The sequence below is a fragment of the Bufo gargarizans genome, chromosome 5, assembly GCF_014858855.1.
Source record: "Bufo gargarizans isolate SCDJY-AF-19 chromosome 5, ASM1485885v1, whole genome shotgun sequence".
NCBI classification, from domain to species: domain Eukaryota; kingdom Metazoa; phylum Chordata; class Amphibia; order Anura; family Bufonidae; genus Bufo; species Bufo gargarizans.
In genome coordinates, this window is record NC_058084.1 from 33,693,500 (window position 1) to 33,765,588 (window position 72,089).

Sequence of the window (72,089 nt, forward strand, 5' to 3'; positions counted from 1 at the left end):
CCATGCACCAGTAAAGGCCACGAGCTGGTCTGGGTGCCACCCTGCTGTGAACATGGTTCCTCCTCCTCCATCTCCTCCTCCTCATCTTCCACCTCGTCATCCTCCAGAACTGTGCCCTGGCTGGACAAGTGTGTACCTGGTGTTTGTGGGTGCAGGAACCCACCCTCGGAGCCACTTGGGAATGACTGGCCGGAAACCCTACGAAATGATCCCTCTTCCTCCTCCTCCTCCTGTGCCACATCCTCTTCCATCATCGCCAGGAGCGTTTTTTTCAAGGAGGCATAGAAGTGGGATAGTAACGCTGAGAACGGCGTTATCGGCACTGGCCATGTTGGTGTAGTACTCGAAACAGCGCAACAAGGAACACAGGTCTCACATGGAGGCCCAATCATTGGTGGTGAAGTGGTGCAGCTGAAACTCCACTATCGCCTGCTGCTGCTCGCACAGTCTGGCCAGCATGTGCAAGGTGAGACGGTGAGTGGGAAGGCCGAAGTTACGCTGCAGCGCTGACAGGCAAGCAGCAGGGTGAGAACGCCGAAAAGCGCGCACAGACGGCCCGCACTTTATGCAGCAGCTCTGACATATCGGGATAATTTTTAAGGAATCTCTGCACCACCAAATTCAGCACATGCGCCAGGCAAGGGATGTGCGTCAAACCAGCTAGTCCCAGAGCTGCTACGAGATTTCGGCCATTATCGCACACCACCAGGCTGGGCTTGAGGCTCACTGGCACCAACCACTCATCAGTCTGTTGTTCAAGGCCCGTCCACAACTCCTGCGCGGTGTGGGGTTTGTCCCTCAAACAGATAAGTTCTAAAATTGCCTGCTGTCGTTTTCCCCTGGCTATGTTGAAGTTGGTGGTGATGGTGTTACGCTGACCGGATGAGGAGCTGGTAAAGGGTGAGGAAGCAGAGTAGGAGGAGGAAGCAACAGGAGGCAAACTGAAGCGCCCTGCAATCCTCGGTGGTGGAAGGACATGCGCCAAACTGCTATCCGCCTCAGGCCCAGCCGCCACTGCATTTACCCAGTGTGCTGTTATGGAGATATAACGGCCCTGACCGTGCTTACTGGTCCACGTATCCGTAGTCAGGGGCACCTTGCCACAGATGGCGTTGCGCAGTGCACACCTGATTTTGTCCCCTACTTGGTTGTGCAGGGAAGGGATGGCTCACCTTGAAAAGTAGTGGCGGCTGGGCACGACGTACTGTGGGACAGCCACTGCCATAAGGCCTTTAAAACTATCCGTCTCCACCAGACGGAATGACAGCATTTCAAAGGCAAGTAATTTAGAAATGCTGGCATTCAGGGCTAGGGATCGCGGGTGGGTAGGGGGGTACTTCCTCTTCTTCTCCAGCATTTGGGAGATCAAGAGCTGAACGCTTCCGTGGGACATTGTGGAAATGCTTGGTGACCAAGGTGTTGGTGTTGCTGGCAGATCCTCTGTTGGCACTGTCACTCCAGAGGTGGATGAAGAGGCTGCGACTGCAGCAGAAGAGGAAGCAGGAGGAGCCAGAGACCTTTCTTGGTTTTTGAGGTGTCTACTCCACTGCAGCTCCTGCTTTGCACTTAAATGCCTGGTCATGTAGGTTGTGCTCAGGTTGAGAACGTTTATGCCTCGCTTCAGGCTCTGATTGCACAGCGTGCAAACCACTCGTGTCTTGTCGTCAGCACATTGTCTGAAGAACTGTCACGCCAGGGAACTCCTTGGAGCTGGCTTTGGTGTGCTCGGTCCCTTGCTGCGGTGGGCAGTAGGAGGCGTACTGTCTAGAGGACGACCGCTCCGCTTTTGCACCCTGCTCCCTCTTCTGCTGACTCTGTGCGACCACCGCCTCTTCCTCCGAACTACGTCGGTCACTCACATGACCTTGATTCCATGTGGAGTCGAGGACCTCATCGTCCTCCACATCATCTTCCACCCAGTCTTCACCCCTGACTTCCTTGTCGGACTGCACACTTTCGAAAGCCCCAGCAGTTGGCACCTGTGTTTCGTCATCATCCGAGACGTGCTGCGGTGGTCCTCCCATGTACTCATCTTGAAAGATAAGTGGTTGGGCATCGGTGCACTCAATCTCTTACACTTCTGGGGCAGGGCTAGGTGGATGGCCCTGGGAAACCCTGCTAACAGAGTCATCAAAAAGCAGAAGAGACTGCTGCATGACTTGGGGCTCAGACTGCTTGGCTGATTTGCAAGGGGGTGAGGTGAAAGACTGATGGACATCGGCTGCAGGTGACAACTGTGGTCTTTTAGCAGGAGACTTGGTGGGAGACAATGTGAAGGAACTGGGTCCACTGTTAGCAACCCAATCTACTATCGCCTGTACTTGTTCAGGCCTCACCATTCGTAGAGCAGCATTAGGCCTGACCAAATACCGCTGCAGATTTTGTCGCCTACTCGCACCTGAGGAAGGGGTTTCACTTGTGTGTGTAGCTGGCACAGATCGACCACGTCCTCTCCCTGCAACAGGAGCTCCACCAGCAGCACCACGACCTGGGCCACGTCCCTTATTTGACGCTATCCTCATATTTTTCGAATTTAGGATCTTGCCCTAAATGGGTGTTTAATAATAGTAGAATAGAACGACAGTATGTAAAGAGTGTATCTCACACGGCCTGAACCAGACTAGGCCGAAATTAAATATTTCTTTGCCCAAAATGGCTGTATTTCAAATTCCTGAATCAAACCCCTGTATGTAGAGGGGGTATCTCACAGGGCCTGAACCAGTGTAGGTCTAAATTAAATATTTCTTTGCACAAAATGGATGTATTTCAAATGGCTGTATTTCAAATGCCTGAATCAAACCCCTGTATGTAGAGGGAGTATCTCACAGGGCATGAACCAGACTAGGCCTAAATTAAATATTTATTTGCCCAAAATGGCTGTATTTCAAATGCCTGAATCAAACCCCTGAATGTAGAGGGAGTATCTCACAGGGCATGAACCAGACTAGGCCTCAATTAAATAATTCTTTGCCCAAAATGGCGGTATTTCAAATGCCTGAATCAAACCCCTGTAAGTAGAGGCTGTATCTCACAGGGCATAAACCAGTGTAGGCCTAAATTAAATAATTCTTTGCATAAAATGGATGTATTTAAAATGACTGTATTTCAATTGCCTGCATCAAACCCCTGTATGTAGAGGGAGTATCTCACAGGGCATGAACCAGTGTAGGCCTAAATTAAATATTTATTTGCACAAAATGGCTGTATTTCAAATGCCTGAATCAAACCCCTGTATGTAGAGGGTGTATCTCACACTGCCTGAACCAGTGTAGGCCTGAATTCAATATTGGTGCACCTAATGGCGGAATTTAAAATCTCTGAATGTAACCCAAATGTATTAAGGGTGTATCTCACAATGACATCTGCATCAAAGGCTGCCAACTAAATTTTTTGTGCCCAAACGAGTGTTTGTTTAACAACTGAATTTGACAGCAGTATATAAGCCTGTAATTTCACACGTGCTGATGCTGGAAGGCCTTAAAATAGTGTTTTTTTTGTCAAAAAAGTGTGGTTTTCAAACCCCAGAAAATGATGGGTGTATTTCTAGCTTAAATTGCACACTGACTAAGGCCTCATGCACACGACCGTTGTGTGCAGCCGTGTCCTTTGTTCCATTTTCCGTGATTTTCTGCGGACCCATTGACTTTCAATGGGTCTGTTGAAAACTCTGGAAATGCACCGTTTGTCATCCGCGTCCGTGATCCGTGTTTCCTGTCCGTCAAAAAAATAAGACCTGTCCTATTTTTTTGACGGACAACGGTTCACGGACCCATTCAAGTCAATGGGTCCGTGAAAAAACACGGAGGCACACAAGATTGCCATCCGCGTCCGTAGGCTACTTTAGCACAGACGGATCCGCAGATCCGTCTGCATACAGCTTTTTCAGAGCTGAGTTTTCACATCGTGTGTATATTCTAACACAGAGGCGTTCCCATAGTGATGGGGATGCTTCAAGTTAGAATATACTAAGAACTGTGTACATGACTGCCCCCTGCTGCCTGGCAGCATCCGATCTCTTACCGGGGGCTGTGATCCGCACAATTAACCCCTCAGGTGCCGCACCTGAGGGGTTAATTGTGCATATCATAGCCCCCTGTAAGAGATCAGGTGCTGCCAGGCAGCAGGGGGCAAACCCCCCTCCCTCCCCAGTTTTAAATTCATTGGTGGCCAGTGCGGCCCCCCTCCCTCCCTCCCCTGTATTAAATTCATTGGTGACCAGTGCGGCACCCCCCTCCCTCCCCCCCTGTATTAAATTCATTGGTGGCCAGTGCGGCCCCCACCCCCCCCCCCGGATCCCCCTTCCCTCCCCTGTATTAAATTTATTAGTGGCCAGTGCGGCCTCCCCTCTCCGCCCCCCCCCCCTAATTAAAATCCCCCCCATCATTGGTGGCAGTGGAGAGTTCCGATCGGAGTCCCAGTTTAATCGCTGGGGCTCCGATCGGTAACCATGGCAACCAGGACGCTACTGGGGAGGGAGGGAGGGGGGGCCGCACTGGCCACCAATTAATTTAATACAGGGAAGGGAGAGAGGGGGGGTCGCACTGGCCACCAATGAATTTAAAACTGGGAGGGAGGAAGGGGGGGCTGCACCCTTATTCTCTCCCTGAAATCACAAGTCCAGCAGCATCCTCTCCCTACACTTGTAACAGCAGAGTGACGTGCAGCGCTACGTGACTCAAGCCTATATAAAGGCGGGGTCACATGCTGCTCTGGCCAATCAGAGCCATGCCATTAGTAGGCATGGCTGTGATGGCTTCTAAGGTCAGACAGTTAACCGCTTGTTGATTGGCTGCTCTGCAGCCTTTCAAAAAGCGCCGAACACCGAACCCTTACGGAAATGTTCGGGTCGGGAGTCCAAAAATCCTAAAGCTCGGTACGAACCTGAACTTTACAGTTCGGGTTCGCTCAACCCTAGAATTTAGTGTTAGGAGCCGTCTTACAGAGATCGCCTTGACGTGCGGCAGACGGGCTCAAATAATTAAGTATAAGTATAGCGCTAGCAATTATTATGCATTTTTGTACTTTATTTGGTTTGCAGAGAGCTGTTGCATTGCATGTTTTGTTTTATAGTGTTATGAGGAGGTACGTGCAAAACAGACTGTGGAGATAACCTATCTAAGAGACTTATTGATTATTTCAATTATTTGATCAGTTATTTCCATCAATTAGGGAGCATTCACACGAACGTGTTTTTCTTCCGTGTCCGTTCCGCAATTTTGGTCGGACAATGCACTGACCCATTCATTTCTATGGGTCCGCAAAAATTGCGGAATGCCTTTTATTCTCATCCATGTGCTGTCCGTTCCGTGTGTCCGTTCCTTTTATTTTATAACATGTCCAATACTTGGGCGCAAATCGCGGCCCGTGGCCCCTTAGAAAGTCATTGGGTCTGTGAAAAACTGATAGCACGCGGAAATGCATCCGTATGTCATCCGTTTTTTGCGGACCCCTGGACTGAAAACATTCTAGGAAACCACATTTCCTGCGACTTCCGTGCCTATGGAGCGTCCCCATCACCATGGGAACGTCTCCATACTAGAATGTACTGACGGATTTGAGAATTACGTTGAAATCGCAATGCGATTAATATCACTTAAAGTAATCGCATTGCGATTTCAACTTAGAGTTGGGTTTCTAATGGGCTTGCTAGAATTAACGAAGTTAACGAATATGGAATATAGCAGTGCTAAGTTGAAATCGCAATGCGATTACTTCAAGTTATATTAATCGCATTGCGATTTTAACTTAGCTCTGCTATATTTCATATTCGTGTTAATTCTAGCAAGCTGACCCATTAGAAACACAGCTCTAAGTTGAAATCGCAATGCGATTAATATAACTTTAAAGTAACCGCATTGCGATTTCAACTTAGACCTGGTTTACTATGGTTGGCTTGGTAGAATTAGCGATGATGAGGAATGGACATTTAATTTTAACCCTTCCGTTTTTATTGCGGACCGTGAAAAACGGATTACACACGGAAGCACCACGTCCGTATTATACGGACTTACGGAACTGAAACGGAAACATAACTGAAGACATACGGAACACACGGATCCGTGATTTACGGACCGCAAAACCAACACGGTCGTGTGAATGCTCCCTTATTGTGAGATAAAACCAGTGGTGGAGCCTACTCAGAGATAAGGTATAATGGAAAGACCTGCACCTGTTTTGTGTTTTTAACCTGCACCTGGTTTTGGCTGACAATAACTGATGGAAATAACTGACCAAACAACTGAAATGTGAATAAAAAAAAAAAAAAAAAACATAAACCCCATAACAGGGAAAATAAGAAGCACAACACTAAAGCAATATATAAAGAAATATTATACCTTTTTATTGCAGCATAAATAAATACAGTGGTCCCTCAAGTTACAATATTAATTGGTTCCAGGACGACCATTGTATGTTGAAACCACTATAAGTTGAGTAATCGGTTCCAAGGCCCCAAAATGTCATCCAAGATAAGAGAAACTGAAAAATAAGCAGATAACTAAGAAAGCTAAAACAAGTCCTTACATATAACAGTCAGGAATAGCTGCTAACCAGCAACTAATCCAGCTATTTTACCGGGGAAGTGGCCTTGATTGGTTGGATCGGAGTCTGAGGCATTGTATGTTGAGTCTAGTTTCAACTTACGATGGGTCAGAAAAGACCATTGTATGTTGAAAATATTGTATACTGAGGCTATTGTATCTTGAGGGATCACTGTACATATATATAAACAAATCACAAAAAATGGGGACAGAACATCAGATTATGGAACCATCTCCACAAACGCTCCACTGAGTGTGGAGCCCAGATGAAAATATGGTGGTGTGCAAGAGGCCAAGGGTTAACAAACCTATACCAATCCATATAATAAGTAAAAAGCTGGGGTTAAGAGTCTACATAAGTGTAATGACCGGCAACACGCACAGGGAGGAAAACAGGGAAAGCCCTGCCCAAGGGAGAGGGAAAGGTGGTGACCCCTAACTCACCTTGCAGCTGGCACCTGCCTGCCCTGACGTCCCTAGACGGGTTCCTCACCCGTGCGGCGATCACGTGCCTAAACCCTGGCTTTCCCTGAAATGAGCCCTAGATAATGAACGGGCCGGTGGGATCGCTAGTCCACACCACTGCACTAAGAGGGAAACACCAGGGAGAGGACAGACAAATACAGACAAACACAAACACCCAGGTGGACGGCAACAATTGTCCACAAAGGTCCAACAGGGATCCGGAGGGTAGCGTTCTAAGGCAACACTCAGAGAACGCAGCAACACAGCTCCAGTGGGTCAGAATAGATGTCAAGGCAGGAAGCTCTATATCTGGCAACCAGAGAAGTGTGAGAGGGGAATATAAGGAGGATTGGGAGTGCTGGACAAGGAACAGCTGAGGAGAAGGAGCTACGGATCCCTGAGTGAGCCAAAAGGGTTTGTAAAGCAAACCCAGAAAGCTACAATAAGGAAACTTCCCTATCTGACATAGAGCGTGCAGCCAACCGCTGCGACCTCCTGACCCCGGGTACAACGGAGTCAGGCGTGGCTCTTGACACCCTCGTGACAGTACCCCCCCTCTCTACGAGGGGCCTCCGGACACTCAGGACCAGGTCTCTCAGGATGAGAGGCATGAAAAATCCGGACTAGCCTGTCGGCGTTTACCTCAGACGCAGGAACCCACATTCTTTCCTCGGGACCGTAACCTCTCCAGTGCACCAGATATTGGAGAGAGCGGCGGACCCGACGAGAATTAACAATTTTGGATATCTGAAATTCCAAACTACCATCCACGACAACAGGAGGGGGTGGCAGCGGTGACGGTTCTAGAGGTGGAACATATTTTTTGAGTAACGACTTATGAAAGACATTATGGATTTTAAAAGTCTGAGGTAACTCCAGGCAAAAAGCCACGGGGTTGATGATGGCTACAATCTTGTAAGGACCAATAAACCTAGGACCCAGTTTCCAAGAGGGAACCTTCAACTTGATATTCCTAGTAGACAACCACACATAGTCATTCACTCCTAGGTCCGGACCTGGCGACCGTCTCTTATCAGCCATGCATTTGTATTTACCTCCCATATTTTTCAAGTTAGCTTGCACCTTCTGCCATACTGATGAAAGAGATGACGAAAACCGTTCCTCTTCGGGAACCCCAGAGGACCCCCCCCTCTTTGAAAGTACAGAATTGGGGATCAAAACCATATGCACCAAGAAAAGGTGACTTGCCAGTGGATTCCTGACGGCGATTATTTATGGCAAACTCAGCTAACGGTAAATATGACGACCACAACTCTTGGTTTTCAGACGCAAAACATCTTAGATATGTCTCCAGGTTTTGGTTGGTACGCTCAGTCTGTCCATTCGACTGAGGATGGAAAGCTGAGGAAAAGGACAAGTGAACCCCCAAACGGGAACAAAAAGCTTTCCAAAATTTAGAAATAAACTGGGTTCCCCGATCCGAAACAACATCGGAGGGGACCCCGTGAAGCTTCACGATCTCACTGACGAATACCTGAGCAAGAGTTTTAGCATTAGGTAGTGCGGGTAACGCAATAAAGTGTGCCATTTTGCTAAACCTGTCCACTACTACCAAAATCACTGTTTTACCCGCAGACAAAGGTAAGTCAGTGATAAAATCCATAGACAGATGTGTCCATGGTCTATTGGGAATGACGAGTGGTAATAGAGACCCTGCAGGACGTGTATGTGAAACTTTTGCGCGCGCACAGGTAGAACAAGAAGACACAAAATCCAATACATCCTGACGCAACCTTGGCCACCAAAAACGACGAGACAATAGCTCTAAGGTTGCTTTACTACCTGGGTGCCCAGCAAGTGCCGAATTCTTTAATAATTCGAGACGTAGGTTCAACGGTGCAAACAATTTCTCTGAGGGGCAAGAGACCGGGGCGTCCCCCTGGGCCTCTAACACCTTCCCCTCCAAAGCAGAGTGTACCGCAGAGACAACCACTCCTCTTTGTAGAATGGGTACCGGATCACTCACATTACCCCCTCCAGGGAAACAACGAGATAGTGCATCAGCCTTGGTATTCTTTACCCCAGGACGATAGGTAATCACAAAGTTAAACCTGGTAAAAAATAGCGACCACCTAGCCTGTCTAGGGGTGAGACGCTTAGCTGATTCGAGGTACAGCAGATTTTTGTGGTCCGTAAACACAGTGACGGGGTGGACTGCCCCCTCTAAAAAGTGACGCCACTCCTCAAACGCAAGTTTAATAGCTAACAGTTCCCTATTGCCAATATCGTAGTTCTGTTCTGCTGCAGATAGTTTTTTAGAAAAGAAAGCACAAGGACGCCATTTGCCAGGAGACGGACCCTGAGACAGTACAGCCCCCACTCCCACCTCTGATGCATCGACTTCAACAATAAAAGGCTGAGAGACATCAGGTTGGACTAGTACAGGTGCTGAGGTAAACCTCTCTTTTAGAGAGGAAAAAGCAACTTTAGCGGCGTCAGACCATTTAAAAAAATCAGTCCCCTTCCTAGTCATGTCAGTAAGGGGTTTTACGATCACCGAATAATTTTAATGAATTTCCTATAGAAATTCGCGAAGCCCAAGAACCGTTGTAGTGCTTTGAGGTTCTCAGGAAGATCCCAATCCAAAATTGCCTGGACCTTCCTAGGATCCATACGGAAACCTGACGCAGATAAATAATAACCTAGGAATTGTATCTCCTGAACGGCAAAAACACATTTTTCAATTTTAGCATATAATTCATTCGTCCGTAGGACCTGTAGTACTTGTCTGACATGCTCCTCATGTGTTTTCAGATCAGACGAATAAATTAAGATATCATCTAGGTATATTACCACAAACCTGCCGATTAGATGACTAAAAATGTCATTAACGAAATGTTGAAAGACGGCAGGAGCATTGGTCAGACCGAAAGGCATAACTAGATTTTCATAATGCCCCTCAGGGGTGTTAAAAGCTGTTTTCCACTCATCCCCCTCTTTAATACGAATCAGATTGTAGGCCCCCCTAAGATCGAGTTTGGAGAACCACCTAGCACCCGCAATCTGGTTAAACAGGTCAGGAATGAGAGGAAGAGGGTATGGGTCTCGGATGGTTATCCGATTTAATTCACGAAAATCTAGGCAAGGACACAAAGAAAAAGAAAAAGGACACAAAGAAAAACCCTGCAGCCACGGGTGAAGAAGAGGGTCTGATGTGTCCCTTAGCCAAACTCTCGGAGATATAATCCTTCATGGCTTGTCTCTCTGGACCTGAAAGATTATATAACCTGGTCTTGGGTAATTTTGCGCCGGGAATAAGGTTAACCGGGCAATCATAAGGACGATGAGGTGGTAACTTCTGACAACCCTTTTCTGAAAAAACGTCCTCAAAGTCCGAAACAAATGTAGGTAGGGTAGTTATGGAGGTGACTAAGCAATTGCTATTTAAGCAATTTTCTCTGCACGGCTCACTCCACTCCAATATCTCCCTGGCCTGCCAATCCACCACTGGATTGTGTGCTACCAACCAGGGAAGGCCCAGCACCACCGGAGTGGGAAGCCCCTCCAGAACATAACATGAGAGCATCTCGTTATGGTGGTCCCCTACCCGAAGGTGTAAATTATGAACGATGTGGGTGAGGTTTCTCTGAGACAGAGGAGCAGAATCTATAGCAAATATGGGAATAGGTCTCTGTAACGTACAGAGAGACAAACCCATAGTGCGGGCAAAATGGATATCTATCAAATTTACCCCTGCTCCACTGTCTAGAAAGAAAGAAACAGTCTCTGTCTTATCACCAAAAACAATAACCGCTGGCAACACAAATTGCGATGTACGTATGGAGGAAACGTATACCCCCCGGCTGACATCCTCCACACAGCCTGGGGTTAGTAGTTTTCCGACGTTTTTTTTGTTTCTGAGCAAAGAAGGACAGACGTTAATGAAATGACCCCTCTCCCCACAAAAAAAACAACCCCCACGCCTACGGCGAACCTCAGGAGGACGGACCTGACGAGTAGTTCCTCCTAGCTGCATAGGCTCGTCTAAGTCCGTACAGACTAACTGCTGCTTGGGAGGGGTTACCAATGGCTCCGGTTTTTTCAACCTGTCCCTAAGGCGTCTATCTATACGGATAGAAAGGGACATAACTGCATCAAGGGAAAAGGGGGTCTCATACAATGCAAGCGCATCCTTAACCCTTTCGGATAACCCAGAGCAGAACTGACTCCTGAGAGCCGGGTCGTTCCATTGGGTATCCGTAGCCCACCTACGGAAGTCAGAGCAATACTCCTCTACCAGCCGCTCTCCTTGTAGGAGTCTCCGTAATTTTGATTCAGCCAGTGCGACTCGGTCAGGGTCGTCATATATGAGACCCAAGGCCCCGAAAAACTCATCCACTGACCGAAGAGCCTGGGAATCAGTAGGTAAAGAGAACGCCCAGGACTGCGGGTCCCCCTGCAGCAGGGAAATAACAACACCCACCCGCTGTTCTTCATTACCAGAGGAGTAAGGACGCAGTTTAAAGTATAGTTTACAGGCCTCACGAAAAGTCAAAAACTTGTCCCTTCCCCCAGAAAATCTGTCAGGGAGAGGGACCTTGGGTTCCGCAACAACCTGGTTACCAGTAGCAACCGCTGGGCTTGCGGTCTGTTGTAATTGCTGCTGTTGCTGGAGGACCGACGCCTTCAATCCTGCCACCTCCAAAGACAGGCCATGAAATTGTTCGGACAGAGCAGCAATTGGATCCATACTGGATTCTAAGTAGATAAAAAAAAAAAAATATATTTTTTTTTTTTTACCTACACAAAAATAAGGGCCAGATATAATGTAATGACCGGCAACACGCACAGGGAGGAAAACAGGGAAAGCCCTGCCCAAGGGAGAGGGAAAGGTGGTGACCCCTAACTCACCTTGCAGCTGGCACCTGCCTGCCCTGACGTCCCTAGACGGGTTCCTCACCCGTGCGGCGATCACGTGCCTAAACCCTGGCTTTCCCTGAAATGAGCCCTAGATAATGAACGGGCCGGTGGGATCCTCACCACTGCACTAAGAGGGAAACACCAGGGAGAGGACAGACAAACACAAACACCCAGGTGGACGGCAACAATTGTCCACAAAGGTCCAACAGGGATCCGGAGGGTAGCGTTCTAAGGCAACACTCAGAGAACGCAGCAACACAGCTCCAGTGGGTCAGAATAGCTGTCCAGGCAGGAAGCTCTATATCTGGCAACCAGAGAAGTGTGAGAGGGGAATATAAGGAGGATTGGGAGTGCTGGACAAGGAACAGCTGAGAGAAGGAGCTACTGGATCCCTGAGTGAGCCAAAAGGGTTTGTAAAGCAAACCCAGAAAGCTACAATAAGGAAACTTCCCTATCTGACATAGAGCGTGCAGCCAACCGCTGCGACCTCCTGACCCCGGGTACAACGGAGTCAGGCGTGGCTCTTGACACCCTCGTGACAATAAGTCACCGTAGGACCAGAAAAAAATAAAGAGGAGAAGACCCCAGGAAATGTAACAAAGAGCATAAAGGTCAGGAAAATAAACAACCTGTTGACATGTTTGAAGGAGCGTGGGGCAGAGGGTCCAAAACACACCTCGAGGCGAGTTTCGCCTTAGCTTAATCATTATTACTTGAGGCCTGTTTTGTTTTCTTGACATGTAAACGCCCAACTTGCCCAGGAGATGAAAGGCTTCTGGAGCTTTGACATACTTTAAAGGCAGACTAGGAATCTGGTAAGGCCCACATCCTACTGAGAACATTGTGGATCTGCCTGTGACTAAAGAGAAAAGAGAGAGCGAGAGAATTGGGAGACTGTATAACAACTGCCAGTCCATGCATGATGAGAACTGTAACTGCTGGATTTGAACTTTATTTGGAAGTTAGGAATTTTTCATCTGTTAAACCTTCCTTATCATTGCCTCACACCTCACAGGACCCTGTCTTGCACCTCAAAACCCACCTACACCAAGAGAACCCCAAACAAAACCAGGCAAGAGATCCTCAGAGCCAGAAAGTGCCCTTCCCATCACTGCATGGCCCAGTGGAGCGTCAGAGTGAGTAACTACTACCTCCATTATTGCTATAACCGCTCCTATCGTCTCCCCTCCTCTGGGTTTGTTGCACCCACACATACCACCACTGCCAGAAACAATAGGATTTTTTTTGTGTATTTCTTGCAGTAAATACATGGTTGGACTTATTAGATTAGACCTCATATATTGATTTGGAAATCTTGCCCAATTGTACAGGAACTTTTTCAATTTGATTTAAAAAAGTCCTGGCTGGACTGCGGTCTGTTCTATGGCGGCACGCTCTGTTCTTCAACTGCCTGAAGGCCTGACTCTCATGCTTCTCTGCTTCTCAATCAGCCAGGCAACCGCCTTTCCCCCTTTTGTTATCCGTTTTGATAACAAGTGTTTTTGTCACGGACGTACCGAGACAAACGGACGCTCCCACGACAGGTGGCAGGAGATCGGTGATAATGGCAATACATGGTCTGATCTGACATGTTTTCCTTTTAAATCAAATGACGTCTGTGTTGTTTCTGGTGCTTGCCACACATTCTTTCCCCAGTGTCGGAACCATGGATGCAGACAGCACACTGTGTGCTGTCCGCATCTTTTGCAGCCCCATTGAAATGAATGGGTTCACACCTATTCTGCAAAATTGCGGAACAGATGCAAACTCCTTCATACAGCCATCTAAATGAGCCCTTACTGAAATAATTGACTATATAACGGAAGTGTGGGTCAGCCCAAAAAACGGAAATGACTCCGTGTGTATTCCTTTTCCGTATGTCGAGAGGAAAGGGATGCAAATGAGCTCTTAACAAGCTCTGCTTCTAATGCAACCAGATGTAAGGCAGCTCTCCTATAAGTGTACAGCTCTTTAACTAAGCCTTAAGACATGACTTGGATATTAAATAAGCCAGCCTCTCATCTGCAGACAGCTGTTTCAGGGTGATTGGAGGGATAGTACCCCCCTAACCCTGACAGGCCTCTCACCTAGTCAAGCCAGTACTCTCTGCTCTGCACTGATGAGGGGCAATCACCCTGAAACAGCTGTCTGCAGATGAGGTGCTGGCTTATTTAATATCCAAGTCATGTCTCAAGGCTTATTTGAAGAGCTGAACATTGACTTATAGGAGAGCTGCTTACATCTGGTGGCATTAGAGGCAGAGCTTGTTAAGAGCTCATTTGCATCTCTTTCCTCCCAGAATTCCAGAGGAGCATGTATGGCTTATAAGTCTCCTCACGCTGATTAAGGCGCGCTCTCTCCCTAAGGAGAGATAGTAACCCCCATTTCCGTATATACGCATGGCCATTTCACAAAAAAAGATAAAACATGTCCAACTTTTGTCCGTTTTATTGACAAAGATAGGCATTGTTCCAATGGATCTGCAAAAGAAAAAAAAACGGATGACATATGGATGTCACACGAACGTCAACCATACTTTTTGAGGATCTGTGTTTTGCAAACCGCAAAATACCTTAAGGTCGTGTGCATGAGCCCAAGACACACTTTTCTGCAGCGGATATTGTGAGATGAGGAAACACCTTTCCTTGTCTGAACACTGTGTGATTAAATTAAATGTTCTGGACTGACATTCTCTGTTTGGCCACAAGATGCCGCTGTTTCCTAATATAGCTACAGACTGCACATATATCTCCATATTCATGAGAAAGGTGGGGGCTTTACACAGAGTCTGGGGAGAGGAAAAAGACAGAGCAGTCATCTTTAGAAGGAGGTAAACTGTGTGAACAGAGAATCTGACGGCATCCAGGTGTGAGAGCCTCCCTCAGTGACCAGAGCTGCAGCTAAGTGAAGCTGATTGTGTCCAAGACCCTGATCCTGTTCAGAGGAAGGAAGATTGCAGCCAAGAACGCTGATGAGAGCACAGGAACAAAGCAACATACACTGCGGTACCGCATGCTTGTTAGAGAGACATTTGGTCTGTTCAGAGTCAACAGCGGATGCAAAGCAGACCCGGGTCGGTAATATCCTGCACGCACCTCATCAAAGTGTTGGCGCCCAGAGACTGAGACCAGGCCTGTAATAAGTTAGTTAGGGTATCTTTCTGTTTGTGTCAGGCCACACGTGTTACTACTATTCATTTCCATGACTTCATAATTTAAAGTGACATTTCACATTGGAGAGTTGATAAAATTCTCACAAACTGAAGCCAGGCTGGCGTTTTCTTGCTCTGGAGGAATACTCAGGCACGTGCTACAGGACCAGTTATGGGAGGGGGAATTCTGTAGAACTTGTTAAGATTGTAAACTGTTGTGCTGCACCGCAGGATAGCCCGTAACACACACCCATACAGTGGTTCTTGTTTTTTAGGGTAATAACAGGTGGGGTGTGGCAGTTTAGTTGTTCCCGCCAGCAGGTAAATTACTTTGCTTTTCTCCTTCATCCATCGGAGGGCGCCGTACTGTGCAGCACAAGGGTCTCAGCCTTCAGGTTGGGTGTAAGTCAATTGATTGTATGTTCTCAGCATTTGTGGTTGTGTTTATTGCCACAGTGACTTCACTGTATCCTGGGGATCCCACCCCGGTAACATGGCTTACAACATCAGGCATGCCAGGACAAATTGCAGAAATCTTGAAAAAAAAAGGGTTGACGCTGGAAATATTGGTGGAGATTTATCAAAACTGGTGTAAAGTAGACATGGCTTAGGTGCCCAAAGCAACTAATCAGATTCCACCTTTCATTTTTCAGAGCTCCTTTGGAAAATGTAAGGTGGAATCTGATTGGTTGCTATGGGAAACTAAGCCAGTTTTAATAAATCTCCCCTATTGAGTCTTTGCATAAACTTAATGTGTTTGTCAGTAAACATTGAAAAGCTTATAACTGTACTTCAGCATACCGCAGAAACCCCGGACAAAAAGGTCCAAAAACACTGGAGCAGCAAACTTGGCGAAAACCAAAATTTGTGTTGATCTCAAAACTGTTGACCACGACTGCACAGTTAACCCTCTGTGAGCTGTGGGTAGAGATCTGCCAGCTATCCCGGGAGGTCGCCCCTTTTTCTGGGAACCACCTGTATGTTGGCAGGTATGCTGGCTGCAGCAGTGACCACAGCCCTCAGATGGTCTCCAGCCCTGGCTGCAGCAGGCAGGTGTCATCTGGTATAGCACAGCTGGCAACTACCTCATAGGGAGCAGGCTCAGTTCCTGAGGCTGTACTATAGTGTTCCTGCATAATGGGTCAATAATGTTAAAGGGGTAAGTCCGCAATTACAAAAGTTGGCTGCTTGATTCCAAAAAATGCACCACACCCATCCATGTCCATTGGTCGTATTTGGTGTTGCAGCCAAACTCCATTGAAGTGAATGGGGCTGAGCTGCAGTACCAAACACAACCTGAGGACAGGGGTGGCGTGGAAACAGGCCCATCTAAGATTTCTAAGGATCTCGGATTGAACTGCGTCTAGGCCATGTCACCGATGAACGTGACATCACAGCCTAGGAAGAGGCCACGAAGCTCACCAGGAATCGGACCCCCAATGATCAGAAAACGATGACCTATCCTGAGAACAGGTCATTAATATATGATTACCAGAATTCTCCTTTAAAAGGGCGGTCCGAGTTATAGTAAACTCTGCCCCATACCAGGAAATTGTATACAATAATCCTGTACTCACCTCATTCTCCCCCCTCTGTTTTCAGCGCCACACCTCTGGTCCTCCTCCTGCTGCAGTGGTGACGTTGTGCCATTTCTTGGTCTGAGTCATAGTTTACTATACCTTGGACAAGCCCTTTAAAGGAATAGAGATGGTCCCAAGAGGTTAAAAGCCAAAATCCAAGGTATGTCATGAGGTCCTGGGAACGGCCTCAACATTTTCCCTGTTTTCGATTTTTGACTTCATCAAGGATCAAGGATGTTTATTTGGTCGGAAGAAAACATTTTTTTTAACAGGATGTGCATTTATTCCCTGGAGAATATGAGCAGCAGATACTGGAGGAGGGGTACAAGAAGAAGCCCCCAGCAGTTTGTCCCATATGAAATGGCCACATTCCCTCCACGGTGCTGTGTTCAGCAGTTCATACATTCATTAATCCTCTATACATGTCCAATCACGCCCAGTCCCCTTAGTGCCCCCTTCACAGTAGAATTTCCCCTTCACAGTAAGAATGCATTGTTAGTGCCCCACACAGTTGTTATGTCCCCATAGAGCCCCCACACAGTAGTTTTACCCCTATAGTTCCCCCACAAAGTAGTTAAGCCCACCTAGTGCCTGCACACAGTATTTATGCCACCATAGAGCCCCAACATAGTAGTTATGCCCCTAAAGTTCCTCCACACAGTAGTTATGCCCACTTAGTGTGCCCTACACAGTAGAATGCCCCTTTAGTGCAGTGCACAGTAGTTATGCCCACATATTGCCCCCACACAGTAGTTATTTCTCCATCATGCTGCCATACAGTAGTTATGCCACCATAGAAAGTAGTTAAGCCCCCGTAGTGTCCCCACACAGTTGTTATACCCCCTTAGTGCCCCCTACACAGTAGAATGCCTTTTTAGGCCCCACACACTAGTTATTCCTCCTTCATGCCCCCATACAGTAGTTATGCCCCCATAGTGTCCCCACACAGTAGTTATTCCCCCTTAATGCCCTCACACAGTAGTTATGCCCCCATAGTGCCTCCACACAGTAGTTGGCATAACACAGGATGCAATTACTGTAGAAATTGGGCCAAACCTCAGCCATTCTGTGACAGAGGGACAGCCACCAGGAAAACCGGGACTGTCCTGCCAGATTCGGGAAGGTTAAGTTTTAGAGGTAGGGTTAATCTGGTTATTGATGAATTATGTAAGATTCCACCTGTCTCATAATAATTTGAATAGTTAAATAGTTAAATTTCACCAAATACATCAACTTAAAACTGTCACGCTTGTGTGTGGGAGGAAAACACCACACCGAGCATAGGAGGGAAAAGGGATATCGGAATAAGGCCTGGAAACTAGGGAAGTAAGATGGACACCTCCTAGAGAAAACCCTAACTCCAGTCCTGACAGACTACTAGTATTAACATACCCCAAAGGTAGGCAAGTTCATACACCGGAAAGACACTACAGCTGTCTGAATGGGCCCTTATAGTGAGCCAAAACCAGTAGTGAAGCCTACACAGAGGTAAGGTATAATGGAAAGATTCTTGGGGTCATTTATCAAACTGGTGTAAAGTAGAACTGCCTTAGTTGCCCATAGCAACCAATCAGATTCCACCTTTCATTTACCAAAGGAGCTGTGAAAAATGAAAGGGGGAATCTGATTGGTTCCTATAGGCAACTAAGTCAGTTCTACTTTACACCAGTTTGATAAATCTCCTCCTCTGTGTTTTTGACCCGTACCTGGTTTTGGCTCACAATAACTGATGGAAATAACTGATCAAATAATTGAAGTGTGAACTTAGCCTTATAATCCAAAAACTGCGGTATTTCTGACAGATGGAGGAGATCCTGTCAGAACAGCTATTTTCTCCCACTGAAACCATTGTGACAAACCAGTGCAAACTGGGCTCCTGCATAGGACGGCAGGGATCAGGGGCTGCACTGAAATTAGTGGAGGGGAGGGATTTTTCCTGGCTCTGTGGTTATTTCCGCCTCCGTAAGAGCTCATCCATTACACTGCTCGCACATGTGGCCGGGGCAGCATTTTTAGCTGCATTATATTTTAAAAAACAACAGGATTTATTTTTCTTTTATTAAAAAAAGAAACGGAAATGGTGAAAAAAATCTAAATATGATTAAACCATTGGTGTCAAATAACAGCCATGCCCCCAAGCGCATCCCCTTTTTACCCAGCGGTATTTTTTTGGGCAACCCTAGCGGGAAAGCTGCGTCACCCCGACACCCAAATCTGCAGCATCACGTAACGTGCGGTGGCTTCAAAAAGGGTTGATTTCAGTGCCGTCCTTTGCATGTCGCATTCGTAAGTCTCCCGCATGCCAACTTTACAAAATTGTCAATTATGGTGGCCAAGAGAAATGCGGTACTGTTACCCGGGGAGCTAGCACGTTGGCGGGTTCGCGGAGGTGAGCATGCCTTATTTTTTGTACAATATTGTGAGCCAGTTTAAAAGTAATTTTGACTGAGTGTGCAACCCCTTCAGTATTAACAACCGTGTTTATTGTTATGAGTGATATATTCCTCTATTAATACAAAATATAGGCAACATTCGTCCATTGCCAATCTATAGCCTTTCCTCAGGTAACCAACCGGTTTCATGGCGACCAGCTGTACTGGCGACAGCTCCATGAGAGGCGGAGCTACTGGGCGCTCTAGATCGTCATTGGCTGATACCTTGTCGCTTACTCGGACGCGCTTGTCAGGGAGCGGAAGTCCCGCCTCCTCACTTCCCCGCCCACACCAAACATGGCGGGTGAGTCCGCAATGGAGCTCTTGTTTTTGGATACTTTCAAGCACCAGAGCACGGAGGTGAGAGAAGCCGCCATGTTCGTCGCGTCGTTGCCTTGTATCCCTGACGCCCGTGTGTGTGGCTCCCGTGGGAGGGTCGCAGTGGTTGCTGTGCAGGGGGGACAGTCCATTCGGACTCGGCCTGAGGCCTATGTCCCAGCTCAGGGGGGCGGTTGCCTGCGGGCCCGGCCGCGTTGTGTTTATGACCTGGGATCATTATGCACTGTAGGGCATGCTGACACTTGTGGTTCACCAGCGGTTGGCAGTTTGAAATCGTCTTGAAGGTGTATTCACACTCGTCGGATATCGCTTGCTGTCAGTGAGTGGAAACATCTAGATCCATCCAGTCATAAACATATCGGGCTCCCACAGCTGTGCAGCTTGTTACAGTGTGTCAGATCATAGGCTTGTTTGACACAGGGCTGTTCCTCTGGACTTCCTCATAGACATGTACGCTCAGTCCAGCCGAGCATGCATGTGTGCGCAGAGGGCAGTAGGGCGCTGCCAGACACCGCTGAGAATGGAAGGGTTAGGGAGGCCGAAATTCAGCACTCCCTCATATGGTCACACAATTTTGGACACTTTAAAGCAGGCATTCTCAAACTGCGACCCTCCAGCTGTTGTAAAACTACAACTCCCACAATGCCCTGCTGTAGGCTGATACCTGTAGGCTGTCCGGGCATGCTGGGAGTTGTAGTTTTGCAACAGCTGGAGGACCGCAGTTTGAGGATGCCTGCCTTAAAGTGTCGCTTCAGTAAATGGCATTTATCATGTAGACACAGTTAATACAAGGCACTTACTAATGTATTGTTATTATGCATATAGCTTCCTTCGCTGACTGGATTCATTTTCCATCACATTATACACTGCTCGTTTTCATGGTTACAGACCACCATGCAATCCTGCAGCAGTGGTCGTGCTTGCACATTATAGGAAAATGTGTGCTCCCACGGTCCGTGCCACCAAATAGGTCAGAACTTTTTCTTATAGTGTGCAAACACGGTCACCGCTGCTGGATTTACAGGGTGGTCGTAACCATGGAACAATAAGTGTATAATGTGATGGAAAAATGAATCCAGACAGCAAAGGAAGCAATATGGACAATCACAATACATCAGTAAGTGCCTTGTGTTAAAGGGGTTGTCTTATCATAGACAATGGGGGCATATCACTAGGATATGCCCCCATTGTCTTATAGGTGCAGGTCCCATCGCTGGGACCTGCACCTATATAGAGAACAGAGCCCCAAAAGTGAAGGAGGGCGCACTGCACATGCGCAGCCACCCTCCATCCTTTTCTATGGGGCCAGCGAAAATACCTGAGCGCTGGCTCAGCTATTTCCGTCGGCCCCATAGAAATGAATGGGAGCGGGGGCCATGCATGCGCAGTACACTCCCATTCACTTCTGTGTGGAGCCGGCTTGGTGGTGGCCGGATCAGAGTCCTCCAGCAACACCACCTTGCGGGGCTCTGTGTCCTAGCGATATGCCCCCCATTGTCTATGATGAGACAACCCCTTTAACTTTCTCTACATAATAAATCCCACTTTCTGAACGGGTTCTCCAGGAATAAAAAAAAATGAAAATACTTAAAGGGGTTGTTCGAGTTATTTATTTTTTGTTCTTTGTATGTTTCTAACTAATCAAATGTAACAGCTTTACATTTTAAATATTAATTAATTAATTATAAATATATTCCCAAATACCTTTCATTAGTTATAATGGCTCGTTTTGTCTGGGGAGCGATAATTAGGAGAAATAAAATGGCCGCCGTCCTATTAGTGCACACAGAACCTGTCCTAATCGCATAGCAGGACAAGTTACTTCACCACACTGAGCTAAAGAGCTGCCTCATCCTCCTCTCTGCTCTACTTTTCAGGGATTATGATCTTGAATACAGACGAGAAGATCTTCAGCTGAATCTCTGTAGGAATGGAGTTCATGAGGAGACATGAAGTACAGAGGGGAGGGTGGGGGTAATGAGCGGCAGCTATTATATCCAGTCTCCATTACCACAGCCCCACAGTCTGTCCTGTCCGTCCTCTCTGTACTTCACGTCTCCTCATGAACTCCATTCCTATAGAGTGAACGTGCGCCCCCAGACTGTCGCTCTGTCCCCATTGATTATAATGGGGGGCGGAGGCATGGCGAGAGACTGCTGGAATAAAACTGCGACATGTCCGACATTTATTCCGGTGCCTCCGCCGTAACTCTGCGACAGAGCAGTAGTCCGGAGGCACGCAGTCACTAGCGGCAGGACGGATCCGACAGGCTGTTCACCCGACGGAACAACCTGCCGGAGGTCCGTGCCGCTAGTGTGAAAGTAGCCTTAGCCCTGTTCACTTTAATGTTTTTTGGGGGATTTTAATATTGAGGTCATCAATATCAGATTGGCGGGGTTTGACACCGGGCACTTCGCCGATCAGCTGTTTAAACAGAAGGCTGCGCTAATGTAAATGCTGCCTTCCCTTAATTGCTTACCTGTTCGCCGTCGACATGTGAGCGGTGTCATTACAAGGAGCCGTCCCATAGAAGTGAATGGGACGGCTTCTTGTAATTACACCGCTCACCGCTGAGATGTAAACAGGGAAGGGGGGGGGGGGGCAGGAGTTGGACCCCTGCCAATCTGATATTGATGACCGATACTGAGAACAGGTTATCAATATTAAAATCCCGGGAAATACCTTTAAATGGGGCTGAGCCTCAACTAGGCCATGTGACCAATGTACAGTGATGTCACCGGCCTAGTAAGAGGCTGCGGTCCTCACGGGGAGCCCAGCCTCTTCTAACAGCCATGGGTAGGTCACCAATATCTCATCCCCTAATCTGTATGAAGGTCTCCTGCCTTATTTCAGGGTGTGTCCTCAGTATTTCGGTATAGCATTGATTAGTTGCTGATATTTGCATCATCCGTGGTTTGCTCTTAGATTGTGTTCGAGAGGGTACCTCTATCTGTTTTCAGCAAAGCATGAGTTACGTAATTGTCAGCGCCTCCCCTCGATGTGGCTGCTTCTTGGTGAAAATACGTCCAATATTCCTATAAACCCTCATGTAATTCTGCATTTATTATGTTGTATTTACAGCAAGGGAGTAACGTAGACGTGGTCCGATTCCCATGTGTCGTGTACATCAATGAAGTCCGGGTTATCCCCCCTGGGGTCAGAGCGCACAACAACTTGCCGGACAGCAGGGCGTACGGGTGAGCGATACGTGTTTGATCGTTACATGGTGAAAAGTGCGGCAGCGATGGGAGGAACAGCGCTGTGTGTAGAGAGATTCTGGACACCACGGCCCAAAGACCTCCTTATGTCATCGGGGTCCATCTGACACCATTGATATCCATTGTACTGTGGATCCAGCAGAGCCCCGTGGCTTCTGTCAAATACAGAAGCCATAATGCATGTCAGAACCTAGCCTCATCCAGACTTTTTAATAGTTGTTTCATTTTATTTCAAGATCTCTTCTTGCTGTTAATGAATGGAAATGTTCTCAAGGTTACTTAAAGCTTTATCTTCTGTAAGCCGAACAGACTAGAGTTTAGGCTGGTACAGTTTATCTATAGTGGTAGATGTCTGTGCTGCTCGTATAGGTTCACACACAGCAGACTTGTTGCAAAGATTTCCATTCTACACACCTGAATAGGGTTGTTTCTGCAGCGTGCACATGGAATTTGGCGACCTTATTCAGATGATTGTGATAGTCGCTGAGATCTGCCGCTGGTGAACGTGTGCTTTAGGCTACCTGCATACAGGCTTAGGTAAACATGCAGAAGATCCGCACAGATGTCTCTGCGTTTCCGCTCCCAAACCGCATGTTACTTGTGATATTTGGTGCGGATTTGATGCGGTTTTGCTGCAGATCTCTTCTTTCCATTGAAATGGATGAAATCCACACCAAATATGGCAAACGTAATTGGCGTGCTCTGGGATTATAAATCCACGTGGCAGGTCAATTTCTGCAAGGAAGAAAGAAGCATACTGTACATGAGATTTGTCCAATCTCATACACTTTGCTGGTTCTGTAATACACAGCGATTTTTTTCTACACGAGAATCTGCGTGGAAAAACCATACGTATTCCGCAATGTGTGCAGGTAGCCTTAGGGCTCTTTCACACGAGCGGATGCCGTGCGGGTAATCCGCTGCGTGAAAGAGAGCCAAGCCCCGTTCCGGACAGGAGACACGGAGCAGTAACATGATTGATAAAGCTCCGCGCCTCTCTGTGATCTTTTTACTACAAAATCACGGTGACAACTTTATCTTGCTATGATTTTGTAGTAAAAAGATCGCCGAGAGGCATAGAGCATTATCAATCATGTTACTGCTCCGTGTCTCCTGTCCGGACCGGGGCTTGGCTCTCTTTCACGCAGCGGATTACCTGCAATGCATCCACTCATGTGAAAGAGCCCTAAGGCTCACAGAGGCCTGGCCAGGTTGGAAACAGATATATCAAATTCTCATATTCGAGATTTATTTGATTTGTACTGAGTGTTCAGAATATTTCCATTCACTGACAGCAAGACGTGAGAGTTACAGTTGGAGACCACATTAGCAGCCATTTGATCTGCCCTCTCAGTAATAGGGTCCATTCACACGTCCGCAAATGGGTCCGCATCCGTTCTGCAATATCGGGAAAGGGTGCGGACCCATTAATTCTCAATGGGGAAGGAATGGATGCGCATAGCACACTATGTGCTCTCCGCATCTGCATTTCCGGAGCGCGGCCCCAAACTTTCTGGCCAGGGCTCCGCATAAAAAGAGAACATGTCCTATTCTTGTCCGCAATTGCAGTTCTATAAGGGGGGGCCGGCCGGGTGTATTGCGGATCGGCAATACACTACGGACGTGTGAATGGACCCATGAGCTTATGTTCTGTTCCCGGGCATCAGGGTTAACATGAGTCTATTCCTTCCTGCAGGGAGACCTCACCGCACACATTTCATCTGGACCTGTTCTTCAACAATGTCAATAAGCCGAGCGCCACTGTTTTTGACAGACTGGGGAGGTTTGTACAAACGACTTCTGCTTAGTCTTGAAATATTCTCGTATATTCTCACTGCAGAGCCGACGTGGAGCTCCTGCCGTTACCCAGCAGTGCTGTGATCACTGGGTAGGGGGGAGCAGGCGGCCTGGCCACTTCTTGATCTGTATACATGGTGCTCGTTGGGCATCACATATACTGCAGTGGGGAAGGTGCGGAGACTGGTAAACAGTCTCTGCCGTCCCTGTGGGGAGTGTGGATGTCACTGACAACCGGCCCCCTGCTCCCTCAGGAGCAGCTGTAAACTGTACAACAGAAATCGGCAACCTTTGGCACTAGGGATGTGGTGAAACTACAACTCCCAGCATGCCACATTCACTTTTATGGGAGATCTGAAAACAGCTAAGCAAGCGTGCATGCTGGGAGTCGTAGTTTCAGCACAGCTGGAGTGCTGAAGGTTGATGATCTTTGCTCTACAAGGACGTTCCTGTCATGTAATCATGTGAGCTGTATCTGGTGAGTTGATGACAATGTTGACATGTTTCAGTTGGTTGTGGTTGATGTTTTTGATCATGTTTTTTGTTTTTTTTCATCAGCTTGGAATATGATGAGAATAATTCAATCATCTTCCGGCCAAATGGAAAGGTAACGAATAATATAAATCATTATGGGACACTTAAAAAAAATAAAGGGGAACAAATGCAAACACAAATCTGACAACTCGGCTTGTTACAAGAAGCACGTTAACTGGATAGTCCCACCTTGCACACAAATACATGACAGGTGGTGGTCTCAACTCTGGGACCCTCACCTATTAGAAGGCGGGTCACATGACCTCCAATCTCATGAATACCGCCATCAGTGACCTTTTTCTTACCACTGAAATCAATGGAGAGATGATCAAGCTTGTGCGCAACTTTCTCCAATGAGTGTTATAGAAGTTGCGTGATGCAAGCAGCTACAGAGTTAGCTCTTTCCATATACCCCTCCTGCTGATGCTGAGCTGATCACTTTTTAGTTTAGGCCAAGTTCACATCACTGTTTAGCTTTTCGTTTCTCTGATCCGTCAGAAGACAAGAAAAAAAAAAATGGAGCCATTATTTTGAGCATCAGTTCAGATCAGTCAGTCACTTCTGTCAGTTATTTTGGTGGGAGGGAAAGTACTGACAAAAAGGGACACAAACTTGACTGGAGCAAGAACAAAAATCCAATTTTTGAAATGTTTCAGGTTAATACAGATGGGCTTGTGCTCAAGGGTTGGTACAATTGCCTGACTATTGCCGTGTACGGATCAGTGGACAGAGTTATTCTCAACCATGAACGAGACTCTCCGCCACCCCCACCGCCGCCTCCACCACCCCCTCAGCACCAACCGATTGGGCTGAAAAGGAATCCCAAGCATGGTAAGCTTGAGTATTTCTATTAAATTGCCAAATCCAAGACTTCATTCATTGTGTAGTGGCTGGGAAACATACTGCAAGCTCAGTCCCGTTAAGGGCTCCTGCACACTTCATTTTTGTCCGTGTCAGTTCCATTTTTTTATTTTTTTTTGTGCGGCCTGTATGTGGAACCATTTACTTCAGTGGGGCTGCAAAAAAACGGGAATGACTCCACGTTCATTGTATGTCCGCATGTCCCTACCAGAAAAAGAACATGTCCGCATTCCGTACAAAGATAGGACTGTTCTATTATGGTCTGGCTGTTCTGCAAAATGCGGAGCACACAGGCCAGTATCCATGCTTTGTGGACCGCAAAGCAGCAATGGTTGTGTGCATGAGCCCTGGAGTGGATGGAATCGAGTTTGTACTACGTTTCCTGGCAATTACACAGCGTACTTTCTCGGCGTACTGCAGCTCCCTTAGCTGATTGAAAGGGGTGCCGGGAGTCGGCCCCCCCACCAGATTTGTATTGGTGACCTATGCTAAGGATCAGTATTTAAGTATTGAAAAATCCCTTTAATAAGCCCACCTGCCTCTATATTTGCTCCATACATTTTGCATCTTGGATGGAGTTCTACAGATTTGGCATTGGCCTGTTGATAATTAATTGCCTTTTGCGCTTCATTGCGTGCTTCTGGCTACTTATTGGGCTAGTTAGTATCATTTGTCTTTCTCCCTTCTTAGTTGAAGAAGACAAAGAAGACCAGTATAATGGTAGTCCACCAAGACCGCAGCCAAGGGGGCCTAGAACTCCACCTGGTCCTCCACCTCCAGATGATGACGATGATGATGAGCCAATGCCAGCTGCAGGTAGACATCTTAGATTTCGTCGCTCGCATCTTTAGCTTTCTCTTTGTTATCTTTGATCTTCGCCCTCTCCTGCATGAATAAGGCTCTCAATCAATTTTATACTAGAGAATGGCTGCTATTACTTTAACTGCTAGATATAAGTAATCACGTCCTTACTCTGAAGGCATGGGTCAACTAATGTATAGAACGATTTCTTAGTCTCCAAATAAGAAACAAAGTGCTTCTCTGTTTTGCTGTGAGTGTTCCTGATTTCACAGAAAAAAATGCAGATCTTTAGGAATGGAAAGCTTGGATTTTTAATTGAACACATATTTTATTGTTTTTTTAACACTAGGCGGAGAAAAGGAGGATGATCGAGAACAACGGGAAGGTTACTTTGAGCCGATATCTCCAGATAGAGTGTCTGTTCACCCTGATGGCACTTACACAGATGAAGAGGATGGGGATGATGATCCTCAGGATGATGGGGATGAAGATGATGAGGAGGATGAAGAGGATGATGACCTCAATCCCGATGAGGAGGACGACGATGATGAGGACGATGTACAAACAGGGGACAGCATTGTAGATGAGGATGAAGACGAAGAGGGCGACGAGGAAGAAATTGAAGGTGATTTTGGTTTTTATGAGTTGTCATCTTCACTGTTCTCCTGAAGCAGCCATAGAAGAATTGAGGTCCTTGGGCCCCTTTACACTGCTCAACTGAGCAAACTATTGTCAGGAAGGAAGCGTTCCTTCCCTACAATCGTCTATCAGTGGAGGAGACTGCTGCATTAACAGCGATCTCCACAGTATTGCGAGAAGCAATTGCTAATGCTATCGCTTGTCCCATACAGAATCACTGTTTAGACACCGTGATCTGCTGCTGGCAAACCATGATTTAGGTGGTCCTATTACCCAATGAACGGGCATTTCGCTCATTCATTGAGTGATCTGTGCCACCTTTACACCCCAGATTATCGCTAACAAGCTTTCGTATGAACGCATGTTAGCGATAACCCGCCCAATGTTCGGGCAGTGTAAAAGGGCTTTTAGAGTCATTAATTTTAAATGGGTTTCCGGAATTTTAATATTAATCGCCCCCGCCGATCAGCCAGTTAAAGACTGCAGCCTTCCCTTCAGTGTTTACCTGCTGGCCGTCGACATCACAGTGACGAGCAGGTGTGATTACAAGCCGTCCCATTCAGAGTGGGGCCTTCTCATCAACTGGCTGATGGTTGGGGGTGCCAGGTGTCAGACCCCCACCAATCTGATATTTAGGACCTATCCTGAAGATAGGTCATCAATTGTAAAATCCCGGAAGACCCCTTTTTAAAGAAGACCCGTCAGATATCCTGACGTGTCTGTTCTAGAAAATCCTTGGATTCTCCACGAAATAACAATGGGACACACTGCATGGCGCTTTCTCTCTAAAATTACTCTTGGAAATGTATGTATAAATAGTCATTGGACCAATACTGCCAGCACTGATTGGATAGTGACTGTGTCAGAATGTGTCCCATTGACAAGGGGGAACTGTGTCACCCAGTTATCAATTTAGTCATTTCTAAGAGCAATTACAGAGGTATGGGGCTGCTTTGAACATGAAAGAACCAGTTTGGTTGCTGTTGGCAGCTGATGCAGTTTTCATTTGCACCAGTTTTTACCTTCTTTAATATAAGATTTTGTGGATTTCAGGAGACGATGGTTACGAACAGATTTCCAGTGATGAAGACGGAATTGCAGACTTTGAACGGGAGGCATTTAAATATCCAAGTTTTGATATTGACTATACGCCGGAGGATTTAGCTTCTGTACCCACTATGACCTATGACCCTTATGACCGAGACTTGGGTCCCCTTCTTTACTTTAGCTGTCCATACAGAACTGCTTTTGAAAACGAAATCAACAAGCTTCGAGACCAGGACCTTGACAAGGACACCTCTGGGGCTAGTGAAGTGTCAGTGAAGCTATTGGAGCTGCTTGATCTCTATCAGGATGACAGAGGTGCAAAGTGGGTGACAGCACTGGAAGAAGTACCTAGCTTAATAGTTAAAGGGTTAAGTTTTCTTGAGCTGAAAGAGCCAAGCCGAGACCATTTGAGCCAGTTAGTGGACTGGGCCATGCAAGCACTGGACTTGCAGCTTGCTCTCCAGCAACCAATTGCATTGAATGTACGGCAGCTGAAAGCAGGCACTAAGCTGGTGTCATCGCTTGCAGAGTGTGGCACTCGGGGAATCCAGTCTCTGCTAAAGGCAGATGTCATTGGCAAGTTATATGACCTTTTGTTTGCGGAGCACGTGTCATCCTCCCTCAAACTAAATGCTTTTAAGTCCTTGGATAGTATCCTCAGCATCACTGAGGGAATGGATGCGTTTCTGAAAAATCCTCTAGATTCACAAGGAAAAAGTGGCTACCAGAGACTCCTGGAGCTGATCTTGATGGACCAGACTGTCCGTGTCTTCACAGCTTGCTCTGCCGTCCTCCAGAAGTGTCATTTTTATGAAATCCTTTCTGATGTGAAGAGACTGGCAGACCAGCTAGCAGACAGCACTCCTCCACCTCCTGCTGACAACAGGGATCCTGATCAAGAAACGCCGGCTGCAGGAGAGAAGCCAAGTCGGGACTATGACACTGAGGCGGAGGTTCCCATGGATATGGATCTTTTATTAGAGTCCTCTAGTATAAGTGAAGGAGACTTGGAGAAACTGCTGGGTCTCCTCAATGAGATTTTTCATCTTTTAGAGACTGCACCTCACTCCATGATCCAGCCTCCTGTAAAATCTTTCCCAACGTCCGCCAGAATCACTGGACCCCCAGAACGAGATGACCCTTATCCCATTCTGTTTAGGTAAGGTGCCTGCTGCTCGTGTTTACAGCACTAATTTTGGGGAAGGAATTGCACAAAGACCTGTTAAGACATAAGTTCTTCACTTAGAGCCAGAATGGGCAGATGCTCTGGTGGTTCCGTCCCAGCCTTTCTTAGACAAACGTTCATACCGTTATCGGTCATGCTACATCTCCCATTTCTTCTACTGTTATCACCAGTGATATAGGAGCTGAATCCAAAGGGATCATCCAGCTTCTTTTAAAAGAGATTTAAAGGGGTATTCCCATCACAGACAATGGGGGCATATCACTAGGATATACCCCCATTGTCTGATAGGTGCGGGTCCCACCTCTGGGACCCCTACCTACGCCGATAACAGAGCGGGGAGAGTGGTGGCTTGAGGACCTCAGGTTTCCCGGGGTCCGGTCACTGCCAAGCGCTCTACCCATACAAGTGAATGGGAGCGTACCGCACTTGCCCGGCCCCATTTATTTCTATTCTGAATTTCTATTTCTATATTTTACCGGCCCCATAGAAATGAATGGAGGGAGGCTGCGCATCTGCAGTGCGCCCTCTGCCGCTCTCCCCGCTCCGTTCTCGGTGTTTGTGGACCCACACCTTTCAGACAGTGGGCCATAGCCTTGTGATATGCCCCCATTGTCTGTAATGAGAATACCCCTTTAAATGCTCGTTGCTGGCTCTACCAGATCGCCTAGCTTTTGTGGAAATCTGCCAGTATTGGGGGGCTTTTATATTTAACGCCAACAATATTAGGTTGGTGGGAGTCTCTGCACCCTTCTTGATCAGCTAGCTGGAGAGGCCACTGATTGGTGGGGGTGCTGAGTGACTCCCACCATATAAAAACTAGAAAACCCCTTTAAATAGATTGTGTGTTGACACATAGTCATGTGTACCTTTTAGAACTTCCAGTCGTGGCCCCCGGAAGAAGTAAGCAGGTGGGCTTTTAGATGGTGACAGGGCTTCATGTGAAGGGTGTATGTGTTGATGTGTTGATTAAGTTTTTGATGTCTTCTCTCAGGTACCTCCACAATCACCAGTTCCTGGAGTCCGCCACATTACTCCTATCATTACCCGGGACTACTTCCCATCCTGGTATTCTTCACACCATTAGGGAAATTCTTCAGTTTTTGGCGCAGTCTCAGAAAGGACTCCTGTTTCTGTTATTCGAGAATGAAGCAACAAATCTGATCGCCAGGGCTCTTTGTCAGGCATCGGAACAAGATCAAGATGACCTTCTGCAGTCCGAGGGGAACAACGAGGACTCGTGTGCCTTGTGGCTTCTGAATGCCACCCAGGCTCTGCAGTACATCTCTGAGCTGTTTCACCACTTCCAACATTGTACAGCCACAGAGGAGGCCGACCAACTCAACCTGCTGAGCATACTGCACAACCTTTACCTGATCACCTTCAATCCCATAGGCAGGTCTGCAGTGGCCCATGTCTTCAGCCTTGACAAGAACCTGCAGTGCCTCATAACTCTAATGGAGTTCTGCTCTAAGGAAGCCCTTGGGTAATCTACTCCTTATATATTTTACTTTTATGTTACTTTCAACAGTTTTGATGAATAATTGCCTTGTAATTTTATTTAGAAGTAAATCTGCTAAACTCTAGGTTGACTATGGTCTGCCACTAACTCCCCCGCAGTTGTACTCTCAGGGTAGCTACTGTATTGCCGCCTTCACGTGAATAAAATGAAAGGCGCTCTCTGGTGTGTAGACATCTTTGGTTGAGGTCAGGAGGACCCCCCCAAACAAACAATCGGCATAATGAAGTGGTCATGGTGCCACACTGCAACAGCTCATGGTATGGGTGGCAGTACGTGATGCTGCAGCGTAGTCCTATTTCAGCAAATTGGACTAAACTGCAGTACCAAGCAGAGCCAGACTTGTATGTTTGGTGCAGAACCAACATAAATGACCTAGATGAGGGGCTTGCTGAAGTGGAAACGCCCTTTTTTTGTTTTGCTGGTGAGTCTGGAGTGGTATCCCCACTAATCCATGAGGATAGGCCAGTCAGTATTTCACCAGGGTGCACATTCTTCCCAGTAGACCAATTTCACCGGGTTAGTATTTGGTCAGTATTTTACATCAGGAGTGGGTTAAAAACATGGAAGAGGCAGAAAACGTTCCGTTATACTTTTTGAGGGGCATTTCCGAACAGATATACGCCACTTTTGTGGTGTATATCTGGCGCACATTCTGTTGCACGCAATGTTTCGGCAGAGTTGGCGACTTCTTCCCCGCTCCTACCAGGTCTAAAAATAATAATATTGGCGGGGAAGCGCATGGACGGCATCTTAATAAATGTGCCCCTTTTATCTGTAGGTTCCACTTCTAGTTTGGGCTTACAAATAGTGATGCAAAATACCGACCGCATGAAAGTGGCCTTATGGTCGTAAAAGCAGTTGTGAAATGTGTGGACATTATAGATCTCCACTTCCAATCATCTGACGAGTTTGATTCGGCGCTGATGGAGGTTATGCTCATTCCGGAGTTTCCATTGTGTCTGTAGCTCAAGCTGTCAGCCAGTCTTTAATCTCCGCTTCCGTGTAACATACCTGCAGTGAACATTTGTGACTTCTTCTTTCAGGGATACAAAATCCAAGAAGTCAGTGGCTTATAATTACGCCTGTCTGCTCGTGCTGCTCGTAGTGCAGACCTCGAATGATGTCCAGATGCTAGAAACGCACTCTGCTCCTTTACTGAAGCTGTGTAAAGGAGACGAGAACAATGCCAAGCTACAAGGTAAGAGATTGCACCTTCCCGTGTCAGTCATTCCTCCGAAAGCCCCTTTCGTAGCAGTAGAACTGGACTTGCAAGTGAAATTATTGAAATTGAATAATTTTCTCCAGCTGCATAATATAGTTATGGTAAGTCGAGCCCCTGCTCACAAGTGTGTGTTTTCTTTCAGAGCTTGCAAAGTGGCTAGAGCCATTGAAAAGTATTCGATTTGAGATAAATTGCATAACTGGTCTGATTGATTATATCAAGCAGGTAAGTGACACGTATGTCCAGGTTACACAACGTGTTTTGGCAACTTGCATGTTGAATGTGCACAAATATAGCACTGCAGGGATAAATCTACTGACACAATTAATTACACACTTTTCCGCCTTTCACTAGCTGCAGGTAGACAATAACCCATAGATTAGTGTGCCTTACCTCGACCCCAGTCACCTCCTGACAGTCCCACCCCTCTCTCTCTGTCACAGCTTTGGCCATGAATTGGCTGGCATCGATCATGGGAGTGTATATAGAACAGGGATCGGCAACCTCCAGCACTCTAGGTGTTTTGAAACCAACTCGGAGTGCTGCATTCACTTCTGTGGGAGTTAGAAGAACAGCCGAGCATGCTGGGAGTTGTAGTTTCGCAGCAGCTGGAGTGCCGAAGATTGCTGATGCCTGATATAGAACATCACTTCTGCTCTGGCAGAGACTGGAACCGGTGCCGATGTGAGCCACGGCACTCTCTCTCACGTACTCTCTCACTCATATTTTATTTTTGGTTCACAGACAGCCCCTTTAACTTATTCCAATTTGTCATACTATCAAACCTTATCTCTAAATTACTAAAAGGTCATAAACATTTAGGCCACATTCTTATCAGTAAGATATGATCTGAGCTATAATGAGTGTTTATAAGGCCAGAGATGAGGAGCCGTCAGCTGAGCTGCCTGACGGAACAGTAGAAACACTGTTCCTGCTACTAGAGTCTCAAGGCTGTGCAGAGACAGGGGTTCAACATTTTTAATGGGGGTTATCCAGTTTTTGAAACATCCCCCGCGATGCTAGGGAGACTCATCCCCGCCTGCCATTGGCTGCTCGCTCCCCCCTCCGTCACCGGATGTTTTCATCTGTGAGCAGGGAGAAGCAGCAGCGGTGGAGGGGGGTCAGTATATTACCTGTGAGGGGCCGGCACATGGGCGAGACGTTTCAGAAATTGGATAACCTTTTTATTAAAGACCAATTAAAAAAATTATTATTGCCCCCAAAGGTGTATGTAGCCTTTTAAATTTACATCTGTCTGGTTTGTGTGCACAGTTTCTGTGCAGACTTTTGTGTTTCCATGGTAACACTACAAACAGTGTAGTCTGATCCTGCTATTGTACTTCCTTTTATCTGCACCACACTTATATTCAGTGAGTTAGTTAGTAAGACGTAGGGGGCAGTTGGATGGCAACATGACTGCCGATTGAGTCTGTGCAGGGTTTGTTGCCATGGAGACACATAGGTCTGCAGGATGTTTTCAGTCTGCTACCAGATTTTTTAAATCGGTCACTCTATTATTCGTTCTTTTGTTGCAAGCAAGTGTTATGAAGAAACCTCCTACCCCTTTGACAGGAACCACTGTCCCAACAATCAATGATACTCACTTCATCTGTCAGGGGATTTTATGTTTTGGGCAATTTGTATTTTGGGCTACTTTCACGTTTGGTGCGGATCCGTTCAGATAATACAAACGTCTGCATCCGTTCAGAACGAATCCGTTTGTATTATCTTTACCATAGCCAAGACGGATCCTTCTTGAACACCATTGAAAGTCAATAGAGGACGGATCAGTTTTCTATTGTGCCAGATTTTGTCGTAGAAAATAGATCCGTCCTGACACACAATGTAAGTCAACGGGGACAGATCCGTTTTCTATGACACAATCTGGCACAATAGAAAACGGATCCGTCCCCATTGACTTGTGTGCCAGGACAGATCCGTTTGGCTCAGTTTTATCAGACAGACTGACACCAAAACGCTGCAAGCGTGTCCCCCTCCAAAGCAGAATGGAGACTAATCGGAGGCAAACTGATGCATTCTGAGCGGATCCTTTTCCATTCAGAATGGATTAGGGCAAAACTGCTCCGTTTTTGTCCGCTTGTGAGAGCCCTGAACGGATCTCGGAAACGGAAACCAAAACACCAGTGTGAAGATAGCCTTACTGCATTAAATGGAGGAGATGTGCTGTGCATACTTAGGATTAATGCCACAGCCTTTTTAAATTACTCTGACCGATGAAGTGAGTAACTTTGATTGTTGGGACAGTGGTGCCTGTCAAAGGGATAGGATATTTGAACTATATGAACAGAAAAATAAAAAAGTTATGGCTCCTGGAAGGCAGGGAGCAAAAACTGAAAATCTTAAGCTTCAGATGGGGTTAACTGTAGAAGATATGTAGTAGATTCCTCAGATTGATGCAGCACTTCAGGTCCGCTTGTAAATTTACTAAAATGTTTTTTGGTTAAATAAAAAAAATAATAGTTTGAATGTCGACATAAATCTAAAGTATAAAAGTAAAAATACCTAAAAGTGAACTCTGCAAAGTAAAGGTAATAAAAAAAACCTCTTTATTTTTAAACCATTTTGCTTGTGTCTTTGCTGGACATGGCAATCATGGAGGCGGCTGTCATAGAAGACGTAGAATATTTGCCTCTCCTAATGCAGTTTTCCCATATAGACATGGTAAGACAATACGTGTACAATACACGGGGATTGAAGTGGTTGTATGAGAGTAGTAAAGTACCTGAGGCTGTAATACCAGACACTGCCTATAGGCAGCCATAGCACTGTTTCTCAAAAAGTTTTTTTTTTAAATACTTTTCTACAAGGAGCAGCAGCTTAGTTTTCTGGAAATGAAAGAAAGACGCACTCTGTTCCAGATTTGCAAATGTGTCTACAAAGTGGCGCAATTTGACGCATCTAGGGTTTGTGCACTTTTAGGGCTTAGTAGTAAGCGGGTAATGCTTTATTGAAAGGTAGCGAGTCTAAGATGCACCATTTTGTATCAACATTGCGCCACAGTTCTGGGGTCAGAATAAAGTGTCAGATTAAATATCCAGACTGAGCCCCTGTGATAAATCTGCTTCCGGTCTAGATGGCCAGGCTAAGCTTCCGCCATCTACAGGATTAGTAAATCTGGATTTGTTGGAGCCTCAAGCAGAAGTTTATTTCCTTTTTTTTTGGCTTCCATTGCTTTAATATTTCGTCATTTTAGAATCTGGACAACTTGATGGCTCCTGAAGGTGTGGGACTGTTGACGGCGCTCAGGGTACTTTGCCACGTGACTTGTCCACCTGCTCCAGTGGAAGGTAGGTATGGGCATGGCCCCTTGTGGTAGCATACCACACTTATAGGCCTGAATTTTCAATATACTTTCACACAATATTTCACTTTCACAAGGCCCCCTGAAAAATGAGAGCTGCTGGCAGGAGAAAACCCCCAAGTGAGCAACGTACTCAAGCATGATGGCACTTCTGGCAGTCGTGAAGAGGCCTCTTGCCTCAGTCTAGCTGCACGTGCCCCTTCTGCTGGTGCTTTGTATCACCTGTGATTGCCTTGTTCGTTAGCTGCTGTTTGGCATTACAGGGCATCTGTCAGCAGCTTTGTACCTATGATACTGTCTGACCTGTTACATGTGCATTTGGTAGCTGAAGGCATCTGTGTTGGTCCCATGTTCATATGTGCCTGCATTGCATAGAAAAATGAAGTTTTATTATATGCAAATGATCCTCTAGGAGCAACAGGGGCGTTATCGTTACACCTAGAGGCTCTGCTCTCTCTGCAACCGCCACACCTCTGCACTATGTTTGACAGGGACAGGCAGTGAAAACGTCATCATGTCTGGTCGTCTCAATCAAAGTGCAGAGGACGTAGCAGTTGCAGAATGGGAAGAGCCTCTAGGTGTAATGGCAACGCCCCAGTTGCTCCTAGAGGCTAATTTGCACATCTTTAAACTTCATTTTTCTCAGCAATGCGGGCACGTATGAAGATGAGAACAACACAGATGTCTTCAGCTGCCAAGCGCATGTGCACTTTAAATTACTGTGTGTTGGTTTCATCTATATTCCCATTGCAGGGCAGCAAAAGGACTTAAAGTGGAATCTCGCGGTCATTCAGCTCTTCTCCGCTGAGGGACTCGATACTTTCATTCGAATACTGCAGAAAATGAACAGCATTCTCATCCAGCCGTGGAGGCTGCACGTCAACCTGGGCACCACTCTGTGCAGAGCAATAACCATCTCTTTGGCTCGCTGCACCCTGTCGTTGCTCAAGACGATGCTCACCGAGCTGTTAAGGGGTGGCTCCTTTGAGTTTAAGGATATGCGGGTCCCGTCCACTCTGGTTACCCTACACATGCTCTTATGTTCCATACCTCTTTCTGGAAGGCTGGATGGAGAGGAGCAGAAAATCCAGAGTGATATCATTGACATCTTACTGACTTTTACACAAGGAGTTAATGAACAGTTGACTATCTCAGAGGAGACTCTGGCCAACAATACCTGGTCCTTGATGCTTAAAGAAGTGCTTTCTTCTGTCCTGAAAGCACCTGAAGGCTTCTTCTCAGGAATTGTCATTCTGTCTGAGCTTCTTCCTTTCCCATTACCAGTGCAGACCACTCAGGTAAGAAGACTGGCGGTATTCTCTAAGCTCTTCTCTACCTCACTTGTGCTGTTCTATGGGGATTAAGGTTTTTCTCTTCTTTCAGGCTATTGATCCACAGGACATTGCAGTGGCTTTAAACACCCGGAAGCTGTGGAGCATGCATCTTCATGTACACTCCAAGCTCCTGCAGGATATTGTCAGGTCCTTCTCTGGGACTTCATGTCAACCTCTTCAGCATATGGTCAGGCGCGTCAGTGTTCAGCTGTGTGATCTGGCTGCACCTACCACCCTCTTAATCATGCGCACAGTCCTGGATCTTATTGTGGAAGACCTGCAGAGGTATGTTGATCTCTTACAAGTGATCCAGAGATGGGGAAACTGACCACTGCCAGATACCTTGAGCAGTGGTTCATCTCCCTTGAGAACGAGGGATCAGGCATGTTGAACTCCAGCATGCCCTATAATTCTTTCTTCGACATGAATACAAACTGCATAGCTTTAACCCCCTTCCCAAAAGCGCCATACATGTACTGCATAAGGCGGGACTTCAAAGTTGGTGCCTGCTTGCGTGTGCCATAGCCGCCGGGTTTCTGCACTCGGCGGGTTTCTGCAATGGGGCTAATGTCTGCAATCGTCGATTACGCCAATCTGTCATTTAACACCTCAGCTGCCTTGGTCAGTTATGGCGACAGCATCTATCTGAGGCGGCTTTCCCTACATGGCAAAGCGGGAAGAAGCCGTTCATGGTGTGTGATTGCCTGGAGTTTCTTTGAAGAAATCCATGCTATTGCAGTTGTAGTTCCTATGCAGGTGGCAGGGCTCCATAAGAACATAGAGGATCTGCAATAAATTGCAATGTAAGGGAGACGCAATCTAATAATTGCTTCTTATAGTCACCTAGGGTGATATAATTTTTTTTAAAAAAAATCTGAAAATTCTAATCACCCACCTTTCCCCAAAAGTAAAAAAAAAAGTTTATTGCAAAAAAGTAGTAAAACGTAAAAAAAAACTTTATGTATTTGGTATCACTAATCGTACTGACCCAGAGAATGAAAATGAACGCCGTAAAATTAATAACGTAAAACCACAGTGGCAGTATTGCTCTTTTTCCCATCTCCCTCCCAGAAAGAATAAATAAGTTAATCAGAAAGTTGTGTACCCCAAAATGGCACCATTAAAAACTGCAACTTGTCCCGCAAAAAACAATCCCTTATAAAGCTATATAGACAGAAAAAGAAAAAATGTTTAGCTCTTGGAACGCAACGATGAAAAAGGAAGAAAAACGCTTGGTCAGTAAGGCCCCTTGCACACGGGCGTCATGGATTTTGTCCGGATGCGTTGTTTGTGCATTGCGGCAAACCCGTTACGTTGTTGAGGTTTTTTTTCGTGCAATTGCAATGCGTTTTGCATGTGTGTGCTAAAAAACGGAATGTCGTAGCCAGACCCGAACTCGGACTTCTTCACTGAAGTCCGGGTTTGGGTTAGGTGTTCTGTTGATTTTATTATTTTTCATTATAACATGGTTATAAGGGAAAATAATAGCGTTCTTAATACAGAATGCATAGTAAAATGTCCATTGAGGGGTTAAAAATTCACCTCCATCCACTTGATCGTGCAGCCGGTATCGTCTTCTTTTTTCTTCCTGCAGGACCTGCAAAAGGACCTTCGATAACGTCATCGCGCTCACCACGTGGTGAGCGTGCTCGTGGTGAGCGTGCTGATGTCAGCGCAGGTCCTGCTGAAAGAAGGTCCTTCTATCTTCAATCTTCAGCAGGACCTGTGCTGACGTCAGCGCAGGTCCTGCAGGAGGAAGAGAGAAGACGAAGAAGGGAAAATAATACAGTGAATTGACTGTAATGGGGTCTATTGAGATAATCCATTAGTCAGCGATTACCTCATTGGTAGGCGTCTTCAAGGCTTAGGCTACTTTCACGCTTGCGGCAGGGTGATCCAGTAATCAGTTCCGTCGCCAAAACTTATGCCAACTGATGGCATTTGTAAGACTGACCAGGATCCTGATCCGTCTTACAAATGCATTGAAATGCCAGATCCGTCTTTCCGGTGTCATTCGGAAAAACGGATCCGGCATTTATTTATTTTTCTTATTTTTTTTCCGAAAAAGAAAAACGCAAGTGTGAAAGTACCTTTAGTTCGTGACCTTACGTTGTTCTTCTTGAAATTTGCAAACTTGTGTAGTAACTTTTTAAGATTAGTCGCTATAGTCTGGGAAATGAATGTGATGCCACCTGTTTCAGTGCCGGCGAGGACAAGCAGAAGCAGTTCACGGGTCAGACAGCTCGGCTGCTCGCTCTTCTCGACTCCTTGGCTGCCCACCGAGCCTGCAAAGTAGCAATTCTACACCTTATTAACGGAGGGAAAGGCGACGAGCGATATTCAGAAGTTTTCCAGGAGCTACTAACGTTAATGAAATCTGCAGGAGACAATGTTGTCCACCAGCAGTGCGCAGAGTACGTGGCCTCCATTGTGCAGTACCTCTGTGACCAGGTACCATTTCCATTACTCTTCAAGAACCCCAACTCCTCTCCTGATTATTTCTACTTCTGTATTGAGTTTTTAAATTAAATTAATTTTTTAGGACATTGCCCTCGTTCTGCCGAGCTCGGGAGAAGCTCCAGCATCGGAAGTAGATCAACTTTGCAACTCCTTACCGGGCAAAGATCATCTTTCTTCCATCTGTGACTGCCTGATGGAAACGTTAGCGAACAGTGACAGCAGCTACAGTACACTCCTCACCTGTATCAGGACTATGATGTTCCTCTCCGAGCATGATTTTGGGTTCTTCTATTTGAAGAGGTAACAGAAATGGGAATTTGAGGCGAGGGGGGGTTACCACATTGTGAATGCCATAGCTAGACCACTTTTAAAATGCAGGGCACCTTTGCAAGCAATTTTCTGTTTTAGGCACATAAAATGGTCTAAATGTAAGACAGCAGGAAAGCTGTCTTACATTTAGACACAGCGGTGGATCCGCAGTAGTTATGTAGAGGCCGGTGCCTCTACATATCTGCGGCGGATCCACACCTTTATTAAGACCGGCATCTAAAACTGTACTACGGGAACGATTATACATAACCCTTCAATTTGTCTAACATTATGGCTGCACTTTATATCAGTGTAAGGGCTGACACCTAGTGGCCAGTTTAAAAACTGCATTGTGTTTCCATGAAGAAGCAAAAGGAGGGTTAATCCCTTAGACCTCAAGCAAACTTCAGTTTGCAGCCGATCCACATATTTTTTTTTTAGTATTGCACAAGGCTTTATATATTTCTGTGGGGCCACAAAAAATTCAGACCGTACGCTGTCCGCATCCGTACGGCTGTGCTGCAAATGATAGAACATGGAATAGGCATTTTAAACAATCGGGCCCACGAGAAGTACAGGAGTACACAGCCGGTATCTGCATTTTGCGGTCCACAGAACGCATCTGGTCGTGTAAATGGAGCTTGGCTAAATTTTTATTGATTATAGGTAATAGAATTAATTGATTACATTAAAGGTTGGTCTGTTATTTTTTTTTCTCTTAGCTCCTTCAGGAAACACAGCACTGCCCTCTTCCTGCTTCTGAAGCGAATAGTTTGTGGGTTTGGAAAAGACACTGGGGAATCGGCCTCATCGTTCTTGGATTTCATGCGGCAGATACTGAATTCTGATCCAATGGCAAGTTAAATTTTGTAGCCTCTTCAGTAATCGTGACCTACAATGAATAGTGATCAATGAAAGTCTTGTGAACATCAGCCTTTAAAGGGGGTTTCTCATTTGAGACAATGGCTGCATATCGCTAGGATATGCCCCCATTGTCTGATAGGTCCTGAAAGTTGTGGAGGGCGCACCGCACATGCGCTGCTGCCCTCCATTCATTTTTATGGGGCCGCCGAAAATAGCCAAGCACTGGCTAGGTTATTTCTGTCAGTTCCATAGAAGTGAATGGGAGCGGTGGCTGTGCATGCGCGGTGCGCACCTATTCACTTCTATGTGGAGAGCGCTTGGTAGTGGCCGGACCGGAGTCCTCCAGTCAACACTTTGCCTGCTCCATTCTCGATATAGGTGCGGGTCCCAGCAGTTGGACCCACAACTATCAGACAATGGACATATCCTAGCGATGAGAATACCAATTTAATCCCTGAATATTATACGAGCAACACTTCTTGGTGTAATAACCTCATGACTGTCTCTATACCGAAACTGAACAAAGAGGAGGAGGGGGTGAAGCTGGAAGAATAGAGGGGAAGCTCATTCTTGGACACTTCCAATATTTGCATCTTTCATTCGGATTCCTCTCTAGAAGGCCTGAAAACCAAATCGAAAGACGCTGGAATCTGACAGTATACCGATGCAGAGACCGGCTTGCTATAGACTTCCATTTATTCTTATCTTAGAAAATAACAGCATATAGCTAGGGCAGTGATGGCTAACCTCAGGCACTCCGGCTGTGCTGAAACTACAACTCCCAGCATGTTCTATTCATTTCGATGGAGTTTTGATAACAGCAAAGCAAGTGTTCATCTTGGGAGTTGTAGTTTTACCACAGCTGGAGTGCCAGAGGTTAGCCATCACAGAGGTAGGGCATGTCATCACTTTGATTGGTGGGGACCTGACGTCTGGGACCCCTATGATTCTGAAAATGAAGGGTCCACAGCCCTTGGATGGAACCAGGCTATAGTGAAGGGGCACAGCACTGTGGCCCTTTGAGGATCAATGGGTTCCCAAAGGTAAGACCTCACTGATCACAAAGTGATGGCATATTCTAATGATCCAGATCCCCGTGGGATATTTTTTCTCACATGCAATTGCCTGTCACTATGTAGCCACTGGTAACAAATCTTCTGGGAGAATACAATAAATCAGGCCTGACCATCTTCCTGGAAACTTTATGTAGCCGATTTCCAGTGTGTGTAAATGATGGGATGGGATGGAGCTCGTAGACTTTGTGACCTGTCACAGCATGTTGAGAATTGTTGTTTTTGCCACAGACTGAAGATAATTAAAGGGTTTTTTCCAGGTTCCTAATACCTATCCTAAGGATTGATCATTAGTATCTGACCTGTGAGGTTCTGACACCCCGCACCCTGCCAATCGGCTGTTCCCCGCAGCCTCCAGCGCAGGATCTAGCACTGTGAATAGAACAAGAAGCACCGCTCCGGTCAAAGTGTAGTGGCCGTGCTGGGTTACTGCGGCTTAGCTACCATTCACTTCAATGGGAAATGAGCTGCAGTAACCCTGTACGGCCACTACACTTTGAACGGAGCTTTGCTTCTTGTTCCATTCAAAGTGCTAGGTCCTTGCTGGAGGGAACATCTGATCGGTGGGTCAGATATTAATGACCGACCCTGAGAATAAATCCTCAATATGAAGAGCCTACAAAATGGCTGCACAAATAATATTTGAAGTCACAGCAAATTTGGATTTCTCACTTGTGAGGCACTGGTTTAACACTTTGGTGGTCATTGTGCAGACATGCGGAGAAGATGGAGGAATAATGGAAGTGGACGGTGCTCAGCACACAAGGACTCTTGGTCTCAGTGCTGGTGAGTTGAAGCACCTGCTGCTCAACAAGGATGACCCTGCACAGAACCTGCTGCTGGACCTGGAGAAAATTGTTCTTGTAAGTCTAGGATTGTATTTTTCTCTCTTTCCTCTATTGTGAGCTGCTTCTATAATATCAATACTGGTTATGTTGATGCCTGTGTGCTCCTAGGAGCAGTCCAAGGAAGATGACAGTCTGGAGTCCTTACTGGACAATGTGGTCGGATTCCGGCAGATACTTGAGAATGCAAAGGAGCCCGTGCCATTAAGTGAGCAGGACGTGGAGCCAGTTCTGCCAGCAGGAGACTCCCTGCAGAACCTATTCAATAACAGGTAACATTGAGGAGTCCAGGATGCCCACCACATGACTAGGACAGATATGTTTCCTCTGGAACATTCCATGACTGTTATCAGAGATCTTGTAAATTGTAAAAAAATTATTAAGGAAAGCATACAGGAATTTTCTATAAAGTTGAATAACAAAGAATAAGCTTTGTTTGCTACAGTTGGAACACCTCTTTTAGGGCTCTTTCACACTATTCGGTTAAAAGATTGTAAAACACCTTGTATTTCAAGTATTTTAATAGCATTTTAAACAGGGATGGGATAGATTGTATTTTGACTTATCCAATCCTACAGTTTCCCCAAGGCATTGCCCGTGGAGTCTGACAGCCACTTACCTGGACAGCTGCCCTGAAGTTCTCCATAAGTGGAGTAGTGGAAAGTGTTAGCTGTCTGCTGCAACTATCTGACATTTATGACCAACCCAAAGGGGTTATATATGATATTGTATTATTATTATTATTATAATATGTATATATTTCTCGCCCATTTTCCTTGGGGGACACAGACCTTGGGTATAGCTCAGCTCCCTAGGAGGCGTGACACTAAGTAAAACTGTTAAGCCCCTCCTCCATCAGCTATACCCTCAGCCTGGAGATAGAGGCTACCAGTTTTAGCTTAGTGTCCAAGGAGGCAAGACACTCCCTGCTACTGCAGGGCTGTTTTCTCCTTGTTATTTTTACTTTTTCTTCTAATTTTGTTATTTTATTTTTTCCTAGGGATACCAGAGACGCATTAGACCTCTCTGCTCTCCCGGGGTTGAGCTGCGCCAGTGCCAACTTATCTGCACTGCTGCCTCCCCCACAGAAGCAATAGGAGGATCTGGGCAGCAATGGCTCCCCTACATCCCGCCAGCTAGGGGGTCGCCCGCACGCCAAGCTCCTCTTCCAGCTTCCTGCCACTGCGGTGCCAGTGGCTGAAGGGGCGACCCTGCTGGAAAGGACTGAGGGTGAAGACGTCGGACGGTGAGATGGCTATTCCAGCCCATACCCCGTCCCTATCTGCAGCATCTACCCCTCTGGGTAAGGGGGGCACCCGTGGTCGCTCATTCTGAGTGCTCATCTGCAGGACAATGCAGCACAGCAGCATCCTCAGCACCCCCACGCCGTTCCCCCCCACGCTGCTATCTTTCTCCCCCCCCCCCCCCCTCATTCGGGGCTGACTCCATTTTTCTCTTCTCTCTCTCCCCCTTCCCGCCGAGAACGGGGGGGCGGGGCTTAGCGGTCCCGGCAGGGGGCGGGGCTTACGCGCGCGTCATTTTGGGGGCGGAGCTACGTTCTCCTTCACAGGAGACATTTCAAGCGCTGGAGGGGGCGGAGCTTGTTCCCCGCGCTTTCTGCTGAGGTTTCCCGCGCTTCCTCACTCCTGACAGGAAGCTGGGACACGGTGGGGGACTCTAACCTCCTGTGTACATCGCTCGGCTTCTGTGGGCGCTCTCTGCTGCTCACTGCTGTTCACTGCTTCTCTGCTGCTGCTGATCTGGGCCATCTCCTGACGTTCTTCTGAGGCACTGGTAGGACAGTTAACCCTCTCCTAACCCTCCTGGTCATAGCTGCTATAACCCTTTGTGGTCTCTATATTAGAGTACAACCACACTTCAGCATGTCAGATCCCACAGGTGCCCCCAAACCCTGGTACCATGCCTGTACCGCCTGTAAGGAACTTTTTCCGCGTGGGCAATCTGAGCCGCATTGCCTTGCATGTCAGGCCCCGGTGCAGGGCCCGCTTCCCGCTGCGCCCCCCGGTGCCTCTGAACCCCCTGACTGGGCTAGGTCTCTGTCTCAGGCGGTGGAAAGCCTTACACACGTAGTGGGCCGTCTCGTGGATAGACCGCCTCTCCCGCAGGCTGCCACAATCCCTGTCGCACCCGCTGGGACTACCGTTTCTGCCGCCCCCACTGGTTCCCTGCCTCCCAGCGAATCTTCCAGGGCCCGGCATACTCAGAAACGTTCAAGGGTTGAGCGCACATCTTCTCCAGATGCTTCGCTCTCTCCGCCATGCGTGCGAGCTCAGTCAAGTCTATCCTCTCAAAGGGATACGCTTTCTGAGGGAGAACTGGCGGATTCGGACGTGGACATGGACTCAGAGCTTCCGTCCAAATTGGCGTCCGCGGTGGGGTATCTTGTCACTAGCATCCGTGATACCTTTCAGCTACACGATGACCCCCCCAGCTCTGAACAGGCCGGCGTGTCCTTTCTCCGCCCCAAACAGGCCTCCAAGGTTTTTCCCATACACGCTGATTTTTCTTCTGTGGTATCCAAGGCTTGGACTCGGCCTAACGTCCGCTTTATTACACCCAAAAAGCTGGACATTTGTTATCCCTTTCCAGCGGATTCTGTGACCACGTGGACATCCCCGCCTAAGGTTGATCCTCCCGTGGCTCGCCTGTCCAAAAGCACTACTATTCCTGTACAGGACGGATCTTCCCTCCAGTCTGTTGAGGACCGTCGTACGGAATCCCTCTCCAAGGCCATATTTACTGCCTCTGGTTCGGCCCTTAGACCGGTCTTTGCCTCCGCCTGGGTTGGCAAAGCGGTCTCTGAATGGGGTTTGCAACTGGAACGGGAGTTGGGGTCGGACGTCCCTGTTCAGGACCTCCGTTCCTTAGCCCAACTAATTGTTCAGGCCGGAAAATTCGTCTGTGAGGCCTCCCTTGATGCGGGTGCCCTCATTGCCCGTTCCTCTGCCCTGGCAGTTTCTGTCAGGAGGGAACTCTGGCTGAAGGTTTGGGCGGCGGACGCCGCTTCCAAACGCTCTTTGGCCGGCCTACCATTCACGGGTTCCCGCCTGTTCGGAACCCGTCTGGACGAACTTATATCAGAGGCCACGGGTGGGAAGAGTACTCACCTCCCCCAGTCCAGGCCAATGGGCGCCCCCCGTGGTCGCGCTGGTTCGTCCCGTTTTCGGTCCTTTCGCAAGCCCACCGGGTCTAGACCCGCGGCCAGTTCTTCTTCCTCTGGCCCAGCCCAGGATAGACGCAAGAAGCCGTTTTTTCGGACGCAACCTACCTGGCGCAAGTCCCAGCCTGCACGGGTTCCCACAGGCCAGCAGCCCTCTGCCTGAAGGTGCGCCCCCACCCACCCGGGTGGGGGGCCGCCTTCTCCTATTCAGGAACGTATGGCGGGCCCACATCTCAGACGCATGGGCGCTCGAGATTGTATCTTGCGGATACAAAATCGAATTTGCGTCCATTCCGCCAGACCGTTTCTTCCGATCCCGTCCTCCGCGAGATCCCGTACGAGTGGCCGCCTTCTTCGCGGCCATTCACTCTCTAATGGACAAGGGTGTCGTCGCCCCCGTGCCTCCGACGGAAAGGTTCAGGGGGTTCTACTCGAACCTCTTTGTGGTTCCCAAGAAGGAAGGCTCAGTGCGTCCGATCTTGGACCTAAAACGCCTGAACCGTTTTCTCCGGATGGAGTCTCTCAGGTCCGCAGTGGCCTCCCTGGAAAGAGGGGATTTCATGGCCTCAATCGACATTCAGGATGCATACCTCCACGTTCCGGTTGCTCCATGTCATCACCGCTTCCTGCGCTTCGCGGTGGGGGACGATCACTTCCAATTCGTCGCCCTTCCCTTTGGTCTGGCGACGGCTCCTCGAGTGTTCACCAAGGTCCTGGCCCCTGTCTTGGCCCTTCTACGTTCAAGAAGTGTTTTTCTTCTCCCATACTTGGACGACATCCTGGTCAAGGCACCCTCCTTCTCTCAGACATCCCGCAGTGTGGAACTCACTCTGGAGACCCTGACGCGGTTCGGTTGGATTATCAACCACCCCAAATCTTCCCTTACCCCCTCCAGACGGCTGATCTTCCTGGGGATGCTCCTGGATACAGAGTTGGCGGAGGTCCGCCTTCCGTCGGACAAGCGTCTGGCCCTTCGCGGGTCGGTTCGCAGTCTCCTCCGTCATCACCGCCCTTCCCTCAGATCCAGCATGCGGTTGTTGGGAAAGATGGTTGCCTGTTTCGAAGCGGTGCCGTTCGCACAATTCCGATCCCGCACCTTTCAGAGGGCAATTCTGTCGGCCTGGGACAAATCACCGAGGAGTCTGGACAGGACCTTTCTTCTGCCTCCCCTGGCTCGGGCTTCCCTCGGCTGGTGGTTGCATATCCCTCTAAGGGGGAAGTCCTTCCTTCCACTGAACTGGCTGGTGATTACCACAGATGCCAGCTTACGGGGGTGGGGGGGGGTTTTCCCTCCCCGGTCCGTCCAGGGCATTTGGTCTCTATCGGAGTCCAGACTTCCAATCAATATTCTGGAACTGAGGGCGATTCTTCTGTCCCTCAGATACTGGACCCATCTGCTGAGGGGCCACCCTGTTCGGATCCAATCGGACAATGCCACGGCTGTGGCATACATAAACCATCAGGGAGGCACTCGCAGCGCTGCAGCGATGCAAGAGGTGACCCTCATTCTCCTCTGGGCGGAGACGCACGTGCCGGCCTTATCTGCGATTTACATCCCGGGGGTGGACAACTGGGCGGCGGATTTCCTCAGCCGGTCCACCATCGACCCGGGAGAATGGTCCCTGCACCCAGAGGTGTTCGAAGCCCTTTGTCTTCGCTGGGGTCGCCCCGACGTGGACCTCATGGCCTCCAAATTCAACCACAAGGTCCCCCTATACCTGGCCAGGGCACGGGACCCGAAGGCATACGGCGCCGACGCGCTCGTCCTTCCATGGCGCGAATTCTCCCTTCTGTACGTCTTTCCTCCTTTTCCCCTCCTGCCACGGGTTCTTCGGAGGATCGCGGTAGAGGGCGTCCCCGCGATTCTAATCGCCCCGGATTGGCCCCGCCGGTCTTGGTACGCCGACCTAATGTTGCTGTTGGCAGACGCACCGTGGCCACTGCCCTCCAGGGAAGACCTTCTCTCTCAGGGACCGATCTTCCACGAGCATTTAGGCTCGCTACGTTTGACGGCGTGGCTATTGAGACCGCCGTCTTAACGCGACGGGGTTTCTCCGCGGACGTAGTCCGCACCATGATCCGGGCTCGTAAGCCCGTATCCTCTAGGATCTACTATCGGGTTTGGAGGTCCTATCTGGGGTTCTGTGAGTCCCGGAGCATCCCACCTCTCCGGTTTTCTCTTCCCACAATCCTGTCCTTCCTCCAGTCGGGTCTGGACCTGGGGCTGTGCCTCAGTTCTCTGAAGGGTCAGATTTCGGCGCTGTCTATTCTTCTCCAGCGTCCCCTGGCCCCTCTAGGGCCAATTAAGACCTTCTTACAAGGGGTGGCTCACTCTGTTCCGCCGTACCGCCCTCCAGTTCCTTCCTGGGACCTGAATGTGGTGCTCTCGGCGCTCCAATCAGCCCCCTTCGAGCCTTTACGGGAGGTCTCCCTTCGCCTTCTGTCCTGCAAGGTCATCTTTCTTGTGGCCGTCACGTCTCTCCGACGGGTGTCGGAGTTAGCGGCTCTTTCTTGCTCCGAACCTTTCCTGATCTTCCACCAGGATAAGGTTGTGCTTCGGCCTGTCCCGACTTTCCTGCCAAAGGTGGTCTCCGCCTTTCACATCAATGAGGACATCGTCCTTCCGTCGCTCTGTCCCTCTCCTTCCCACCCCAGAGAACGGGAACTGCACCGTCTGGATGTGGTCAGGGCGTTGAGGATTTACTTGGAGGTCACCGGGTCCTTTCGGCGCACGGACTCCCTGTTTGTGGTTCCGGAGGGTTCGCGCAGAGGGTTGGCGGTCTCCAAGGTGGCTATTGCCCGTTTCATTAAACTGGCGGTGTCTGAGGCTTATCGAGCCAAGGGCAGACCTCCGCCTTTCGGCGTCACTGCTCATTCCACCAGAGCAGTCGGAGCTTCCTGGGCGCAGAGGCATCGGGCCTCGGCTGAACAGTTGTGCAAAGCAGCCACTTGGTCCTCTCTGCACACTTTCACAAAGTTCTATAGGGTGCATACGCATGCATCAGCGGATGCTGCTTTGGGCCGCCTGGTTTTGCAGGCAGCGGTTTCCTGATGCTCTGGTGGTGTTCCGCCTTGGGTTTGTGGTCCCTCCCTTCTTGGACTGCTCTTGAACGTCCCAAGGTCTGTGTCCCCCAAGGAAAATGGGCGAGAAAAGGAGATTTTTGTATAACTTACCAGTTAAATCTCTTTCTCGCTCTTCCTTGGGGGACACAGCACCCACCCTTCTTTTTTTGGTTACAGGGTTATGGTCTGGCGCCCCGTTGGGTTGCTGGCTGGTTGTTTCCGTTATTGGTTGTTATCCTTTCACTACTTGGACACGCAACTGGTAGCCTCTATCTCCAGGCTGAGGGTATAGCTGATGGAGGAGGGGCTTAACAGTTTTACTTAGTGTCACGCCTCCTAGGGAGCTGAGCTATACCCAAGGTCTGTGTCCCCCAAGGAAGAGCGAGAAAGAGATTTAACTGGTAAGTTATACAAAAATCTCCTTTTTCTTATATATTATATATATTTAATTTCATAGACCATAAAACATGAACATGCCACGTTCCACTGAATAGTTCTGCCATTGAGAGTATGTTCAGATGGAGGATTTTTGGCACTGGTTTTAACTCTATTTTAGTGCCGAAAACCGGGCCTAATCAGCGCTGAAACTGCTTTCCACGCTACAGTTCATGCAGCTGAGGGATTTTGCAGTTTCAAGACCATTTCAAGAATGCACATGTCAATTCTTCGCACATAACCCTCGCAGAGCCTCAGCGAGAGCCTGGTTGCGTTTATCCTCATTCAGTGGAGCTAAACCTAGAGCGGATCTGCAGAAACCACAGCACACCAGTTTCTGCTAAGGGATACTCATCAGATTTTGTCATTGACAAAATCCTCCGTGTGAACATACCCTTACTTACTGTATATAGCAGGGATCAGCAACCTTCGGCACTCCAGGTGTGTTGAAGCTACTACTCCTCCCAGCATGCACCCTTGCATGGCTGTTCTCATAACTCCCATTGAAGTGAATTGAGCATGCTAGGAGTTGTAGTTTCACAACAGAGAGAGTGCTGGAGGTTGCTAACCCCTGGCATATAATATAGCGCCACCTGTGGTCAAAGTGCATAGCAGTGTGCACATCCATCTACTGATCTGAGTGCTGCTGGTCACACAACATGCCCAGTCACTCTCTGAATAGTGAGCCTCTGTTCACAGCCAATAGCAATAGCTTTCTGCCCTGTATGGCGGTATAGAAGACTTCTTCAAGGAAGTAAGAAGGGACTATATTGTTAGTTGCCAGGGGGGAAGGAGATTCATTTTGCTTAGAGCCTGCCCCAGCTACACAAGGGAGACAAAAAAGATAAGTGTTTGTTTATGCTAGAAATGCTTTAAAATTCTTTAACATTTCCAGGAATTTGGTATAAAAATGATTTATGGCATAACCCCTTTTGGACTCATCGGTTCTTCTTTCTTCTCCTGTAGGACTGTGTACGTTCTAGCAGATGTGATGGACGAGCAGCTGAAATCTTTTTCATTTTCACCATTCCAGCCTGAAGAAGCAGACGTTGACCTGGACTTGGTATGAACATTTCCCTTTTAGAGTATCTCCACACATGGCAAACCCACACGGGATTTGTCGATATTCCGCCGCAGCAAAACTCAAACCAAATGGTATGGATTTTGTTGTGAAAATGGTACAGGTTTGCCGCAGATTCCACCTTCTACGTAGCAAAGAGTGAAATCTGTAACACATATCCACAACCTAAATTCACATTCTGCAGATTTTAAATAGAGCATGTCACGTTGCCTGCAATACTGCCACGGCTTGTGGATGACATCTCATTCGCTGATACTTATAAAGGCAGCGGACTTTCTGCATGCAATTCCACCCTGTGGCCATAGCCTTACTGTAATGTATAGAGATGATCACACTCCTGGGACACGTCAATGGAGCTGCAGTATGAGGTCTGTGTATTTTTATTTTAGGTGAAAGTGGATTTAATTGACCTTTCTGGCAAATGCTGCAGTGATTTTGACTTGCGAGCAGAGCTGGAGAAATCCTTTTTGTTGGAGCCCTCATCACCAGGTCGGACGAAAACATCTAAAGGTTTCAAACTAGGAAAGCACAAACATGAGACGTTTATTACCAGGTAAGTTTTCATTTCATATCCTGGGTGGCCAAGATGTCAGCTGGTAGATGGCAAAAGTTTATTGCATAGGTTGTACATAAATGAAGATGGCTGTCCACTTCCATGACATGTCTTAGTAAATACTTGTCCTCCACCTGCGTTATGCCATTCCTCAGTTTTTTCTCCTGGAAATGTATAAATAAAATGACTGTTTGGCCTTACCACTTCCATTTGTAACTCAGAGTATGTCCCTGCACAGTCTAACCAGGTAAGCACTAATAGAATAGCATCAAATTGTAGGGACACACCTCATTAACAAGGGAAGTTGACAAGTACAGATGGCCAGTTCGCAGTGTTCGCCCACGAACACATGCGATCTGCTGACAAGTCCGGCGAGGCACAGGTAAGTCCTTACCCGTGCCTGTGCGCGAGCCTGTCTGAAATGAAATGCGGTCTCCGGGAGCAGGCAGTTCCGAGAACAGCCCGATGAAGGCCCCCGGAGGCTGTTCTCGGAACTGCCTGCTCCCGGAGACAGCATTTCATTTCAGACAGGCTCCTGGCACAGGTCAGGACTTACCTGTGCCTCGCCGGACTTGTCAGTTAAGATGGCAGATCGCATGTGTTCACGGGCGAACACTGCGAACTGGCAATCAGTGTTGACAAGCTAATCATTCTTTTTTTCAGGAGTAATAACATAGGAACATCACAATGCAGAGTTCTTAGAAGTAATGCTCCAGAATTGTTTTATGTACTAAAACAGGATGGGTACTCATCAGATGACTTTTAGGGTACTTTCACACTTGCGTCAAAGTTTTCCGGTATTGAGTTTCGTCCTAGGGGCTCAATACCGGAAAAAAAAAAGATAAGTTTTATCCTAATGTATTCTGAATGGAGAGCAATCCGTTCAGGATGCTTTAGGATGTCTTCAGTTCAGTCCTTTTATGGTATTTGGACGGAGAAAAAAAACGCAGCATGCTGCATTTTTGTCTCCGGCCAAAAATCCTTAACATTTGCCATAATGCCATCATTTTTTTCCATTGGAATGTATTAAAATTGCTGCATTGACGGATCCGGTCTTCTGTTCTGCGCATTCGCAGACTTTTAAAAATGTAAAAATAAATAAATACCGGATCCGTTTTTCCGGATGACACCGGAGAGACGGATCCCGTATTGCAATGCCATTTGTGAGACGGATCCATCTACAAATGGTTTCCGTTTGCATACAGATTGCCAGATCCGGCCGACAGTTCCGGCTACGGAACTGCATGCCAGAATCCAGCAATGCAAGTGTGAAAGTACCCTTAGCTAGTGAGTGATTTTTTTAAATTTACTTGGTTGTCTTACTTATCACCCTCCTTTCCTTCACCAGTGGTAGGTCAGAATACATCGAACCAGCCAAAAGAGCCCACTTTGTGCCGCTGCCACGTGGGAGGGGCAGAGGAGGATTTGGACAGGCAATGCGCCCCCATGATCTCTTTAGACAAAGGAAGCAGAACACCAGCCGCCCTCCTTCCATGCACGTGGATGACTTTGTGGCTGCTGAGCGTAAGGAAGTTGTCCCTCAAGTTGGAATACCTCTGCCCAAGAGACCTCCAAAAGTTACCCAGAAGATTTCATCTCGTGGTGGATTTCTAGGAAACCGCGGTGGCAGAGGGGCATTTCATAGTCAGAGCAGGTTCTTCACTCCTCCTGCTCCTAAAGGTGGGTTGCATTTATTTAACCATCCTGTAAACTTGGCTTACTAATTATTTTGGTGCAGGTTTACACCCGGGCTGCACTGTGATATTTTTCTGTACAGTGGGTCAAAGTGACATGCATTGTGCAACCCTATCATACAGCAGGATCGCACACTTACAAGATGCTTCTTCTGGGCTTTGATCTCGAAATGTAGCTACGTAGCCCCTATATATATATATATATATGCAATAGGTAGATAGGTTTGTTTCCGTGCACCTCTCCAATTGCTCTGTGCTTGACTTGGGATAGCCTTCCACTTATCGATGTAATACAATAACGAATAGTCCAAGACACCAAAGGCTTCCACTAAAATTTCAGTATTTTATTTGTCATTATTAAGGAAAACAGCAATCCGTAGATCGCACCTCTTCCACTGGCCCATTTTGCCATAGATACTATAATCAAGGTTAGTATACATATATACTCGTCTGTTAAACACTGCATAGGGGGTCAGTCGATCAACTGATTCTCAGCGTCATAGGAATATTATTCCTTAAATATCACTTGTAAAGCATTCGTGATACTGTAAATGTATTGCTGAAAAAGCATTAACGTGGTTACACCTCAGGTTGCCAGAGTGCAAACTCGTCATTTCCATCATAGGGATCTATGAAGCTGTGAGTTCCAGCCTGACCACGGCTCTACAGTCCCATATTCATAGCATGATTTTAGTAAAGGACCGTAGAGCCATGGTCAGGCTGTGATGCAGTGAGTTTGGGTCAGACAAGCCGCAGTCAGTCCGGGAAACGTGGTCATCACGCGGACTGTTTTTCCTGGACCACACTTGTCAATGTGATATTACCCTTAGCCATGTTCGCCAGTAATGGGATGTTGCTTGCTGTAATTCTAACTCTTCCATTGCTTTTCCGTTTGTGTTTAGTTAACTACAGTCGTCGTGAAGGTGTTCGCGTCCTAAACTGGACTGCTCAGGCCGCCCCTCGAGGAACATACGTGGAAAGCAGAGGAGCGCAAAGCAACTTTGATAGGGGTCCCCTGCCTTCTCTCAGGCAGAGCTCTGTAGGTGCGTAAAACATCTTTTTAAATGTCGATCTCTATTTTCTTTATTTGGTTGATTTGTTTTAAATTCTGTTTCAATGTAATTTCTCGCCATGACTTTTACTTTGCAGAATAGTTATACCGAAAACATATGCCAAAAGGACACTCTTTTGGCATATGTTCTTGCTTCTGTGGGCACATTGTCATATACACGTGACATAAACCACATATGAATTTTTATTATGTACCTCGTTTCTGTTCTGCATCATTTTCTTGTTAGCGGAGTGCACCCAGATTGCAATGACTGTGTAGGGTCATGCCTATAGGAATACCTACACTTAGGGAGAAATTCATCAAACTATTTTTGCATAAATATAAAAAAATGTGAGACTTTTTGCACTTCTATACTACTTAACACTCTTCAGAAAAGTGAGCAGGAGGGGGCACAGGCATCCTGCGGCCCAACAACTTTATAGCGCAAATCTGCTCCAGCTCATAGGTGATGTAGAGTTGACGTTCTAGTGCACGGTGGCCCAGAGTCATACCTAGTTTAAGATTTTAAATAAAATAGCTGCATCTGACTCTAGGACAGGCGTCCTCAAACTGCGGCCCTCCAGCTGTTGTAAAACTACAACTCCCACAATGCCCTGCTGTAGGCTGATACCTGTAGGCTGTTCAGGCATGCTGGGAGTTGTAGTTTTGCAACAGCTGGAGGGCCACAGTTTGAGGATGCCTTCTCTAGGAGTTCAAGAACAGCATCCCACAGTCTCATATAGAAATACTGTTAAAGGGGTTTTCACCTAATCTGTGGAAGCAAGAGAGTCTGAGAAGTACTTGCCTTCCTGTTGCGTCGCCTTTTCCGTGATCTCTGCTGTGATCACATGACCACCCGATGGGTTGCTGGCTCTTTGACAGGATGTGCTCCCCTTTCTTCCTGTTCAGCTGCATGCACGTTATCCAGCTGAACAGGAAGATACAGGAGCACATCTGGGTGATACAGGAGCCCCATCCAGCTGAGCCCTGTTCACTTTTCTAAAAAGTATGATGTGTGGTGTAAAAGTGCAAAAATGCTGTGCGCCATTTGTGACTTTTTCATGGCACAAAAATAGTTTGATCGTTTGTGCCTATTATATGCTCTTTTAAGGAGGTTGGCTATTTTGCAAATATATGTGCAGTCTTGTACAAGTCATTGCTTGTATGCCCCTTGTATAATCGGCACAGGCAGGAAGTGCAATGGACACAATACATTGCACGGTTCTTGCCTCCATCACTCCGCAATTGTTTAAGTGCTCCCCACTTGCGCAGAGCAAGTTAGAGATTAAGCAGGGGAAGACAATGCGGACAGCCCCTTTAATATTCTAACTTAAGGGGGCTGTTTCTTGAAGGAACGTGCACTTTATTAAGGCACAAGGATGGGGTTTTCAGATGAGAGAGCCACTAAGAAAGAACTGCTCTTGCTCAGGAGGACTCTGCCCGATCACATACTGTATGGTTGCTCATTTATTTGAATTGCTGGTTTCCATTCATAAGAGTCATGGCTGATATGATAGAGCCGATGGACCCCTCTGACTTATGGGCCGTGTGTCAGATTTCGTTGGGAGTTCCTGTCATCTTTAAAGAATAGTTGTGCACTCTGTCCTATTCTCTGTCAAAACAACTGGATCCCCATATCGGAAACCTACAAAAATTTGAAAAAAGCTTGTGTCGGAGCCTGCCCATCGTCTACATCTGCTCAGAACATTTTCTATGATTTTCCTCCTTTTCTAAGATTAACGTCGACTTCATTTTTGCTTTCACACTGAACATTATTGTATGCCTTTTATTAGGATACCGTCCAAACCCTCGTGACCGAGCTGCCAGGGGCCGCGGTGGTGGTCTTGGACCATCTTGGACTAATGCTGCAGGCGGTGGAAATGCGTCACGTGGTAAATTCCTGGGGGGAAATGGCAGCAGAGGAGGACGTCACGTACGTTCCTTTACCAGATAGGAGCACTGCTGGACATGTTATATATGTGAATATTTGGAAAGACTGGAAAGTGACACAGCACTGAAGGACCAATGGACAACCTGGTGTGATACTGCCGCACCGTCTAGTATTGGGCCTGATAGTAAATGTATTTTGATACACATGTTCCAAGTCAAAGTGCAAAACATTTTATTTTTATGTACAGTATAGTAATTTTTTGTGTTTTGTCTTATTTCTTTGGTTCATTATTATTATTTTTTTTTTTTTTAAATAAACTGATGAAGTATCAGATTTTGTCTCTGATAAGCTTCTATTAACTATATGAATATGTGCACTTTTTTTTTCAAACTGTTGGACGGTACCTATTAGAAAAAAATCTGGTATTCTTTAAGAAAAACATACAATTTGGATAGGGAAGCAATGTAAACTAATTCATTAATGCATTTTTGTCAACCATTTATAATCTGCTTGGGCTAACACACACACACTGTTCCTTATAGACCTCATTAATGGCTGTATACATAGGCTTAAGAGTGCTAAACCAGGAAGAGAAAGCTTGACTTAAAGCGGTTTTACAACTTTTTCATACTGATGACCTATCCTCTGGGTAGGTTTATGTATTTCATCGCTGTTTTTCGTTCTGTATTCACGCTGCAAACCCTTCAGAAGTTCCATCAGCTCTCGCTTCTCCAGGTTTGCCTGCTCCAGGTCCTGCCGATGATGTCTTTCTGAAGTCGTCAAAGTCTGCACATCTGATAGGAGCCGAGACATCTGACCCTGACAGAATAATCCAAGTCAGGAAGGGTTTACAATCGTAGTCATAATAGTAATTAAAATCTACATATAGACCTTAAACTAAGTGCCCATCTGCTGATAAAATGCCCTTTTAGGTCCAATGTCACATACACAACTCGCTTCACGTGTCTTGGATGAGACTAGGGGAGGTTACTCAGCTTTCCACATTCACTCTTAGGCTACTTTCACACTTGCTGCAGGACGGATCCAACAGGCTGTTCACCCTGTCGGATCCGTCCTTCCGCTATTTCGCCGGACCTGCCGCTCCGTCCCCATTGACTATAATGGGGGCGGGGGGTGGAGCTCCGGCGCAGCACAGCGAAAGGCCGCCGGACTAAAAGCCCTGCATGTCCCACTTTTTAGTCCGGCGGCTCTCGCCGTGCTGTGACGGAGCTCCGCCCCCCGTCCCCATTATAGTCAATGGGGACGGAGCGGCGGCACGGCGAAATAGCGGAAGGACGGATCGACAGGGTGAACAGCCGGAAGTGTGAAAGTAGCCTTACCTACACCTTTCATATAAGAGTAGAGGCGAGTTAGCGCACCTAAAGACCAATCCACACTAAACATTACCACTAGTGATGAGCTAATCGATGTATCTCATCAGCAAGAGGTCTTCACCTTGAGGGGTTGTCCCTGCCGCTTCATTGACAGGGCTGGAATCTCACCTGGCCATGACAATCTCGCACCTGTATCCCTGCTCTAAGTGTCAGTGGAAACAGCCTCAGCTCTTGCACAGCACCTTGAAGCAGCGGTGCAGGCCCGAGATTCTCAGGGCCAGGTGAGATGTCCTGTCACGTCAGTCAAGCGGTGGGGTCAGCCCATCACAGGTAAAGAAATCTTGAGATAAATTGTTCTGTATGAATCGATTCCCTCATCTGTAGTCACCACCTGTGGCTATAGATGTTGATGCTATTCTGTAACACATAAGCACACACTGCTCTATCTAGCATCAAACAAGGTAATGTCTGGTACACTGTCATTCACGGGGTTAATGCCTCCATACACATTAATGTATTAATAACCTGCCGAAAACTATGGGTTTGGCCAACCGTGAAATGTTTGTGGGGGGGCTTTGCAGCAGTGGGGAGACCCTCCTAACTACATTTTACTGTATAGGCTGATCATGTGAATATGTGCTTTAGTATGAGTGTAAAATACCTTCAGCTCTTCTATCTCCGCCTGTAGCACGCTCTCTTTCTGGACCATGTGTCGTCTCTGTGAGTCAAGTCTGGATTCCATCTCTTGCTTTGCTTCTTCAACTCTACATATGATTTCAGACCTAAAGAAGAAATATAAGTACAGTAAGTGCACGTCATGCACCTCTCACCCTAAACACGGTGGAAAATATAGGACAATAATAGATTGTTGGGTGTATTGCCTGTGATTTGCAGGGAATATTTCTGTTACACAGTCTGTTTTCTTCTCAGTAAAATGGGTCATAACTCCCCAATAAATGTCTGTTCAACTGCATTGAATAGGTATAAATAGCAGACTGCAGACAGCTCTGGGTCGGTCCCAAACTGAAGAGATGATTGCAGTATGTAAATGCAGCTCTCAACTCCTCTGAGTAGCAGGCAATTATCGAGACCTAATGTTTCATCCCCAATATTTGCCTGTACTGTCGGCCCGTGCAAAGGTGCCTTTAGGGGGGTTAAAATCCAACCTCATTTTCCCTGGAGAGAGATTTAGGGTTACAGTTGGGCTGTCCTCAAACATATTAGGTCCCATTTAAATGGACAGATTATCTTGGGCAATTATTGGGAATGAGAGTCTGTATGAATGCTCATTCCTGATACCTGTCGTGTAATTTTGCTGCCAATCATCTGGCAAGCAAAGAGCTGTCTAAGGTTGTTTGGCCACCTAAAAACGTTTTGCATTTAAGATCAGCCTGATGCACGCTCTATGCAGACAGAAGGTCAGCAAGGAATGCTGGGAGCTTTCAGCTCTGACAGCTGCAGACTTGTAAATGCAGCTATAGACGATAGCACAGGATGTAAATCGGGATCAGTTAATCATACTGTAATGTGGCTGTACTGTATTTACTGAGGTCTCTCTTTTGTGCGAGTGTAAAGGTTATTACCTGAGCAGTTCAAGCTCTGTCCTTAGTTCCGCTGTACAGTTGTGCTGTAAATCTTCAGCACTTAGGATGGCATAGCCACAGCCATTGGGGCATTCCCGGCTCCGGTGTTCACACACTGCCAGGTGGCTATGCAGATGTCTTCTCTCAAACTGGACAGGGCAGCCTAATGCAAGGAAGGTCACATAGAACTTTACTAAGAATGGACGAAAGATGAAAGGGGTTGTCCGGCAAAAACATTCATCACCTATCTACAGGACAGATGACAAAGGTATGATTGCTGGGACCACTACAATCACTAGAATGGGGGGGTCCCGCGAAGTTATGCATCTTAGTGATACCCTGATGACCAGATATCTGGTTACATGACTCTCCGGGAAAAAAAAAACAGATTTCTAGGGGCAAACAACAGGTAGGCGGGTTTTTCTTGAGGCTCCAGACATAAGGGCTATGTTCACATGGTGGATTTTTGCCAAAGCCGCATGGCCCCTCGCTGAAACCGCCTCCCATTGTTTTCAATGGGAGTCCTCTCTGCCGTTCATGCGGCTGCTGAATATTTACGTGCAGTTTTCCACACTGCGCCAAGTATGGACATGTCCAGTGGAGCTAAACCAAAAACAGGTCTGCGGCACTGACATTGAAAAGCCAAGTCCGATGTTTCTGACATGGAATACACGGCAGATTTTGACAGTGTCCATGCGACGGTAGGCAAGAGGTTAACAAGACGGCAGAACTGGACTTCACCTATAGTCCTCTTTCCTTTGTCATATTGGTGTCTCCTGGCTCTAAGATACTCCCAGGAATTATATAATCACCGAATGGCCGCAAAATAATATTTTAAAGCATATAGTGACACTGGCAGATAACTAATATACAGCAGTAAACTCGGATAGAGGAGAGGAATGAACAGACAGAAGATGGTCATGGTATACAGGTGGACAGAGGATGAATGATGCTGAACAGAACATAAATGACACTGACAACAAGAAGGGTCAAGGAGCCCGAAACAAAAAAAAAACTCAGCAGACAATTATTAGAATCCAGAGGAAAACAACGAACTTCAAGACTAGCAGCAATGAAGGGCCTAGAACATAGATCAGCAACCTTTGACACTCCAGCTGTGGTGAAACTATGACTCCCAGCATGCACACTTGCTTAACTGTTTTCAGAACTCCATTAGAAGTGAATAGAGCATGCTGGGAGTTGTAGTTTCACCACATCTGGAGTGCTGAAGGTTGCAGGCCTAGAAGGACTACAGGAACACAACACAAATCTGGGCTTGGAATAGGATACGAGGAATACTATCGATTCTGGATACAAAATGCACAGAGCTTACGATATACAGCCAGGTCCATAAATATTGGGACATCGACACAATTCTAAAATTTTTGGCTGTATACGCCACCACAATGGATTTGAAATGAAACAAACAAGATGTGCTTTAACTGCAGACTGTCAGCTTTAGGCTACATGCACACGACCATATGTGTTTTGCGGTCTGCAAATTGCGGATCCGCAAAAAAAAAAACTGCCATTCCGTATGGCATCCGTTTTTTTTCCGGATCCATTGTAATAATGCCTATCCTTGTCCGCAAACTAGAAAAAAATAGGACATGCACTATTTTTTTTGCAGAGCAACGGAACGGACATACTGATGCGGACAGCACAGTTTTTTAAATGAATCCTATCCGCAAAAAAAAACTGATCGGATACGGAAACAAAATATGGTCCTGTGCATGAGGCCTTAATTTGAGGGTATTTACATCCAAATCAGGTGAACGGTGTAGGAATTACAACAGTTTGCATATGTGCCTCCCACTTGTTAAGGAACCAAAAGTAATGGGACAATTGGCTTCTCAGCTGTTCCATGGCCAGGTGTGTGTTATTCCCACATTATCCCAATTACAATCAGCAGATAAAAGGTCCAGAGTACATTTCGAGTGTGCTATTTGCATTTGGGATCTGTCGCTGTCAACTCTCAAGATGATCCAAAGAGCTGTCACTATCAGTGAAACAAACCCATCAGAGAGATAGCAAAAACATCAGGTGTGGCCAAAACAACTGTTTGGAACATTCTTAAAAAGAAGGAACGCACCGGTGAGCTCAGCAACACCGAAAGACCCGGAAGACCACGGAAAACAACTGTGGTGGATGACCGAAGAATTCTTTCCCTGGTGAAGAAAACACCCTTCACAACAGTTGGCCAGATCAAGAACACTCTCCAGGAGGTAGGTGTATGTGTGTCAAAGTCAACATTCAAGAGAAGACTTCACCTTGAATACAGAGGGTTTACCACAAGATGTGAACCATTGGTAAGCCTCAAAAACAGGAAGGCCAGATTAGAGTTTGCCAAACAACATCTAAAAAAGCCTTCACAGTTCTGGAACAACATCCTATGGACAGATGAGACTAAGATCAACGTGTACCAGAGTGATGGGAAGAGAAGAGTATGGAGAAGGAAAGGAGCTGCTCATGATCCTAGGCATACCACCTCATCAGTGAAGCATGGTGGTGGTAGTGTCATGCAGATGGACAATGAGCCAAAGCATACTGCAAAAGCAACCAAAGAGTTTTTTAAGGGAAAGAAGTGGAATGTTATGCAATGGCCAAGTCAATCACCTGACCTGAATCCGATTGAGCTGCATTTCACTTGCTGAAGACAAAATTGAAGGGAAAATGCCCCAAGAACAAGCAGGAACTGAAGACAGTTGCAGTAGAGGCCTGGCAGAGCGTCACCAGGGATGAAACCCAGCGTCTGGTGATGTCTATGCGTTTCAGACTTCAGGCTGTAATTGACATCAAAGGATTTGCAACCAAGTATTACAAAGTGAAAGTTTGATTTATGATTATTATTCTGCCCCATTACTTTTGGTCCCTTAACAAGTGGGAGGCACATATGCAAACTGTTGTAATTCCTGCACCGTTCACCTGATTTGGATGTAAATCCCCTCAAATTAAAGCTGACAGTCTGCAGTTAAAGCACATCTTATTTGTTTCATTTTAAATCCATTGTGGTGGTGTATAGAGCCAAAAATGTTAGAATTGTGTCCATGTCCCAATATTTATGGAACTGGCTGTACCCTGCAACTAAAGAGCAGAAAGCATGATCATTTAAAGGAAGGCCAACCAATCAAAATGTCTCCCAAAATGAACCAAGCAGAGCAAGGTGACCCTCTGACCAGAGCTCAGATGTAAGGTATTTGCATGGCCACTGCCCTAAACAGTGTTAATAAACAGGAGAAGATGAGACAATAGGCAAATCCCTGCTGCTTGTAACACAGTCCCAGCCGTGGGCCCCCGGCAATAATACATTTACCACATATTCTGTGGATAGCAGATAAATGTTTTTCAGGTGATAACTTATTAGAAACTCACCAGCGTTTATACAGGACATACGACTGTATTCACATTCTCTCTCATGTTTATCTATGGATTCCAGAGAACAAACCATCTCACAGCCACTTCTGTAATTCTTACACTGGATCTGAAGTCGGCTCAGATCGTTCCGCATGTACCTAAATACAGGAGCAGAATATGTTTGTATAACCTTATGTAATAGAGTTAGCCATTAAAGGGCATCTGTCAGCAGTTTTGTACCTATGACACTGGCTGACCTGTTACATGTGCACTTGGCAGCTGAAGGCATCTGTGTTGGTCCCATGTTCATATGTGCCTGCATTGCTGAGAAAAATGATGTTTTAGTATATGCAAATGAGCCTCTAGGAGCAACGGGGGAGGTGCTGTTACACCTAGAGGCTCTGCTGTCCCTGAAATAGACGCGCCCTCTGATTGACAGGGCCAAGCAGTGAAAATGTCATAACACCTGGCCCTGTCAATTAAAGTGCAGAGGGCACAGCAGTTGCAGAGAGAGCTGAGCCTCTAGGTGTAACGGCAACGCCCCCGTTGCTCTTAGAGGCTCATTTGCATATATTAAAACATAATTTTTCTCAGTAATGCGGGCACATATGAACATGGGACCAACACAGATGCCTTCAGCTGCCAAGTGCACATGTAACAGCTCAGCCAGTGTCATAGGGACAAAACTGCTGCCAGATGCCCTTTAACACAGAATCGGTAATGATAGTTTTAGGTCCATGCTGTAAATAATCTGATATCGTTACACACTTTATATATCACTGTGTAAAATGACTCCACGTACGTTATAAGATAGTCTCACTCAGTGGTGTGCAACTGTGATGGACGCAGGGGCTGCAGGTGCTCACCCTGGGGTCCCTCTCTACAATACAAAGCTTTGTGCATGCGCTCTGCCTTGTAATCTGCGGATTTACTCCTTTCCAGTCCCCCCCATTATTGCTGGGATATGGAGACTGGTGGGAGATCCTTGAAGCAGTATTCACATTTATGGCATATATCGTAGCTCACCCCCATTCACTTCAATAGGGCTGAGCTGCGCCTAGGCCATGTCACCGATGAACGTGATGTCACTGACGTAGGCAAAGCTGGAGAAGAGCACGGCGCTACTTCGAGCACCGGTGACTACTCAAACAGCTGGACCCCCACTGATCAGATACGATAACCTATAAAAGTCTCTGAAAACCCCTTTAATGGTATTATGAATCTCTAAATGACTCAGGTGATCTGCCTTTTGGGTGACAATCCTTGCAGGAGCTGTAGTGGTAGCCTTATAGGTTGTCACCTAGCTTCCCCAGAACCGAATAAAACTATAAAAAGCTATCTACACCTTTGGGGGCAATTTTTATTTATTATTGCATTGTACTCATTTTGAGCTTAAAATAATTTTTAAAATTGGTCTTTACAGAAAAAAGTATTACAAGAAAATTTAGACTGGCATATTCTTATTCATAATCATAGTCATGGGTGCACATCCATAAGGCAAACATAATACATAAAAAAATAATGGCGGCACACATATAAGCAGTAAAGCTGAGAAATGGGGATCATTCTAAATTCAAATGGTATTATACCTACTATTTGGATCAACGGAAGCTCTTAGCGCACATTTTGATCAAACTTGTGTCGGGCCCATCTACCAGGCATCAAGGTGGCTGTGTGTGCAGCCATTATTTATTATGTTTACCTTATAGATGTGCACCCATGACTATGATTATGAATAAGAATGTGCCAGTCTAAATTTCCTTGTAATATTTATCTGAGGGTAGCACCTCTTTTAGACTGAGCACACGCCCATCTGCCTGGGGCTTCTGAGCAAAGTACAAATGTAGCTGCTTCCTACACTGCCCTGATAATATGGACTTAGATAAGTCCAAGAGAGGCGGTATATTAGTGATAGGGACCCGTCCGCGGAAGCCACCTTGATGCCTGGTAGATCGGCCCGACACAAGTTTGATCAAAATGTGCGTTAAGAGCTTCCATTGATCCAAATAGTAGGTATAATACCACTTGAATTTAGAATGATCCCCATTTCTCAGCTTTACAGCTTATGTGTGTGCAGCCATTACTTTTTTATTTACAGAAAAAAGGACGCCATATTATAAAATAAATTGCTGAGATGCTCTAGTAGCACCCTTTGGATTTTTCTGTCTTTTCCGTAAGACCAAGAGCTGACGGGCTTTTTAATAGAACCAACCCATAAATGACCCCATTTTAGAAATGACACCCCTCAAACTATTCAAAACTGGTTTTAGAAATGTTGTTAACCCTTTAGGTAATCCACAGGAATTAAAGCAAAAGAGAGGTGAAATGTCAAAATGTCAATTTCTTAGCAGATTTTCTATTTTAATAATTTATTACCTTGATTCTGCAGTTTGCAGAAACACCCTATATGTGATCGTATACTGCTGTTTGGGCACACGACAGGGCACAGAAGGCAAGGAGCGCCATATGGTTTTTGGAGAGCAGATTTTGCTGGAAAGGTCTTATGGCGCCATGTTGCATTTAAAGAGACTCTGAGGTACCCCCACAGTAAAAAACTCCCAAAAAGTGACCACATTTTGTAAACTACACCACCCAAGGAATTTTTAAGGGGTGTAGCGAGCACTTTACTCAACAGCTATTTCATAGAATTTTTAATACTTGGGTGTGAAAATGAAAAATTAAATTTTTATTTACAAGAAAATGGTGCTTTAGGCCCAAACTTTCTTTTTCACAAAACATAACAGGAGAATAACCCCCCACAATTTGCTACCCACCTTCTCCTGAATACAGTAACACCCAAATTGTGGTCGTAAACTGTTATTTGGGGATACGCCAGTGCTCAGAAGGGAAGGAGCGGCATCTGGATTTTCTAACATGGAATTTTCTGTCATGGTTTTTAAGAGCGCTAACTTTTTTATTTTTTGTTGAATGAGCTGTGTGAGGGCTTATTTTGTGCGGGACATGCTGTAGTTTTTATTGGCACCATTTTGGGGTACATTTGGCTTTCTAGTTGCTTTTTATCTCATTTTTGGGAGGTGAAGTCACAAAAAATCTGTTTGGTGTCATTTTTCTATATTTTTTTTTACGCCATTCACTTGATGGGGTAGATCATGTGATATTTTTATAGATCCGGTCATTACGGACACAACGATACCAAATATGTCTATTTATTTTTATTATTACGTTTTACACAATAAAAACATTTTTAGAAAAAAAAATCATGTTTTTGTGTTGCCATTTTCTTAGAGCCATATTCTTTTCATTTTTCCGGCTCTAGTCTTGTGTGAGGGCTTGTTTTTTGCGGGACGAGGTAACGTTTTTATTGCTACCATTTTGGGGTACATACAACTTTTTGATTGATTGATATGTTTTTTTGTGAGGTGACGAAAAAAAGCAGTTTTAGGCTACTTTCACACTTGCATTTGGTGCGGATCCGTCATGGATCTGCACAGACTGATCCGTTCAGATAATACAACCGCCTGCATCTGTTCAGAACGGATCCGTTTGTATTATCTGTAACATAGCCAAGACGGATACGTCTTGAACACCATTGAAAGTCAATGGAGGACAGATCCGTTTTCTATTGTGCCAGATTGTGTCAGTAAAAAAAAACTGATCCGTCACCATTGACTTACATTGTGTGTCAGGATGGATACGTTTTGGTGTCCGCCTTCAGAGCTGAATGGAGACGGAACGGAGGCAAACTGATACATTCTGAGCGGATGCTTTTCCATTCAGAATGCATTAGGGCAAAACTGATCTCACAAACGGAAGGCTAAAACGCCAGTGTGAAAGTAGACTTAGCATAATTTGTATTAGTTTTTTTTACACTGTTCACTTGATGGGGTAGATCATGTGGTATTTTTGTAGCGCCAATTGTTACGGACTTGGCGATACCAAATATGTCTATTTTTTATAAAAAATTTTACATGGAGGACAAGAGCATTTTTTGAAAAAAGAAATCATGTTTTTGTGTTGCAATTTTGATAGAGCCATTTTATTTTTTATTTTTCTGGCTATGGTCTTGTGTTGGGCTCATTTTCTGCAGGATGAGGTGATGTTTTTATTGCTACCATTTTGGGGTACATACGACTTTGATTGATTAACATGTTTTTTGGGAGGTGAGCTCACTAAAAAAATCTGTTTTGGCTCAATGTTTATTTTTATTTTTACGGTGTTCACCTGATGGGTTAGATCATATGATATTATTATAGAGCTGGTCGTTGCGGACGCAGTGATACCAAATATGTCTATTTTATTTATTTTTTCTTCTATTTTTAACCCTTTGGCTACAGGAGGTTTTTTTCGTTTAAATTTTTCTTCCCTATTTTCCGTGAGCCATAACTTTTTTATTTTTCCAGTCACATAGCTGTATGAGAGCTTATTTTTTGCGGGACAAGTTGTACTTTCTAATGCCACCATTAATTATGGCATAAAATGTTGTGGTTAGCGGTAACAAAATTCCAAATGGGGTGGAATTGCAGCGTCCCACTACGTGTGTGTGGGCACTGCTTAAAAGCACTTTTTACTCTAAACCCTGTACTATGCTGTATTATGTGACTTTGTACTAATGTATCTGCAAAATCCCTGTTACCAGGCAGATTAGGTGTAATTTATACATCCCACCACTAGATGGGGATAAAACTTAGGTTCTATATATACCTAGGTCAGGCCTAGCTAGTAGGAGGGGGAGAAGGAGGAAATCTGAGTGGAGATCAGGGTTGAGAATGGATCAGAGTCTACAGCAGATCTGAGGAGATCAGATTAGTGGGAGAAAATGTAGAGTGAAGACTCCATGACACAGATTAGTGAGTGGAACCAACTTCGCTATGAGGTAGTACTAAGATGTGAGGCGCAGAAGAGCGTTTTCCTTCTATGGCCGGACTATATACTTGCATCCCTGACCAGTAGGAGAGAGTTTGCCTCCCTGGAATAGAAACAAGCTTCCTAAGAAATCATCGGTGATAACAGCCATTATTGAGGGCTACAGACACCTTTGTGCATGGTGGAGGATTTATAGCTTCTGGCAGCCACACCATAAGGCCTCATGCACACGACCGTTGTTCTATATGACTTTCAATGGGTCCGTGGAAAAATCGGAAAATGCACCGTTTTGCAGCCGAGACCGTGATCCGTGTATCCTGTCCGTCAAAAAAATATGACCTGTCCTATTTTTTTGACGGACAACGGTTCACGGACCCATTCAAGTCAATGGGTCCGTGAAAGAACACGGATGCACACAAGATTGGCATCCGTGATCCGTGGCCGTAGGTTACTTTCATACAGACGGATCCGAAGATCCGTCTGCATAAGAGCTTTTTCAGAGCTGAGTTTTCACTTCGTGAAAACTCAGATCCGACAGTATATTCTAACACAGAGGCGTTCCCATGGTGATGGGGACGCTTCTAGTTAGAATATACAACGATCTGTGTACATGACTGCCCCCTGCTGCCTGGCAGCACCCGATCTCTTACAGGGGGCCGTGATCCGTACAATTAACCCCTCAGGTGCTGCACCTGAAGGGGTTAATTGTGCGTATCATAGCCCCCTGTAAGAGATCCGGGGCTGCCAGGCAGCAGGGGGCAGACCCCCCCTCCCTCCCCAGTTTAAATTTCATTGGTGGCCAGTGCGCACCCCCTCCCTCCCTCTATTGTAATAATAGCATTGGTGGCACAGTGTGCGCCCCCCCCCTCCCTCCCTCTATTGCATTAACATTGGTGGCAGTGTGCGCCGCCCCCCCCCCTTCCTCCCTCTATTCTTTTAATACATTGGTGGCAGTGTGCGCCCCCCCGCCCTTTCTCCCTCTATTCTTTTAAAATATTGGTGGCAGTGTGCGCCCCCCTTCCTCCCTCTATTCTTTTAATACATTGGTGGCAGTGTGCGGCCTCCCCTCTCCCCCCCCCCCCCCCCCCAGATCATTGGTGGCAGCGGAGTTCCGATCGGAGTCCCAGTTTAATCGCTGGGGCTCCGATCGGTAACCATGGCAACGAGGACGCTACTGCAGTCCTGGTTGCCATGGTTACTTAGCCTTAGCAATAGTAGAAGCATCATACTTGTAGTGTCCCACTAGGTAAAGGTGGGCACTGCACAGGTTAATGTGTTTTATTGCATTAAATGTCATGTGTTTGTTTTCCCTGTATTATCTGGGTGTCAGGCCTGTCAGGGTGTAGTTTAGCCTCCCGGACGTTAGAGGGAGCTAGAGAGCCCTAGATACATATAGGAAGGCCCAGACAGGGGAGAGTTAGTTCATTCCAGGGGACTAGAGGAGTCACTTCGTCCACCTGAAGCTCCTGAGGCTAGGATCAGCTCAGTAGAGACACCCCAGTTGCAGGACAGAACCTCCTGGGAGAAATCCACAGTCAATCACCAGCCAAGTGAGGAAACTCCAGGGAAAAGATAAGTAACCCTGATGGGCAGATGCAGTAGAAAGTGCAGCAAGAATCTAATACCAGAGGAAGATATAACTACCAAGGATTTAAGCCACCCTTTGGGCATCCGGGCCTTGGGATAGAAAGCCAGACAGGAGTTCTAGAAAGAACAGTGTACACTAATTCTGAGGAAAGGTACAACCTGCTTCTGAGTGCTTGTGAATTTACCCTCTGCGTATCTTGCATAATTAATACCTGCCATTTTGTGGAGAAAGCCTACTTGTGGAACTGTGATTTGAAAGACTGTGTTACCACCTGCTGTACAAAGTTGGATTGTTCAGTAAAGTAACGTTTTGGTTCACTATAATACCTGTGTACCTCAATCATTCCAACTACCAACCGGTGTGCCACCGTCAAAGGCACTGGCGTCACGAATCCAAAAGGGACCTTGCCCCAGGCACTCAAAATACCTGTAACATCCAGGGCACCTCATCCACCATCAGGCCTGGTCCCTACATACAGAGTGTGCCCCAGAGGAACCGTGTCTACCTCTCCTTCACTGCCACGCGCCTGCCCAGGGTTCTCCAATACAGTGAGTAACCCTCGATTGCCCATAACCGTGACCTCACTTCGCTATACCCTGCAGGTCTGGCGTGTTGCATAAATTGGCGTCACGAACAGGATTACGAATATTCCTGCGCCATTGCGGATACAAAAACTGTGTGCTGTTAATTGCCTTAAAGTGACAAGCCCCAATTGTTTTATTGAAAAATTGCTGGGCCAAAGTGAACTGTAATAATTGCGGTGTGACGATTGCATTGTATGGACTGTTTTCTGCTTATTTAAGCCACCGCTTGCTGTCAGTGAATAGACAGCCATATTGCTCACTTAACCTGATCGGATTACAAGTGCATCTCGTGGAGCTGTTTGGCGCGAAAAAGAGGACTTTGGCGTGAAAAGAATCAGGCGGAGCCATCGCCCAGCCAACGAGGAAGAAGAACGCCGCCTACCTGAGTCTCGGAGCTACGAGAGGCCGCGCCCACCTGCTGACGCGGTACACAGGACGTCCGACACCCGTAGCTGCGCATCTCGCGAGACCTGGAGCGAGCACCACTGGAGTAAGTACCGACTTCAAAAACTTTTGCCGGCTTCTCCGCTTACCTTACCGGGAGCTTCCCGACCCCTGCCAGGGCACCGGAGGGACCCCCGCTAGTCACCAACGACTTGTCTGGAAAAAAAAGAAGGTTAAAGTTACTGCCATTGCCGCTCCGGTCCGCTCCGCTACATTTAAAGGGCCATACCCACCTAGCAACGCCATGTCCGCAGCTGAGGAAATCGGACAGGAAGCCCCAGTCGTGCCTGCTGAAGCACCCGCAGCCGACTCTAGGGCCCCTGCCGCCGCGGCACCGCCCAGCCTGATGCCGCTAACCATGCCGTACTATTTCGGGGCCCCCTGGTTCCCACGTTATTCAGGGGAAGCCCACAAGTTAAAAGACTTCAGGGAACAGATACTGGCCTTGTTCCGGCTTTATCCCATAAATGCTGAGCAGCAAATGGAGATCCTCTTAGCTCAATTAGAAGGGGCCGCCCGCAGGGAAGTAATGTCATGGCCCCGTTCTGAGAAAAATAGCCTGGAACAGATCTTTGAACGTTTGGGCACCACATTTGAAGCCAGAACGGTGTCAGAAGTTAAAATGCGTTTCTTCAGCAGAAAGCAGCAGCCTGGAGAGTCGCTCCGTGATTTTGCCCTGTCCTTACAGGAGACGCTGAGAGCTGTAGTCCAAGTGGATCCTAAAGAAGCTGAGGACCAGGACCGGACTCTTAGAGAGCAATTCATTGCAGGCATAAGTACTGAACATTTAAAGGGCCAGCTACGGATGTTGTCAGCTCAACACCCTCACTGTACATTCTTGGATTTATTGGCCATCAGCATACTAGGCCAGAACCCTGCTCCAGGGCCAGCAACCTTCCCTGAACCCCAGGCTTGTCAGCCAAAGACTGTTAATGTGGGGTCTGCAGGAGTCGGTCAAGCCACCCAAGCTCCAGTCACGGATGTAGTGGCAGCACTAATGGAGCAAGTGAACTATCTTACTCTAAGTCTAGAGAAGGTGTGCAAAAAGATGGAGGAGTGGGAGAGACCATTGTTACTAGAAGATGAAGGTCCTTTTCCTCCAAGGCTCCCACCTGCATATGGAGATGTATATCCAAAAGAGCCTGATGGGCGACCGAAGTACCGGCCCAGAAGTAGAAAACAGCCTGTCTGCCATCACTGCAAGAAATATGGACATACTGAATCAATGTGCTGGCAGTTAAACGGGTAACCCCTGAGGCAGAGGACCGCCCCTCGGGAGGTAGAACAGTAGGTCCAAAGGATCCAAACTGGATGCCTAAGTATGTAGGATCCCGTCCGAAAATTAATATATGTATCAACGGGATACCCTTTGAAGCCCTGTTGGACACTGGGTCACAGGTCACCACCATTCAACGGCCTGCCTTCGACAAGTTCTGGGATCCAAGTCTCCTCACCCAGCCACCAGAGTCCTGGCTAGATATCATCGCTAGCAATGGTAAGCCAGTGAAAGTACATGGGTATTGGGAACCTACTCTTTAGGTGGGAGAAGCCACCCTGCCACAGCAAGGCGTGATTGTGGTACAAGCCGGAGGTAAAGGAGGACACCCTGTGATCTTAGGGACTAATGTTCTTAAAACTTGTTACTCCGAAGTGCTTGAAGCATTGAATCAAACCATATCGTCCGCCTCACCTGCTTCCAGAAGAGTTATCCAGAGAACTATTAGCGTGCTGTGCGCTCAACAAAGGTTCGCCAACAAGAAAAGAGAAATTTGCACTGTCCGGATCCGGGATAACCGGCCGGTGATTTTGCCTCCAAATTCCCAGATCATCCTGTGGTGCCGTGCTGTATTAGGGATCCAGGGCCAGGACTATCAAGCCCTAGTGGAACCTATTCCTATTAAGGATCATCCTTTCGTACGGACAGCCAAGAGCCTGGTGACCGTGTCTCAAGGTAAAGTGCCTGTTCGTTTAATCAACTTTGGTGATCATCCCGTTACTCTCTTTAAACACTGCCCCGTTGCTCAGCTCTTCCAGGTGTCTTTCCAGGATGTGATCCGTCTGCCTGCCGCGGAGGCGTTCCAGACCGCGCAGAACAGCAGCACCCCAACGGCATCCTGGTGGGAAGAACTACATGTGGGGAACGAATCCACCCCAAAGGAGCAAATAGAGGGAGTCCTGAAGCTGGTGAAGGAGCACCACCAGGCTTTCAGCAAACACTCCACAGACTATGGAGAGGTCAGTGTGATCAAACACACCATACCCACTGGCTCTCACCCTCCTATTAAGGAGAGGCACAGACCCATACCACCTACTACCTATCAGTCTGTGAAAGAGATGATACAAGAGATGAAAGACTCTAATATAATCCGGGACAGTCATAGTCCCTGGGCTGCGCCCCTAGTACTTGTTCGAAAAAAAGATGGCAGCATAAGGTTCTGCGTGGATTACAGGAAAATAATCAAATCACCCACAAAGATGCATATCCATTGCCACGCATTGAGGAGTCCTTGACTGCCCTGGGGTCATCAGCCTATTTCTCCACCTTGGACTTAACCAGCGGGTACTGGCAGGTACCCATGGCCCCAGAAGATCGAGAAAAGACTGCTTTCACTACACCTATGGGCCTGTTTGAATTCAATTATATGCCATTTGGACTGTGTAATGCTCCAGGAACGTTCCAGAGGCTGATGGAACGTTGTTTAGGCCATAGGAATTTTGAGACGGTGCTATTATACCTGGATGACGTCATTATATACTCCAAGACGTATGAGGACCATCTAAAGCACCTGGGTGAGGTGTTTCAAGTTCTTACTAAATATGGCCTCAAAATCAAGCCATCCAAGTGCCACCTGCTGAAACCAGCCGTCAAATATCTTGGGCACGTTGTCAGTGCCGAAGGAGTGCAGACTGATCCTGATAAACTGGCCGCTGTCCGTAACTGGCCTACTCCAACAACCGTGAAAGAGGTGAGAAGCTTTCTCAGTTTTGCAGGGTATTATAGGCGTTTCATC

The 72,089-nt window shown here is 46.9% G+C and overlaps 1 protein-coding gene across 2 annotated transcripts; it reads left to right on the forward strand.

Moving 5' to 3' along the window:
* The first annotated feature begins 19,312 nt into the window (after nt 1-19,312).
* On the forward strand, nt 19,313-55,731 carry VIRMA (vir like m6A methyltransferase associated). 2 transcript variants are annotated; one of them, XM_044293965.1, is made up of 25 exons: nt 19,313-19,408; nt 22,469-22,584; nt 24,302-24,388; nt 24,961-25,009; nt 25,593-25,767; nt 26,488-26,613; nt 26,948-27,223; nt 28,291-29,443; nt 30,462-30,953; nt 32,033-32,187; nt 32,354-32,436; nt 35,426-35,519; nt 36,287-36,831; nt 36,917-37,152; nt 39,069-39,318; nt 39,410-39,627; nt 40,359-40,491; nt 42,287-42,436; nt 42,530-42,690; nt 50,064-50,160; nt 50,568-50,731; nt 52,080-52,411; nt 52,788-52,853; nt 53,328-53,468; nt 55,270-55,731. In XM_044293965.1, the coding sequence occupies exons 1-25, from the start codon at nt 19,346-19,348 to the stop codon at nt 55,428-55,430; spliced, it is 5,523 nt and encodes a 1,840-aa protein (XP_044149900.1). In that variant the 5' UTR covers nt 19,313-19,345; the 3' UTR covers nt 55,431-55,731. The 2 variants fall into 2 exon arrangements, with proteins under 2 accessions (XP_044149900.1, XP_044149901.1); XM_044293966.1 differs by lacking the exon at nt 52,788-52,853.
* The last annotated feature ends 16,358 nt before the right edge of the window (nt 55,732-72,089 follow it).

Coding starts and splice junctions, on each gene's coding strand:
- VIRMA (XM_044293965.1), top strand. CDS start 19,346: ATGGCGGGTGAGTCCGCAATGGAGCTCTTGTTTTTGGATACTTTCAAG. Junction 24,389..24,960: donor GTTTTTGACAGACTGGGGAG/GTTTGTACAAAC, acceptor TTTTTTCATCAG/CTTGGAATATGATGAGAATA. Junction 36,832..36,916: donor TACCAGTGCAGACCACTCAG/GTAAGAAGACTG, acceptor CTCTTCTTTCAG/GCTATTGATCCACAGGACAT.